The sequence below is a fragment of the Paramisgurnus dabryanus genome, chromosome 10, assembly GCF_030506205.2.
Source record: "Paramisgurnus dabryanus chromosome 10, PD_genome_1.1, whole genome shotgun sequence".
Classification (NCBI taxonomy): domain Eukaryota; kingdom Metazoa; phylum Chordata; class Actinopteri; order Cypriniformes; family Cobitidae; genus Paramisgurnus; species Paramisgurnus dabryanus.
In genome coordinates, this window is record NC_133346.1 from 38,132,484 (window position 1) to 38,199,087 (window position 66,604).

The following is a 66,604-nucleotide window of genomic DNA, read 5'->3' on the forward strand; positions in this document are numbered from 1 at the left end:
GTTGTTTTTCAGACGAAACAGCAGATGACCAAAGCAGTCATCTTTTCCTGGACATCTCCTGTTGTGTGGTAAGCATGAAATTACATTTGGATATACTAGTATAAAGTTCAATACATGCTAATCCAGAGCTGAAATGGGAAAACCTAACAATTTTCACCCACATGATTGTTTTCCACTCTTAAATTTCTGTTAGTTAACTAATGAAAGCAACTAAAGTATAAACACACTTTATAAAGTATTAAAAAATCCTAAAATGAAGTTGAAGTGGATGAAGTTCCCACAAAGTACTTAACTGGTTCATTGCACTAAAGCTAGCTGTTTGAGATGCACATGATCTTTTTCAGCTACAGTTTTCAAATCTTTTCATACTCAAATGGCCATATTGACGAGAAATGAACATATTAATTATGTTCTTTATAAATCTCAAATGGCCATATTAACGATGGGCTTTTCAATCTCTAATGGTCTAATGGTGGTGCTGAGTATGTGCATTGCATGTGTTTTAAATTTGTCCTTTAAATTTTCATAGGATGACTATGTGGATGAAGAGGGGGAAATCCTTGCTGAGGAGCAGAGTGAAGGCTATCCTCACATACAAGATGGGGAGAAGTGTGGGATTTTTATGTTGTTTTATTAATCAGTATGTTATGTTATAATTCATATGTGCCATTAGGTTTTCTGTGCTGAGATATGTGAGTAAATGTCTGTGTGTAAAGTTGAGAGGCTGTGGTTTCGGTTGGGGGAGAGACCAGCAAACGCTGATAACAAAGCCCTGAAGAGAAAACACGCAGAACAGATGGTTTCAATAAACAAGTTGTTTGCTTTATAACTATGTTATATTTAGAGAAAGTGAAAATTAGTATGTTTAACTAATGAATGCATTTAACCAATTCATGAACAATGGAGTACTGTTGTGTTGTTGAATAATTATGTTTTACATATTTACTGCCTACATTTCATGCTGATTGCTAAAAGTGTTAAAGTTACAAAGATGTCCAAATAAGGACTGTGGAAATTGATTTTGTTCCATGTTATATTTCTTTAATTAATAATTTTATTCTATAAACATTGTGTGTTTTATATATGCACTGAGCTATTATGTAGAAATGAGGTGTTTGTGTTTGAGAGTGGAAAGTTACCAGCTTTTGTGTGTGTGGTGCAAGGAGGATTAACTAGGAATTTACATCTGGCATGGATCAAGATAAGATAGAGGTCTGAGGGGGAAAAGTATTTAATGATGTTATTAACTAATGCTTTAATATTCACAGGATGAAATATGCAATGTATTTCTTACTTAATCAGTATTAATCATTGAATAATTGATGTAGTAAATATAAGATGTTTTCTTTGATAAATGTGTATTAACCAATGAAATGAAGGTTGCATACAGAATAACTTAATGGGGGCAGGGCAGCTCAACCTTGAAGAACAGAATCTCCTGTGTGTGTGTGTGTGTGTGTGTGTGTGTGTGTGTGTGTTGGCATATGTGGTTTATGAAACCAATTTTCAGGTTTACACACCACCATTATGAGACCATTTGGTTTATGAGCCCATTTTTGATGTCCTCATAATTCAGAGAATTTAAGTTGATAAAAAAATATGATTTAAATTATGATTATTTAATATGATGACCTAAATGAGCATTATATGGCTTCTTTTATTGGATCATATTGTTATTTGGCCATTATAACAGTTGGCATGCTTTATATGACCTTAACAAATAAGGTCCTTTTAAACCATGATGTGTATGTGTGAACTTCGAATAGCGCCTCTGTAGGCGGGAATTGGTATTGCAATACAAAACACATTCGCGCCAAACTACACACACTTTCGCGCCGTTTCATACAATCGGGGGTAAACGTCAGTACCAACCAAGAGCGTGGAGATGATTCGTCGCGCTTGTGGAGCTGGAAAAAAAGTAAGTGCTTCTTATTTTATATTCTGTACATGTATTACAATTACACAGAGCGCTGTTTAAAATGTGCAGTAAGCAAGTCCGAACAGTAGCAAAGCAGGAAGTGGACACCTAATTACCTCATATAGATAAATACTAATTGCTTATCTCGTTTCGGACGGTAGAGTCATGGTATCTCACATGGACGTCTGTAAAAATATTTTTTTATGATCTCAGCAATAAAACTGATATGAATCATGGATTCAGACCAATCCGCATTTTGTCGGTGTTGATCTCTCACCACCCTCGTAAAAATCCCCGGCCGAGTTAACGTTACCTTACATTAGGCTTCTGTTTTTAGACAAACTATGAGGGCGTGTGATAATTTAACTACCGTCCACATTTACATCTCTACGTTTAAGAGAAGAAATCGATTCAAAAGTCAGCGTTAAAACCTTTTTGAGCACTCACAAACAACGTTAAGAATTCGCTCCTCCGCTGTGAATAACGTTAAATCCCCATTAGAATCCATGAGTTTTAGATATGTACTTTTTATTTTTTTTTACATACGTCCGAATTGGGCTTATGCTACGTAAATTAAACGAGCAATGGAATTAGTAACTTACAAGGTGTTTAAGATTTATCTACACGAGGTATTTAGTACACATTAGTATTATGAGCAGTCAGCTTGTGTCTACTCACGTACCTTCTACAGAGGTTTGTCAATATATTTGTCTCCTGAATCTTGTTTTCTAGAGAAAATGTTATTGTTCCTGTTTGAGAGTGAGCAGTGCACTGTTTTTTAATTAGTCTTGTGTGTGTTTATTGTGTGTGTGTTATAGTCATGGGTTATGAGGTCTTGATTTGGTATATGAGGACTCAGTATAGTAACTGTATGTGATCAAACTGTGATCTGTGTTTAAGTCTTGTGTGTGTTTATTGTGTGTGTGTGTTATAGTCATGGGTTATAAGGTCTTGATTTGGTATATGAGGACTCAGTATAGTAACTGTATGTGATCATACTGTGATCTGTGTTTAAGTCTTGTGTGTGTTTATTGTGTGTGTGTTAAAGTCATGGGTTATGAGGTCTTGATTTGGTATATGAGGACTCAGTATAGTGACTGTATCCAGCCGTGATCTGTGTTTAAGTCTTGTGTGTGTTTATTGTGTGTGTTATAGTCATGGGTTATAAGGTCTTGATTTGGTATATGAGGACTCAGTATAGTAACTGTATGTGATCAAACTGTGATCTGTGTTTAAGTCTTGTGTGTGTTTATTGTGTGTGTGTTAAAGTCATGGGTTATAAGGTCTTGATTTGGTATATGAGGACTCAGTATAGTAACTGTATGTGATCAAACTGTGATCTGTGTTTAAGTCTTGTGTGTGTTTATTGTGTGTGTGTTATAGTCATGGGTTATAAGGTCTTGATTTGGTATATGAGGACTCAGTATAGTGACTGTATGTGATCAAACTGTGATCTGTGTTTAAGTCTTGTGTGTGTTTATTGTGTGTGTGTTATAGTCATGGGTTATAAGGTCTTGATTTGGTATATGAGGACTCAGTATAGTGACTGTATGTGATCAAACTGTGATCTGTGTTTAAGTCTTGTGTGTGTTTATTGTGTGTGTGTGTGTGTGTGTGTTATAGTCATGGGTTATAAGGTCTTGATTTGGTATATGAGGACTCAGTATAGTAACTGTATGCAGTGTTTCCGCTATATACATTCAACCGTGGCGGCCCGCCACTCCTAAAACATCCCCGCCACGCCTGCGGTTGTGGATAGAAGGGATACAGCAAACGAAATCTCGTTGGATGAGCACTGTTTTATCCTAATCCTTTAACCAAACCCAACTCTAAACACAAAATTTCACACGATTGTAGGATGTATTTGTATCTAATTTAGCCAGAACCGCTGTTTTCATCCTAATAATCCTACCTCCAAATCTAATCCTTAACTTTTCGGCATTTGCTGTATCCCTTCTAGACAAAACCCACAGCGGCAGCTCGCAAAAAAGCTACCGAAATGTCCGCTCTGCGAGACTGGCTGTCTAGAAATAAATTCCTTTCCGGATTTGCGTTGTTCACTCATTTATAAATAAATGTCCTAAAATATCATAATTTCCTCCATGGGCTTAGTTTCATGCACGAATAGATTTAAATCAACAGAGGATTATTAAGCTACGTTTCTGTTTGAGAAATAATAATTAAATAAATAAGCCTATACGAAATATGTTGCACTTAAATAATTATTAAATTGACAAAACGAATAAAAAAATATTTGAGTTTCTGTTCTTTTTTTGTGACGCGCTCTAAAACCAAACCAGCTTTCTGCACGTCATGTTTTTAATGATTATAAATAAGCACAAGGTTTTCTCCTTATTGTGAGTTTACACAAATAAAAATACATCATTTGAAGATTCGAATGTTGTTTTACTTTTATCTTTATGACTATAAATTTAGGGTAATTTAAGCTGCAAGGTCATCACGCATATGATGTTCACCGGCGCATATCTACACCAACACAGCGCAGGGCTGCGAGAAAAGACATTATTAAACTTTTGATTTGACATATTACGAGTTTTTTGGACATTCATTTGGAATCACTGTACTCATATTATCAACTTATCTGGCCATTAGTTATTCAGTATAGATAACCGCAGCGCGCTGCTGACCGCTCAGCTGTCAGTCAATCGTCTGTGCTTTAGATCAACACTCACAAAGTTTCACATTAAATGATAAGATATTTGTCCAAAAACAAAAGGCTTAATAATGAATACTACTTATATGCGACTGCAAGACATTAATAGTCGAATCTGTTTGTAAGGAAACTTACATTATTCCCGTGGAAGAGAAGAACGTTGGTAATAGAAACTTGAGGCAGACTGTGAGACTGCTTTATCTGTTTTCAGACGAAACAGCAGGGTCGGGGTACCCGCGGGTGAACCGCATAATATTTGATCTAACGGGTGTAATAGGCTATTTGCGTGTCATTTGTGTTGTAGATGCAGGTCGGGACTCAATAGACAAGAGTAAAATGCGGGTCTAACATCCAAGACCAAAATTCGACTCGTTTTTAAATGTCCCGTGCTTATTTGTGTTTAAGATCTGTCTGAAGACCGATAAAGGTTTATATTTAACTGCACGATTTGCGGTGTGACCGGCTCGGGGTCACAGTCTTTATGTCAAATGGTACGGGTGTGAAATAAAATTGCTGCTGATGTCAGATAACTGGTCGGTTGTTCTGTCAATCACAGCGGTGCGGATTATCAAACAGGACTGCATGACTTTGTAACAGCTCTGTACGCTAAACACGAGGACGAACTTGCAATGCACTAGGCTTGGGCGGTAATACGGTAATATGGTATACCGCGGGATCTAAAAATAGCAAAGGTATCAGTTTCTATACCGCCATACCGGCATAAAAAAAAAACCATGCACTTATATAGCAGACAAGGATTAAATATTAAATTAGGCGTGGCGAAAACGAAACATTTTCTTCACAGAGCCAACCGATTAGTTTAAAATATGTTACGCTGTTTGAAATAACAGCCATTTCGAGCTGCGCCTGCAATTTCGCAACCCTGTCGCATCTCTCTGCTGCTCTGCCTCCGGCTCATGCGAAACATGATTCCTGCAAACGCGTCGCAGAGGAGCTTGTATGCTGCTTGTATGTAATCGGAGGACAAATGACTCATTAGTTTCGAAATGGTTTGGGTACAAGGTGATCGCGTGCAAAATAAAGGCGTTTGTCTAGCAATAGAAGCTCATTTGAAACATTGCCGCGGCTTATTAGAAAATGACAGCTCCGAAGAGACGCCGCTTAAGTTTGAGGTAGTGCTAAAAATAATAAAGAAAGATGATGATCATCACCACCTTATCAGTTAGCACTGAAATGTAGATGTAATGTAATTCCAAATCTAAGCCCATTTTATGCGGAATGTTGCTAATAGACTACAACACAATAAAACCAATGAATTAAACAGGCACCTTCAGTAAGAATGCGTAAAAGACGCACCACCAACCAAGGCAGGTCTAACTCACTCTGTGCCTTCTAATAACGACTAGAACAACTCTTTTGTATAATTATTATTACTTTTTTATTTTTCAAAAAGACAAGTGTCAACTTCTGTTAAGTGCAACATGGACGATGCAATGCTCTGCTGATGCGAGCCGCGAGAAAGCCCTTGTCTGTTTTAGAAAGAATGCAGCAAAGATATTTAATGCTAATGTATAAGTTTCATTCATTTATGATGAGGTCCGTCCGTTCTAGTTAACAATGCAATGCAAGCGAACGCGCCGTGTCGGCGCCTCCATGTCACGGTTATTATATTGTCTATTTGCTTTTTATTTATTAAATACATGCAACTGGTTGATGAAACATTTATTAAAATTAAGACACAATTTATACAAAACGAAATTCACTTTAAAGAAAGGCTTTCTACAAAGCAAAACCTAATTACGTGGTAAAAATGTCTAATGATTTACAAAAACAAAACTTAATCTGCACTTTACTGTTAAAAGACGTAAATGTTAATAATTTGAATACAACCAGGAAAGACTTTCGTTTTAATTATTTTATTGCTGGATTTTACAAAAAATATTTTTATTTTATATGCTGGAATATGCAGAAATATAAGTTAACAGAAGGAGGACTTTCTTTATTTCATTAAAATATGCAGAAAATAGGTTTAAATGTGCAGCAATTTTCTTCAAGGCTGAGACTGTAGCTTTGATTAAATTTTAGCTTGATGCAATGTGAGTGCACGAAACCAAACGCCGTGACCTCGCGCCAGAACCCAAACGCCGTGACCTTGCGCCAAATGTTTTTATTGGTTTATAAGTACAAACAGGTTATGAAAAATTGAGTGTAAGGGATTTGTTCATTTCACACAAAAAGATCCTGGAAATTGGAATGAGATGGCTAACTGTAGTAGCGTCTAGTCCACTGTCTATAATAGCCTAGAGATCACTTTTTAACCGACAACTGGTTAATTCTGTTTGACCTTTGTATTTAACTTTTTTATAAACTGCTAGTTGTTGCTAATAAAAGTTGTTAATATTGTTGTGCATGTTATTTTGTCATTGTTTCAGTATTAGTGTTTGGTATTCAGTTTCTGAAGGGTTTAGGCACAAGCCAACATTATGGTGACGCTGTCTAAGCCTTACGTCATAATTTTATAATTATTCACGGTAAAACCGTATACCGGGGTAAAATAGGGAGGCGGTTTGATGGTATCAAAATTTGGATACCGCCCAAGCCTACAATGCACACTACATTAAAACTACAATGAAATATCCGAACTACGTACGTAGCTGTGTAAAGTTTTTTTAAGAAAATACAGTTTAGATCAAACATAGAAAAGCAATATGCTATAAATATAAGGAAAAGTAAATGACAGCGTGAAAATTATAAAAAAATACATGTTAGTTTACTATAGCCTATATTCTACATTAATTTTTTTTTTTACATTTATAATCATCATGGGCGCCCCCTGCCGCCACAGCTGAAAAAAATCCTAGAGGAAACACTGTGTATGTGATCAAACTGTGATCTGTATTTAAGTCTTGTGTGTGTTTATTAGAGATCGACCGATATATCTGTTTTCCGATATTTTCCCCGATATTTGAGCATTTTCCGATGATCGGATATCTGTTTTGTAATATCGGATTGACCGATAAACAAGAAAATTGCGCGCTGGACGCATCTGAGGAGAGGAGCTCACAGCAGCAGCAGCGTGCACAGCAAATATGACGGCGGAGTGACGCGACTTTATTAAAAGGACTTTGAGTATACTTACTTTGCATATGAGGCATTTATAGCACAGCTTATTTGTGCATTAATGTATGTTATGTTAAATAAGTTGATTTATTAAAAGCAATGTATGCAGCTTGTCTAAGAATAGAGACGAACTCACAGAGTCACGCTGGCTGATCCATCAAATCCGGTCCCAATAACGACGTAGCTTTGCATGAATAAAACAGCCATGAATTAATGCTTTGTGGAATTAAAAACGCTAAATTAAATTAGTTTTTCTGTTATTTATGCTTATCATTAGCATCGTAAAATCACGTTCATATTGCTGATCACTTACCGGAGGCTAAAGCACATCTACCACTTTTAACAAGATTTACCCTATTAACATTTACCAGAGAAACATTATTTTGCTAAAATATCTAAATAAATGTCTGTGGATATTAATTAATTATTTATTACCTCCGCAAGCGGTCACAGTTTAATACAGTTAACGCGCGAGTAAATGCATAGATAAACAGCGCTGTCTACAGCCCTTTCATAAGCTAAAACAACTAAATATTAATTATTCTGAAATCAAATAACGTTACCAGTTAAGAAATTTGATGATATATAAGCCGTTTTGTTTGTTTCTTTCCTGAATGTAGTATTCCAGTCAGTGATATTATTTGTAAAATCTCTTTGCTAACTACTGGTTGGATTGCTGAAGGCTCAGGTTGCTGGTCAAAACAACGATATTATATCCCAAAAAAGGCACTTAATCCACCTGTTTTACTCTATAAACTATGTATAACAAGCAGCCAACTCCGCTATACTTTTCTCTCTCTCCCGCTCTGTTACCTGAAAACCGCAGCGCGAACTTTGGATCAGTCCATTTCTGACGAAATGATAGGGGTGTTTGGAATAGTCCATGTATTGGGAATATAGTTTCTACATTATTCATTAAATTAATATTATTCTTCACTCTTTCAGACCCCTCTATTTATGACTTTGTATGCAAAGAGGGAGTGATTGTGATGATGATTATTATTATAAGGGTTTGTTCAGTTCAGTAGTGTAGTAATTATTATGTCAAAAACAGAAGTATAACAGTAAATAAAAATCGGTTCAGCATATCGGTTATCGGGCACATAAGCCTCCAAATATTTGTTATCGGCATCGGTTTGAAAAAATGAGTATCGGTCGATCTCTAGTGTTTATTGTGTGTGTGTTATAGTCATGGGTTATAAGGTCTTGATTTGGTATATGAGGACTCAGTATAGTGACTGTATGTGATCAAACTGTGATCTGTGTTTAAGTCTTGTGTGTGTTTATTGTGTGTGTGTTATAGTCATGGGTTATAAGGTCTTGATTTGGTATATGAGGACTCAGTATAGTGACTGTATGTGATCATACTGTGATCTGTGTTTAAGTCTTGTGTGTGTTTATTGTGTGTGTGTTATAGTCATGGGTTATAAGGTCTTGATTTGGTATATGAGGACTCAGTATAGTGACTGTATGTGATCATACTGTGATCTGTGTTTAAGTCTTGTGTGTGTTTATTGTGTGTGTGTTAAAGTCATGGGTTGTGAGGTCTTGATTTGGTATATGAGGACTCAGTATAGTGACTGTATCCAGCCGTGATCTGTGTATAAGTCTTGTGTGTTTTTATTGTGTGTGTGTGTTATAGTCATGGGTTATAAGGTCTTGATTTGGTATATGAGGACTCAGTATAGTAACTGTATGTGATCAAACTGTGATCTGTGTTTAAGTCTTGTGTGTGTTTATTGTGTGTGTGTTATAGTCATGGGTTATGAGGTCTTGATTTGGTATATGAGGACTCAGTATAGTAACTGTATGTGATCATACTGTGATCTGTGTTTAAGTCTTGTGTGTGTTTATTGTGTGTGTGTTATAGTCATGGGTTATAAGGTCTTGATTTGGTATATGAGGACTCAGTATAGTAACTGTATGTGATCATACTGTAATCTGTGTTTAAGTCTTGTGTGTGTTTATTGTGTGTGTGTTAAAGTCATGGGTTATGAGGTCTTGATTTGGTATATGAGGACTCAGTATAGTGACTGTATCCAGCCGTGATCTGTGTTTAAGTCTTGTGTGTGTTTATTGTGTGTGTGTTATAGTCATGGGTTATAAGGTCTTGATTTGGTATATGAGGACTCCAGTGTTTCCCATATATTCATTTATCTGTGGCGGGCCGCCACAGAATCAACACTGGCCGCCACAAATAGATTTTTCATGATTCCCATTTACATTTTAATTTTACTATTTAAAACAGCTTAATTCATTGCAGCGAGCGCGCAGCGCGCCTCCATCCTCCCTCTCTCGTTGTGTGCAGCGCAACAGCGCGCGCCCCCGGCCCCTCCCCTCTCTTTGCGGAGCCTGCACGCCTCTCTCACATAACAGTGAAAAGTATTTAACTCCGTGTTCCTCCGTGTACTTTCTCTTTTTCGCGTAAACGTCAACAGTCATGAATGTTACTGACAGAGAAGTCGGTGGCTGATTAAGTTCATCAAGAGAGTGACTTAACAAAAGGTTAGCATAGTGTTTCCCACATATACCCGTTCTGATGTGAGTCTGTGTCCGAGCTCTCTCCCTATTATGCGGCATGCCCATGCACGTGTTCTGTAGTAACAGCAACTGTGTATTCTCTCATATTTCTGAATTTGCAACAAATTGTCTGCGCTATACAATAAAATACCACTCGTATTTCTAATAAAAAAGCGCTCATAACACAACAACCCTGATGAGAAGAGCAACACCAGTACAGCCTCAATGTAAACGTATGATGATTTTTTTCAGATAAAGTCGCGTTTTTAGCAGCAGTTTAATAAAGAGCTGGTTGGATTAAACAGAGAGTTACTGAGTCGTGGGTCGTTACTGGGTCCTGTTTAGTCACTATTTAATAGACAACAGAACAGAAACTATGTAAAAATAGCATCCTAGTTCTTTTAAAATGCAATATAATGTGACGGATCAAAAAGTAAAACGCGACGCAATGATGTCACATATATGCTAATCAGCGTGTGACGTCATCGCCACAGTATCTCAAAATCCTGTGGGAAACACTGGACTCTGTATAGTAACTGTATGTGATCATACTGTGATCTGTATTTAAGTCTTGTGTGTGTTTATTGTGTGTGTGTTATAGTCATGGGTTATAAGGTCTTGATTTGGTATATGAGGACTCAGTATAGTGACTGTATGTGATCAAACTGTGATCTGTGTTTAAGTCTTGTGTGTGTTTATTGTGTGTGTGTTATAGTCATGGGTTATAAGGTCTTGATTTGGTATATGAGGACTCAGTATAGTGACTGTATCCAGCCGTGATCTGTGTATAAGTCTTGTGTGTTTTTATTGTGTGTGTGTGTTATAGTCATGGGTTATAAGGTCTTGATTTGGTATATGAGAACTCAGTATAGTGACTGTATGTGATCAAACTGTGATCTGTGTTTAAGTCTTGTGTGTGTTTATTGTGTGTGTGTTATAGTCATGGGTTATAAGGTCTTGATTTGGTATATGAGGACTCAGTATAGTGACTGTATCCAGCCGTGATCTGTGTATAAGTCTTGTGTGTTTTTATTGTGTGTGTGTGTTATAGTCATGGGTTATAAGGTCTTGATTTGGTATATGAGGACTCAGTATAGTAACTGTATGTGATCATACTGTGATCTGTGTTTAAGTCTTGTGTGTGTTTATTGTGTGTGTGTTATAGTCATGGGTTATAAGGTCTTGATTTGGTATATGAGAACTCAGTATAGTAACTGTATGTGATCAAACTGTGATCTGTGTTTAAGTCTTGTGTGTGTTTATTGTGTGTGTGTTATAGTCATGGGTTATAAGGTCATGATTTGGTATATGAGAACTCAGTATAGTAACTGTATGTGATCAAACTGTGATCTGTGTTTAAGTCTTGTGTGTGTTTATTGTGTGTGTGTTATAGTCATGGGTTATAAGGTCATGATTTGGTATATGAGGACTCAGTATAGTGACTGTATGTGATCAAACTGTGATCTGTGTTTAAGTCTTGTACACATTAGTATTACATGGACACAATTTAACCAAACGTGAATTAAGCACGATTGAACTAAACTTATGAATTAATATGAATTTGTCGCTATATTTTCCCAAAAGTCTTGTGTCTGATAACCTTGTTCAATTAAACTGTACATGTGGATAAATTTACCCTTAAAAGTGTTGATGCAGGGAGTTGAACTTAAAATCAAAGCTTGAATATAAACCAGTAGTCAATCAATATAAAATTATTCATTTTTTATTTGCATGTACATAAACATTTACGTTATCTTAAACAGAAGGAGGTAAACAGAGTTCAGAAAGCACTCCATTAATAGACCTTTTGTAACACAGTCTCACCCCATGGCGTCAATATTTGACGACACTTGACCATGCATCAATATGTTGACGCGGAGGGTATACCTTTCGCGTCATTTTTTGACGAACTGGGGACTTCAATACTATTACGTCCGTTGCATTCTCTTTCCTATTTTCTTACCATTTTCGCGTCGGTTTAGGGTTAGATTATGCAAAATTAAACAGTGTACGCGAAATTAAACAGTTGTCACCTGGCGTTGGGGTTAGAGTTAGGTACGCGAAATTAAACAGTTGTCACCTGGCGTTGGGGTTAGAGTTAGGTTTGGGTAGGGATGTCATTATGTAAATCTAACCCTAAACCGACGCGAAAATGGTAAGAAAATAGGAAAGAGAATGCAACGGACTTAATAGTATTGAAGTCCCCAGTTCGTCAAAAAATGACGCGAAAGGTATACCCTCCGCGTCAACATATTGACGCATGGTCAAATGTCGTCAAATATTGACGCCATGGGGTGAGACTGGGTTGCCTTTTGCGAGTCAACGTCATAGTTACGTCACACGCGCATGTGGTGGCAGAAAAACAGTGGAAATGAATGAGACACGAGTGAAACGAACAACATAACTCACTAGAAAATGTTTTGTTGTGCTGTTGAGTGTCAGAATAGGAATGCCAAAATTGATGACCTTCATTTTTAGAGTATATCGTCGTCGAAGACACCATTTGAAGATAAACGTAGGTGTTTATGGTTGCAATAAAAGCCCTCAACCGGACAGACTGGAGTGATGAAATCATCTGAAAATCTTTTATTAATTTGAATAGAAAATAATTAGAGAAGATATCCGGTGTTCTGTCGAAGTCTGTTCCCTCTGTGTCTCTTATAGCGTTTTCATCACGTTACGTTTATAATTTATTTAGAAAGATTAAAGATTTGAATTGGTTCATAATATCAATAATATTACCATTTAAAGTTTTCGTATTTTTTTCGTTTTCTATTACTTCTTTTTACCTTATATCTTAGCCTATGTCTATCTTCTTTGAAAACAGGAAATGATGAAATAATTAATAAATTATATTATACAGAAAACATGATAGTATAAGTACTTCAGCGATTCATACTGTAAAAATAATTGATTTACCAATAAAGAACAATACATATACACTACATACATGCACACATATCAGTAGCCAAGCCATTTAAACTTTTAATTTATTTAAAAAATAAACGTAACTTGGTGAAAACGTTATAAGAAACATTACACTTAAGAGAAATATAGGGAAAACAGACAGTTTAATGCTAAAACACTTCACACAGCTATTGAGAAGCATTCACTTTGTCCCACCAGTTGGGCTCCGCCCACACAAAATGTCATCTCTGTTTGCAAACACGCAAAAGGTCTATAGTACTAGCCTATATTTTGTCAAATGGTTTTAAATTAGGTAGCCTAACTACTAATAGGCTTGCCGCGATAGTCGGTGAAACGGTAATAACCGGTGCTTCAGCCTCTCACCGGTTATTAGGGCTGTCACTTTTGAGAAAAATCTCATTCGAACGGATATCGAATATCACGAAATGTATCCGAATATATTCGAATATCTAGGTGAAAAAAAAAAAACGTAATGGTGATTCAATTTATTAACAGTGACAGTCATAAACAGGGCTGTCTGCATTACTTTTTTTTCTTAATGTTTGAAGCAGCAGGTTATCAACTTATGAATAATAACGTCTCAGAACAGGTGACAACTTAAACAGCAGCAGGAGTAAGGCATATAGCCAAGCCCAAACGAAATCCGCGCCCGCAGATTTCGGCGTAAAACTCCGCAGATTTGCCCGTCATTGACAAGCGCACACATCCCGCGCTTGAGCCTGTTTGTGAGAAGAAATCTCATTGACAACAAGCACACATACACAGCCTATCCCGCGCGTTTGTGAGCCGTCATTGACAAGTGCATTATCTCTGCGCGTGCTGCTTGCTTGACCGTTTTTAAAGATAGAGAGCACAAACCATTTGATATTTGAGATGAAATAAAACTTACAGCTGAGTTAAGTAGATCTCACTTGACTCTGTCGTCTATGTGATGCGCGACAGTAAGCACATGATCATTTCAAATCAGTTTACAAGACAAATGCTGTTGTTGTTTAATATAAAGTTTACATTGCGTTGTAAAAATAATGATCTTCATACATGCTAATTTCATAATGCGAACATATTAACACAAGCTTTTTATTCTGCTATAATATTTAACACTATAATAATATGTCATTTTATATACAAACTATAATTCTATCTTGACATGCACATTAGGCTCATGTTGGTCCAATTTGATTCCCTCTCTTGCGCACAGTTGCCGTCCGTCTCACTCTCAGCCTCCTTCCCATTACGAGGTGTTTCTGTGAAAAATGCGCTAAACATGTCATTTTAAAAACCGGATGGTTTATTTAAAGTTCGAATACGGATATTTCACGTCATGTTCGAATGCATATTCGAATATCGAATAAAAAGTGACAGCCCTACCGGTTATATCACTTGCCCACCGCGACACCGTCTTTCACCGTCGTTTTGATATTTTCGTGTAATTAAATCATTTAGTTTCGTTAGAGAGAGCAAACACTTACAACTGAATGTGTCTGTTGTCTGAATTCAGCGGGGCTGAACGCGCGTCACGTCACAGAGCAGCAGGTGTCAGATTTCATTTATTTCTGTCAGAGTTTGCAAGGCAAGCTGACTGACCAGATGATGACAGAAGCCGCGTGCTTTGCTTGTTTTTGTTATAATATACATATATGATGTTTAATATAAGCGAGATCATTTTGTTGTTTTTCATGAAGAAAAATATTTAACCCATCATTTAAGCAGCGCTTTTATCGAGAAGTAGCTGGTTGCTCTGCTTGGGACTGGAGGGTTCTGTGAGAATTACCTGCGCACATTGACTCAAGCACTTAAGTAAACCAGCTGTTGCCCTCGCATTGCACGCAAATTCATAGGCGATTTAACGCAGCTTACGCAAGCGCTGCATTTAAATAGTTGCGTAATTCAAAAGTGAAAGTAAAATGTGCAAGTCTGCATGCGCATTTATAAGCCACTCCCACTCGGTGATACCGGGATCACAGAGTTTGTGACGCGCCGATTAACCGGTGGGAAAATTACGTCACCGCGGCAACCCTACTAACTAACTATTTTTACTCTGTTCTGTTTTGGTCACTTTCGTAGAGAAATATTACAGTACATATCTTGTATTATTATTGCACTGCATATTATGTGTTGTTAATGTTATAAACTGATATAATGTTTTTATAGTGAATTTGGTGAGGAGTCGATTGAGAGGATTAAATCCTCTCAAAGAGGCTGAATACTACGTGAGGCTGGCTAAAGACAAGGAAAGCATCACTTGGAAATATATCAGTCAAACTAAAGGTAATATTTGTTTTGTGAACTTTGTGTCTCTTTGCAAGTTAACCACAGTTATACATAGCTAAAAATCCAGAGTGAATTTAACTCTCCTGGGAGTACATGTGGGACCACACTCAAGTGTGTGAAAGTGTTAAAATAAGTGTGTTAGGCCTAGTCCACACGGACACGGGTATATTTATAACCAGATTTTCCCTAAAAAATAATCCCGTTCACACATGCTCGGTTTAAATTAATATATCCATCCACACTATAAAGCAAAAGCACGCTATCAAGCGCTGTCAAGAGCATGCCACACCAGCAATATAGTGAGATAACTGAGCATCTATCTGTATACATGTTAGAAGCCCTGTTAGCACCGTTATTAGCAAGATACGTCTGCCATTGCACAGAATCATCAACAAAGCAGTCAGCGGCGCACAATCTTGACGTCAAACACAGTGGATAATAGGGGTGGAATGGTACACAGAAGTCACGGTTCGGTTCGTACCTCGGTTCAGACGTCACGGTTCGGTTTAATTTCGGTACAATGGAGGGAAAGCAAAACAAAAATGCAGAAGGCAAATTTTTTCTGTACTTAAAATAATCTTAAAAACAATAATCTGTGTTATTGTGAGATCTCATGAATATGAACTGAAATGCATTTAACATGATATCTCGTATAACAAAAATGTATAAACTTGTACTCATCTTTCATACAAAGATGGGTTTCAGATGTATTACAAGTTACCTGAATACATTTTTAAATTACATTTTAGCACATTTATTTCATATTAATGTACTAAAGATAAAAAAAAAATGTAGGCTTGTAGGATGCATTAATAGGTGTGTACGACTTCATGAGGCGCTGCAAGAAACGACAAGTGAAAGACGTCAGAGTAACGCAAGAGCGATTTGAAATCAGCCTCCTCCGCAAGATTTCTCGCGGTACTCTGACACTAATGGCGCTGCGTAAAGTTGACCACGCTTAAAAAAACTGAAAGCAGCTGAACTCGACAGAACTGCCCTGTGTATGCCTGCGCTTCGTCCATTAATTGTATATTAGCAGGACAATTTATCTCCTACTTCTCAGAGTGAGAAATACAAGGTGTGGCATGTGAACTGACTGAAATGCGTGTGTCTCGTGGTGAATGCGTGAGACTTTAGAGCCCTGATTAGATGTACTTCCACTCGCATACCCAACAACTGCTGAAAACGCTGACACACAGTCCTCGTCTTTTCCACCACTCTCTCGCCTGTACTACTGTAACTGACTGGAAAAGTGAAGTTTTGCCAAAGTTGCGATGCCATACTCGCTGTCGCTGCTATCTCACTCACTCCCTCGCTAGACCGTCAACCTGACAAAAAACTGCAGAGTGCCAGAATGTAGACGGGCTCTCATAGAGCGCATACATAGGTGGAGCTCTGCTGCATCGGCGCCAATTATAGCTTCAGAGCTAAAGCGGGGCTACAGATTAGATGTCCCTAAAGAACCTGCGTATCTTAACAGTAGTTCCGCATTACATAATTTTTTTGCACGCAAGTTTTTTTATTTCCATACCGTGTATTCTCCGTTTAAATTCATGCACCGAACCGTGACCCCCGTACCGATTCGGTTCGAAACTAATACATGTACCGTTCCACCCCTAGTGGATAACGGCGCACATTCTGACATCGCAAGGCAAAACCCCCGGTTTTACTTTCTACACGACACCACTGTAACCGGGGTTTCTTAAAAAGCTCACCCTGGCCAGGGTTTTCAAACTTGCTCGGTTTCAGTGCCCTGATACTGCGGTTTCATGTGGACGAACGGCCGAACCGCGTGAAAAAACTCATGGTTATAAAAATACCTGTGTCCGTGTGGACTAGGCCTTAAAGTAACCCTGAAGCACAGTTAAAGTTAATGAGATAATTAGGTGATTAATTGAGTGATGATTGAGTGATGATTATTCCCAAATAAGTCTGGGAAACACTGCAGTGTTACCCTTTGAAACTTGTAAGGGAAAACACCTGCTCTGTGATTAATTTTTAAACTTTGTTTTGCATAATAAAACAACTGTTTACCATACTTTTACATTTTTTTAACAGGACGAGGTGTGTTTGCAAAAGACCCTATTACAAAAGGGTCATTCATTGTTGAATACCGTGGTGTTTTAAGCAAGATAACGCACTCTTTTGAACCAACAACTGAATACACATATATTTTTAAGCACAATGGAAATGAATACTGGTGAGTAGCCGTATCACACAAAACAAATAAAAACAACAGTTGAGCAAAAATTGAATACATTTAAATTTGGTACTATGCCAGCTATCCCATCTTAAAATATATCTGCACCTTCTTAACCCTGAAACCAAAGCTCTGCGGCAAGTTGAAATGCTTACCAATTATGGTTTATCTTCTTAAGTGTAATATTTGTTGATATTTATAATGGTTGGTTTTTATGACCCCTGTAGCATTGATGCATCAGCAGAGGATGGATCGCTTGGATGTTAGGAATTTGGTCAGGTCAGCTCAGTCATGAACCATGGCTGTGTGTTTGTTGTTTGTGGAGCACATGGTCTTTGCTTGACATGTGTTTGGTGTCTCGTTTGTTACCCCGCCCCCTCGTTGACCTTAATTCATTCACTCATCACCACACCTGTTCCCTATGATTAAACACCATTTATATTCTCCTCATGTTTCCCTTTGTCTCTGTCAGACCGTGTTGTTCTCTTGTTCTAGCATTGCTGATCTTTAAGTCTAGTCTTCCAGTCTTATTGTTTGTTCAGGTTTATCTTTTGTTGATACTTTAATTTGGTTTAAGTTTAGTTTTTGTCATTCGTTCTAGACTCCTTGCCTTTTTTTTGTTTTTTTTGCTGTTTTTTCTTTCTTTTGTTCTTTTAGTTTGCCCACCAGTCTCATCCTCTCTCCAGCCTCTTCAGTCCAGTCGAGCCTCCCTGCCTCTTCAGTCCAGCCAGGCTTCTCTTTCTCTACTCTTCAGTCCAGCCTCTCTGCCTCTTCACCTCAACGCTCGCCACCCGGGTCGGATACATGGTTCTCTGCTGACGCTGCCGTACACTGGGGTTCCAGTTGGCCTTGTAGTCAGCACTGACTTTGTCTCCCAGAGCCTATCAGCTATCTACTCCATCTCTGCTGGCATTTTCGTACACTGGGCTTCCAGTTGGCCTTGTAGTCAGCTCTGAGGATCTGAGTTCTCCACCGGTCATCTGCCTGGTTGTTTCTGCCTATCCATCCAATCCTGGGCCGAGCTTTAAGAGACTTTTCATTGTTTTCCACTTTATAATAAATTTGTGTTTTACCTGCAATTGAGTCTCTCTCTTGTTCCTGACAGTACGGTCTGACCAACATGGACTCAGCAGGTCAAGATCAGATTCGCCAAGCTCTCGCCCAGCAAGGTGCACTCTTAGGACAACAGGCCACCCAGCTCGATGCTGCTCTACGAGAGGTAGTCCAACTCTCTTCCCGGGTGGCGGAGCTCAACATTCGGATCGAGGAGATCCAACGGGGTGCTGCTGCCAGTCCTGCATCCACGGAATCATCTGCTGTCTCTCGTCATGAGCCTGAACCCCATGCCAACAACCCGCCCGTTTATGATGGGGATCCTAATTCCTGTCGGGCATTTTTGTCTCAGTGCTCCTTAGTATTTGCTTTGCAACCTCGTCGCTACCCCACAGAGAGATCGAAGGTAGCTTATGTACTAACACTATTGTCTGGCCGAGCTCGTGAGTGGGGAACTTCAGTTTGGGACTCTGAAGCCTCCTTTTGTAACTCTTTTGAGGGTTTTCGCTCTGAAATGATAAAACTGTTCGATCGCTCTGCCAGAGGAGAGGAAGCAGCATCTCGTTTGACACGCCTGTCTCAGGGGCCTCGTTCTGTGACCGAGTATTCCATTACTTTCAAAACTTTGGCAGCCTCTTGTGAATGGAATGAGGCCGCTCTTCGTTCTCGTTACCTGGAGGGGCTGGCTGATTCCATCCAGGATGAGATCATGGGACTGGAGTTACCCAGCAGTCTGGATTCTATTATGGCCCTTGCACTGCGTGTTGAGACTCGTCTCTCTCGGCGTGAACACCGTCGTCGCCTCCATTCGTTTCAAATGGAGGTTGAGGATACCTCTCTGGTACCTGCGGTTTCACCAGCTACTTCCTCACCGACAGCTCCTGAGCCCATGCAGGTGGGGCGACTTCGTCTAACTCCCCAGCAAAGACAAGACCGTTTGACTCGGGGGTTATGCCTGTACTGTGGGAAGGCTGGCCACATTGCCATTAGATGTCCAGTAAAAGCCCGGGTCCACCCGTAATTCAGGGAGTACTGGTGGGCCGTCTTCCTTCTTTTCCCTGTTCTCGGACTCATTTGGACGTTTCTCTCTTCTTTAAGGAGTCCAACCATCAAGTTCTGGCTCTGCTGGATTCCGGGGCAGAAGGAAACTTCATTGATTATGCCATAACTAAGCAGTGGGGTTTACCCTTACTCCCCCTCTCATCACCTGTTCATGCCTGGTCCCTGGAGGGTCGTCTAATTTCTGTTATCACTCACTGCACTCCCCGGGTAGGTCTAGTTGTGTCGGGCAATCATCGTGAGGAAATTGAGTTGCTAGTGATGAAATCACCTCATGCCCCCATTATTTTGGGGCATCCCTGGCTGAAGCAGCACAATCCTCACGTTGATTGGTCAGGCAATTCTATTTTGGCTTGGAGTCCGTCTTGCCATGGTTCATGTCTGGGTGCTGCCTCTTCTTCTGTGTCTTGTTCTTCTGTGTTTCAGGTGGAGGCTGCCGACGTCTCTGGGGTGCCGGGGGAGTATTTGGATCTTCGTCTGGTTTTCTCCAAGTCTCGAGCCACATCTCTTCCTCCTCATCGGCCGTATGACTGTGCCATCAATCTCCTCCCAGGCACTTCTCCGCCTAAGGGTCGTTTATTTTCCCTGTCTGGTCCTGAAAGAGAGGCTATGGAGAAATACATTCAAGAATCTCTCAAAGCTGGTCTCATCCGTCCCTCCTCATCTCCAGCGGGTGCAGGTTTCTTCTTCGTGAAGAAGAAGGATGGCTCCCTGCGGCCTTGCATTGATTATCGAGGTTTGAACGACATTACAGTTAAGAACAGGTACCCCCTACCTCTTATGTCTTCTGCCTTTGAACTCTTGCAGGGAGCACAGGTCTTCACCAAATTAGACCTCCGCAATGCTTATCATCTGGTTCGGATCCGGGAGGGAGATGAGTGGAAGACAGCTTTCAACACCCCTACGGGACATTTTGAATACCTGGTCCTTCCCTTCGGGCTTACTAATGCCCCCGCTGTCTTCCAGGCTCTGGTGAACGATGTGTTGAGAGACATGATCAATCAGTTTGTCTTTGTGTACCTGGATGATATTTTGATTTTTTCCCCATCTAAGCAGGTACACACTCAACATGTCCGCAGAGTCCTTCAACGGCTGCTGGAGAACCAGCTCTTTGTCAAGGCGGAGAAGTGTGAATTCCACAAAGAGTCAGTTTCGTTCCTGGGCCATATCATTGCGGTGGGAGAGATTAGACCCGATCCTGCTAAGGTAAGGGCCGTTGCCGAGTGGCCAGTCCCCGACTCTAGAAAGGCTCTGCAGCGATTCCTGGGCTTCGCCAACTTCTACCGGCGATTTATCAGGAACTTTGGTCAGGTAGCTGCACCCCTTACAGCACTCACCTCCTCTAAGGTTCAGTTTAAGTGGAATGATAGAGCTCAGGAGGCCTTTGATAAGCTTAAGTCCCGTTTTGTCACTGCTCCTGTGCTTTCTGTTCCAGATCCTGACCTCCAGTTCATTGTTGAGGTGGATGCTTCCAATGTCGGGGTAGGCGCGGTCTTATCTCAGCGTTCACCCAAAGATGGGAAGGTGCATCCGTGTGCCTTTTTCTCCCACCGGCTCAGCCCAGCCGAACGCAACTATGACATAGGGAATCGGGAGTTGTTGGCGGTCAGGTTGGCATTGGGTGAGTGGCGCCACTGGTTGGAGGGAGCAGTACAACCCTTCCTGGTCTGGACGGATCATAAGAATTTGGAATACATCCGTTCAGCCAGGAGGGTTAGTTCGCGGCAGGCCCGCTGGGCACTCTTCTTTGGCCGGTTTAACTTTTCCCTCTCGTATCGTCCAGGTCCCAAGAATGTTAAGCCTGATGCGCTCTCTCGTTTGTTCGAGCCTCCTGAGGGGGAGAGTCCGATTGAGACCATCCTCCCAGAGGGTGTGGTGGTGGGCTCTCTTTCTTGGGAGATTGAGAGGCGGGTCAGGGAGGCTGGTCGAGAGGTTGAAGTGCCGGAGGGGTGTCCAGCGGGTCAGTTGTTTGTGCCGGAGGTGCTGCGACCTGATGTTCTTCGGTGGGGTCATGAGTCCAAGCTGGTCTGTCACCCAGGTGTTCGCAGAACGATGACTGCCATCCGTCAACGATTCTGGTGGCCTTCTATGCAGGTCGACGTCAGGCAGTTTGTGTTGGCTTGTTCTGTATGCACCCAGAACAAGAGTTCTAATCAGCCTCCCGTTGGTCTGCTCCAGCCCCTTCCCATTCCCTCTCGCCCATGGTCACATATTGCTCTAGACTTTGTCACTGGGCTTCCCTTGTCGAGAGGTAACACTGTTATACTGACAGTGGTGGACCGCTTCTCCAAAGCAGTTCATTTCATCCCACTTCCCAAACTCCCCACTGCTAAAGAGACTGCTGAAATCATGGTTGAACATGTCTTCCGTATTCATGGTCTTCCTGTTGACCTGGTTTCAGATAGGGGTCCCCAGTTTGTCTCACGGTTTTGGAAGGAGTTCTGTCGACAGATCGGGGCCTCTGCGAGTCTGTCGTCCGGTTTCCACCCTCAGACCAATGGGCAGTGTGAACGAGCCAACCAGGATCTCGAAAGAGCCCTCCGCTGCCTGTCGTCTCATAATCCGAACTCCTGGTGTCAACAACTACCTTGGATTGAGTATGCCCATAACTCATTACCTGTGGCATCGACAGGTATGTCCCCATTTCAGACATCTTTAGGTTATCAACCCCCTCTGTTTCCTTCACAGGAACCCGACGCTGCTGTTCCATCTGCCTTTGCCTTTGTCCAGAGGTGTCGTCGCACCTGGAGGAAGGCGGAGAAGGTCCTGGCCCAGACCTCAAGACGGAACAAAGCAGCCGCTGACAGACATCGGACCCAGCAACCCACCTATATCTGTGGTCAACGAGTATGGCTTTCCACTAAGGACTTGCCTCTCAGGGGCTCATCTCGTAAGCTAGCTCCTAAGTTCATTGGGCCATACCGGATCACTAAGGTGCTCAGTCCGGTGACTGTCAAGCTCAAGCTTCCCCCTGTTCTTGGTCGGGTTCACCCTGTATTTCATGTGTCCAGGGTTAAACCTGTGTTGTCTTCTCCCCACAGTACTCCTGTCTCTGCCCCTGCTCCCCCTCCCCCACTCATGGTGGATGGCTCTCCTGCTTATACTGTACGGAGAATCCTTGCTGTGCGACGTCGTGGTAGGGGCTTTCAGTACCTGGTGGACTGGGAGGGTTACGGTCCTGAGGAGAGGTCATGGGTTCCAGGCCGTGACATCTTGGACCAGTCGTTGATCCGGGACTTCCGCCGGCATCATGGTCCTCTTCCTGGGACGTCTGGTGACGTTCCTGGGGGAGGGGGTACTGTTAGGAATTTGGTCAGGTCAGCTCAGTCATGAACCATGGCTGTGTGTTTGTTGTTTGTGGAGCACATGGTCTTTGCTTGACATGTGTTTGGTGTCTCGTTTGTTACCCCGCCCCCTCGTTGACCTTAATTCATTCACTCATCACCACACCTGTTCCCTATGATTAAACACCATTTATATTCTCCTCATGTTTCCCTTTGTCTCTGTCAGACCGTGTTGTTCTCTTGTTCTAGCATTGCTGATCTTTAAGTCTAGTCTTCCAGTCTTATTGTTTGTTCAGGTTTATCTTTTGTTGATACTTTAATTTGGTTTAAGTTTAGTTTTTGTCATTCGTTCTAGACTCCTTGCCTTTTTTTTGTTTTTTTTGCTGTTTTTTCTTTCTTTTGTTCTTTTAGTTTGCCCACCAGTCTCATCCTCTCTCCAGCCTCTTCAGTCCAGTCGAGCCTCCCTGCCTCTTCAGTCCAGCCAGGCTTCTCTTTCTCTACTCTTCAGTCCAGCCTCTCTGCCTCTTCACCTCAACGCTCGCCACCCGGGTCGGATACATGGTTCTCTGCTGACGCTGCCGTACACTGGGGTTCCAGTTGGCCTTGTAGTCAGCACTGACTTTGTCTCCCAGAGCCTATCAGCTATCTACTCCATCTCTGCTGGCATTTTCGTACACTGGGCTTCCAGTTGGCCTTGTAGTCAGCTCTGAGGATCTGAGTTCTCCACCGGTCATCTGCCTGGTTGTTTCTGCCTATCCATCCAATCCTGGGCCGAGCTTTAAGAGACTTTTCATTGTTTTCCACTTTATAATAAATTTGTGTTTTACCTGCAATTGAGTCTCTCTCTTGTTCCTGACATTGGAAGGCTACTTAATGATGATACAAAGCCAAATTCCAAGATGAAGAAAATTGTGCTGGATGGTGTACCTCATCTTTGTTTATTCGCTATTACTGACATAAATGAAGGTCAAGAAATTACTTACGACTACGGAGGAGATGACTTGCCATGGCGTTCTAAACGCAGTATAAAGAAGGTAGGGTATAATGTATTTTTATTGAAAAAAATAATGTTTTTTTAACTATATGTAGTGTTAAATGCAGAAGTGTCAAACTGCTGCTGACAAACTCAATAACTAGTGAAAAATATAATCTAAAATGATTTGATACAATATACTGTATTGTACTCTTTGGGGAAAATTGTTAACTTCTGCTTGTGTAATAAACTGTGGTTGTGTAGCACAGACTTGTATTGTTATAAGTTTGTTCTGTGTTTTGTTTCTGTTTCTCAGAGTCTTCATCAGCCCTTAACTTTCAGTACAGATCAGAGTCAGCTTGTGTCTACTCGCGTACCTTCTACAGAGGTTTGTCAATATATTTGTCTCTTGAATCTTGTCTGCCTGTCTCTCTTCCTGTCCGCCAGTCTCTCTTCCTGTATGTCTGTCTGTCTCTCTTTCTGTCTGTCTGTCTGTTTGTCTGTCTGTCTCTCTTCCTGCCTGTCTGTCTGTAATTTATTGATCTCTAGCAATAATCTATTAAACATTACATTATTCTGTGTTTTGTTTCTGTTTCTCAGAGTCTTCATCAGCCCTTAACTTTCACTACAGATCAGAGTCAGCTTGTGTCTACTCACGTACCTTCTACAGAGGTTTGTCAATATATTTGTCTCCTGAATCTTGTCTGCCTGTCTCTCTTCCTGTCTCTCTGTCTCTCTTCCTGTCTGTCTCTCATCCTGTCTGACTGTCTTTCTTCCTGTTTCTCTTCCTGTCCGCCAGTCTCTCTTCCTGTCTGTCTCTCTTCCTGTATGTCTGTCTGTCTGTCTGTCTCTCTTCCTGCCTGTCTGTCTGTAATTTATTGAACTCTAGCAATAATCTATTAAACATTACATTGGTATAAGTTTGTTCTGTGTTTTGTTTCTGTTTCTCAGAGTCTTCTTCAGCCCTTAACTTTCACTACAGATCAGAGTCAGCTTGTGTCTACTCACGTACCTTCTACAGAGGTTTGTCAATATATTTGTCTCTTGAATTTTGTCTGTCTGTCTCTTTTCCTGTCTCTCTTCCTCTCTGTCTCTCATCCTGTCTGACTGTCTTTCTTCCTGTTTCTCTTCCTGTCCGCCAGTCTCTCTTCCTGTATGTCTGCCTGTCTCTCTTCCTGTCTGTCTGTCTGTCTGTCTGTCTGTCTGTCTCTCTTCCTGCCTGTCTGTCGGTAATTTATTGATCTCTAGCAATAATCTATTAAACATTACATTATTCTGTGTTTTGTTTCTGTTTCTCAGAGTCTTCTTCAGCCCTTAACTTTGACTACAGATCAGAGTCAGCTTGTGTCTACTCACGTACCTTCTACAGAGGTTTGTCAATATATTTGTCTCTTGAATCTTGTCTGTCTGTCTCTCTTCCTGTCTGTCTGTAATTTATTGAACTCTAGCAATAATCTATTAAACATTACATTGTTATAAGTTTGTTCTGTGTTTTGTTTCTGTTTCTCAGAGTCTTCTTCAGCCCTTAACTTTCACTACAGATCAGAGTCAGCTTGTGTCTACTCGCGTACCTTCTACAGAGGTTTGTCAATATATTTGTCTCCTGAATCTTGTCTGTCTGTTCTCTTCCTGTCTGCCTGTCTTTCTATCTGTCTCTTTTCCTGCCTGTCTGTCTGTTTGTCTGTATGTAATTTACTGATCTCTAGCAATAATCTATTAAACATTACATTATTCTGTGTTTTGTTTCTGTTTCTCAGAGTCTTCATCAGCCCTTAACTTTGACTACAGATCAGAGTCAGCTTGTGTCTACTCGCGTACCTTCTACAGAGGTTTGTCAATATATTTGTCTCTTGAATCTTGTCTGTCTGTCTGTCTGTCTGTCTGTCTCTCTTCCTGCCTGTCTGTCGGTAATTTATTGATCTCTAGCAATAATCTATTAAACATTACATTATTCTGTGTTTTGTTTCTGTTTCTCAGAGTCTTCATCAGCCCTTAACTTTGACTACAGATCAGAGTCAGCTTGTGTCTACTCTCGTACCTTCTACAGAGGTTTGTCAATATATTTGTCGCCTGAATCTTGTCTGTCTGTTTCTCTTCCTGTCTGCCTGTCTTTCTATCTGTCTCTCTTCCTGCCTGTCTGTCTGTTTGTCTGTATGTAATTTACTGATCTCTAGCAATAATCTATTAAACATTACATTATTTTGTGTTTTGTTTCTGTTTCTCAGAGTCTTCATCAGCCCTTAACTTTGACTTCAGATCAGAGTCAGCTTGTGTCTACTCACGTACCTTCTACAGAGGTTTGTCAATATATTTGTCTCTTGAATCTTGTCTGTCTGTCTCTCTTCCTGTCTGTCTGTAATTTATTGAACTCTAGCAATAATCTATTAAACATTACATTGGTATAAGTTTGTTCTGTGTTTTGTTTCTGTTTCTCAGAGTCTTCTTCAGCCCTTAACTTTCACTACAGATCAGAGTCAGCTTGTGTCTACTCGCGTACCTTCTACAGAGGTTTGTCAATATATTTGTCTCCTGAATCTTGTCTGTCTGTCTCTCTTCCTGTCTGTCTGTCTCTCTTCCTGTATGTCTGTAATTAATTGCACTCTAGCAATAATCTATTAAACTTAAACATTACATTGTTATAAGTTTGTTCTGTGTTTTGTTTCTGTTTCTCAGAGTCTTCTTCAGCCCTTAACTTTCACTACAGATCAGAGTCAGCTTGTGTCTACTCGCGTACCTTCTACAGAGGTTTGTCAATATATTTGTCTCCTGAATCTTGTGTGCCTGTCTCTCTTTCTTTCTGTCTGCCTGTCTTTCTGCCTGTCTTTCTTTCTGTCTGTCTGTCCATCTGTCTCTCTTCCTGTTTGTCTGCCTGTCTGTCTCTCTTCCTGTCTGTTAGGGGTGTGACGGTCATTATATAACCGTGAGACCGACGGTTATAGTTGAACACCGTCATTAGAACTCTATAACCGCCAAAACCGTGTTATTAAAATATTTTTTAAAACATTTTTTATCATAAAGTATTTTTAAATACTAATTAAAAACAACTGTTATCAGTCTGTGTTACACGCGCCCCTCACGTTCTCACGCAGTGAAAAATACAGAGCGGAGCAGACACTGACAACGCGCTGACATACAGGACAGACCAGGTTACTTTTCGGTTACTTTTGAGATTTAACATATTAAACAAAGACTCACCTTTCAAATCATCTCTTCCTTCTAGTTAATTTATAGCATCAAATAAACATGAATGACCATGAGAACGAATGTTGTTTTAACCGCGGAAAGGTGTCAGTACACTCCGCTTTTCAAGTTCAAATCCTCCCATGCTAATCTACTAACTCTCTTGAACGCACATTCACTGCTAGTTGTCTTGCTGTTAATTTTAAAGAAACGTAGAGCAAGTAGCTAATCAGTGTCTAGTTTATTCAAACGCCGGGTGAGCACTGTGCAGCGCGTCTACGGAGAGCGTTTGCTGCGCGTGGCCATTGTGCTTTTACACCGGCTGCGTTTAATAACAATCTCAAGTTCACATTACTTTCTTTTACCTGCATTTATGAGCAAAACCTCTTCAATATGCTTTTAATCCACGTTGTTTTCGTGCTGTTCTGGTCCGTGTAATGACAGATATAGACACAAATACAGACATAAAAAGCCCAATGCACAAATCTCTTTCTCTGAAGATTATTAAGATGATAGATAGAGGATTAATTTATGCTGGGCAGAGAGTGACAGCGCAGTCTTCTGGCAACAGTGTGTTTTTTTAAATATTTCATTGCTTTCTGTTAAATTGTTCAAAGTTATTACTGTTTAAAACACACTTGGCATCACATTCATGATGTTATGGTAAAATGACACTTTCCCCTCAATCCACGAGCATTTAAACGAGCAAAACGCCCCCCACCGACGGTTATGTGACGAACCGTCACATTTGACTCACGTCATAACCGTCATCACCAATTCTGAAACCGGCACACCCCTACTGTCTGTCTGCCTGTCTCTCTTTCTGTCTGCCTGTCTCTCTTTCTGTCTGCCTGTCTCTCTTTCTGTCTGCCTGTCTTTCTTTCTGTGTCTCGTTCTGTCTGTCTGTCACTCTGCCTGCCTGTCTGTCTTTCTGTCCATCTGTCTCTCTTCCTGTTTGTCTGCCTGTCTGTCTGTCTGTCTGTCTCTTTCTTTCTTTTCTGTCTGCCTGTCTTTCTTCCTGTCTGTCTCTCTTCCTGTTTGTCTGTCTGTCTGTAATTTATTGAACTCTAGCAATAATCTATTAAACATTACATTGTTATAAGTTTGTTCTGTGTTTTGTTTCTGTTTCTCAGGGTCTTCTTCAGCCCTTAACTTTCACTACAGATCAGAGTCAGCTTGTGTCTACTCACGTACCTTCTACAGAGGTTTGTCAATATATTTGTCTCCTGAATCTTGTCTGCCTGTCTCTCTTCCTGTCTGTCGGCCTGTCTTTCTTCCTGTCTGCCTGTATTTATTCCTGTCTGTCTGCCTGCCTGTATTTCTTCTTGTCTCTTTTCCTGCCTGTCTCTTTTCCTGTCTCTCAGTTGGTGTTTTTGCCTATGATTCTGGCTATGGTATGTCTTTCAGTCATCAGTATATTGTTCTGTTTAATGAAGGTTTCATTCATCTGCAGGAAATAATACCTGATTCCCAGAAGCAAGTCAAGAAGCCAGCAAGTGCCTGTCAGGGTAAGATGGTTTATCACAATATATTACATGGCACTCTGGAATATTGTTGAAGCGTTCAATATTACTTATAAATGAAGATTTTAAGGTGCCTAATTACAGAATATTATTTACAATTAAATAAAACAAATTGTATGTTCATGGTATGTTTTATCTGTCTTTGCTTTAAATCAATCAATATTTTATATACAAAAGTTAACTCACTGCCAGCTAATGAACTCAAAATACTGGTATTGGAACTTCTACCTACACTCAACCTATGCACAACTGATTTATCTAAACATTCACAGATTTCTGAAATGTAATATTACATTTGCATAATGAACACAAATTAAATGATTAATTTCCGAAATTGTTTTGTTTAGGTTGTAAGACACATCAGCTTGTCAAAGAGGAGATGTCATCTTTAGAAAAATGCTCAGTTTGTTATGGACCATTTTCCCCGCTGAAGTGGTGGGGGCTGAAATGTCAAGGTTAGTATTAAAATTCACATGGGACTTTTTTTTCATATTGAAAGGTGTAATGGTAACAAATACATAAATGGCAAATGAACAACATATTACATATGTTTAGAAATGATAAAACCATGTTTGGCTTTCTGGCTTAAAGGTACGATTTGTGATGACATACTATTTCCACATTAAGGGGAGCACAGGGCAAGTAATGGGAATATTTTCTAGCATTAGGGCTCATAATCATGGTCCGGTTACTATGCAACTTAAAAGGCATGTTATTAAGTAGGCATGAGAAAGCCAACTTAATGGAATTCGACTTGGGCCCCGTTTACACTAGTGGATTTTAGTTTTAAAACCGTTACGCTTATTGTTTACACTACTCTGTCGTTTTCCAACTTTAAAAATTGAGACTTTTGAAAATGCTGCAGTTGTGTTTCAGTGTAAACGGAGGAAAAATGATGGCTGCCCACATTCTCATGCGCATTGTTGAACCCATAGATATGTGTTGGTGGATTCCTCATTCAGTCGTTCCAAGCATGCAGATGAGTCCGCAATTTAATAGGGAATCTACATATCTATGGTTGTACAGTAGGTTGCCAACCAAAACGCCTACTACTGCGGCATGTACCGCCGCTGCAGGGCCACGTAGTTAAGTTTAATTCAGTTGCGTGTTAAAGTCGTTCACGAAACTACCGCCAGGTGGCGCAAGGTTTTCAAACTGACTACAATTTTGTTTTGTTAAATAGAGATAAAATAACCAAATAAAACAACAATAACATTATGATATAACTCATTAAAAAAATTATTAGAAAAATAATTGAAATAACATTTTAGAAATTTTATTTCAAAACTGTGAAATAAAATGTTGTGCGTGATACCATCATCCTTAAAAAAAAAAAACCTAATTGTTACACAAGTTTTAGTGTAGGCCAATCACAAACATTTTTTGCTCTTGAGCTGTTTTCATTCATCATTTTACCTACTGCGCAAATTAAATGCTAATATCCTGTTCTTCACCAGTTGGAGAAAAAACATTAATCTGTAGGCAATAGGCAATTTTTAAATGTTTTTAACATGATAATATATAAAAACTAATACACATAAAATTCATTGAGAGACAGCATCAATTGTCCATCCATCTATCCATCCAGTTCATTTGCATGGACAGCTTCCTGTGGAAATGTTTATTGTAATATCCAAATATGTGTTATTTTAGGTTTACTAATAAGTGCTTTGTTTTATTTATGAATTTTCCAATTAAACATTCTATTTTCTTAAACAGTGTGCACTACTACATGGCATGTGTACTGCTACCATAAAAAAGAAGAAATACAAAACAGTTGGGTAAGTACTCTATTTTTGTGACATTTCAAAGCATTTGACACTCTCAAATACAGAGAAGTGAGACAAACAGACCACCATTTATAACATTACCTTTTAGTTTAGTTGAATTTAATGTTAAATTAATAACTAAATAATATATTTTAGCATCAAAGTAACATGGTAAAGTCTAATAGGCAACCCTGATAAACGCTGAACTTTAAAATCATCTGAATAGTTCATCCAAATATGAAAATTATTTTATAGTTTACTCAACTTCATGTCATACATGCCAAATGAATAACTTCCTTTCTTTAGCTGAACGCAAACAATTTTATATTAAAATGCTGCCATTAAAAGGTTTCTATAGATATCACGGCATATCAGTATTGCGAATAATTTTGGCCACAATAACCGAGGTGTGGAAAAGCTAATATCGTAACAGCCCTATTGTTTACTGTGCCACCCCGAAGCAGTGCCTCTCAGGAAGGCCACCACCAAGGCCATCGCCCAGGGTCTCTTCCTGCTCTCCTCAGGGTAAAGCAGTTGAGGACCACTGTCTACAATCCCAAGACCAACGGCCTGGTCGAACGTTTTAACAGTGTGCTGTTTGTGTAAAGACTAGTTTCACTCACCATCTGCCTCAGTTTTGTCCCATAACAATTACGAAATATGTATATTTTTCTAACATTTTGATAATTTAGTAGACACTTCAAGCTTTCTTAATACATATCTCTTGTGAGTTTGTTCATTTTAGTGACTGGTTTCAGGGAGGTATTTGGTGAGACAGTGACAGACTAAGCGTACCCTATTCATTCATTTATTTATTTATTTATTTATTACAAATGCACAAAGTGCTGCTGTTACGAGTTTACACAAAAGTACACCTTTACAGTTTGAATAATGTATTAGTTGTATTTAAATGACCAAAATTATCTGAATATTTAAAGGAATAATTTCCTATATTTTAAAGGAATAAGTCCTCTGAAGCAAATCGATGCAGCTTACATCATATGAATTATGTGGAGTCTTATGGTGGAGATTATGGTGTAATTTTCATTTTTGGATGAACTATTTGTGTGAAGATGCTTGTGACTTAATATCTGCACAGCACACAAAAGTGATGTGTCTGACTTGTATAACTGCGCGCACTACCCAATATCATTGTCCATTGCAATGTTTCACTGTAGACATTGCCTGATGCCAGTTTAGTACACATCGCCAAACCCTATCCAAAATGCTTGTTTATCAAGCCATTATGGATTATCAGTGATATAAATTGCTAACTCAGGAGTTTCCAACGGAAAATGTTGTACATTGCAATGCTTCAATATGGTGTCATTGTAATGTTTTATGTGTGTGTTATGTATGCCTTACTTTTTGTTTTGTTATCTTTGAATTAGAATGAAACTGAAACAAGTGAAGAGGACTTATCAGATAATGATCCAGAATATGTTCCAGCTTCAGAAACCGATTCGGAAGATGATGAACTACCAAGCAGATTGGAAAAATCTACAGTTCTGACAGAGAAAGAATCATCAATGATGGATAAAAGTCACATGAGTGGAATAACTGCAAAGGAAACATCTGCAAACATAACAGACTCAACATCTATTGCAAAGAAGGGATTGAATTTTTGCTTTGTTTGCAAAAAAGCTCATTTTAAAATCGCTAGACATTTTAAAGTTCATGTTAAGGAAAATGCAGAGATCGCCAAAGCTTTAAGTTTCCCTGCACGCTCAAAAAGTAGAAAGGAGTGGCTAGAGAAACTTAGAAACAAAGGGAACTTCATACATAACTGTGAGGTGCTGAAAGATGGAGCTGGTTCGCTTAAAGTCAAAAGAAGAGCCCAGGGTGGCTTTAAAAAATATGAATATTGTCTCCATTGTAGGGGCATGTTTTTGAGAGCAGAGCTATGGAGACACATGAGAAGGTGCCCTTCAAGACCAACAGACCATGACCACCAAGGCAGGAAGAGAATACTTGGCTTAGCATCAGTAGTCAAATCAGCATGTTCAAGCGCTGTTGAAGAAGGGGTGCTTAAGATGTTAAGCCGCATGCACAATGATGAAATTGCTGCACTTGTTCGCAATGACTTTTGCCTTTTAAGATTTGCAGAGTCCCTTTACAGTAAACATGGACATGATCCCTCAAAACACGACTATATTCGGCAAAAAATCCGCCAGCTGGGCCGATTTCTCCAGACAATGCGCAAGAGTTCTCCAGTCCTAACTTTAGAGGATGCGGTTAAACCATCAAATTTCCTGAATGTGATTGAGGCTGTGAAAGAAACTGCAGGGTTTGATAAGAACAATAACACCTATAAGACTCCAAGTCTGGCATTAAAAATCGGCCACTCCCTGGTGAAAGTAAATGACATAATTCACTGCCATGCCCTCATGGCTGAAGATGAAAACCTAGTGAAGTCCTCAGATGGTTTCCAAAAGCTTTATCGGGCCAAGTGGCCTGAATACATTTCGTACGGTGCTTTAAACACTATAAGTGAATTAAAATACAACAAGCCGACGAAACTTCCACTCACCAAAGACATCATGAGGCTTAACAAGCATCTTGATAAAAAGGCAAAGTCAGCAACTGCAGCACTGGAGAAGGCAGCAACACCGCAGAATTATTCCAATGTTGCAAGAACAACGCTGACCAAGATTGTGCTTTTCAATAGGAGACGAGTAGGCGAAGTTTTTAAAAATGAAGCTTAAAAATTTCCTGGACCGAGATTGTTCAATTACACAAAATGAAATGAATTTATCGGAGTATGAACAGAAATTGTGCAAGTACTTTGAGCGGGTCGAGCTCAAGGGAAAAAAGGGAAGAAAAGTGGCAGTGTTGCTGACTCCTGAAATGACGAAGTCCTTAAATCTGATGATTATGAAGAGAGAGCAGTGTGGTGTGCCCAATAAGAATGAGTATTTATTCGCCGTTCCTCACTGCCTCACATGCTACAGGGGACATCAATGTCTTAGGAAGTTTGCAGATGAATGTGGTGCCCAAAAACCAGATTTTTTACGATCTACTCCGCTGAGGAAAGAAATGGCAACTACTTCTCAGATATTAGATTTAAAGAACAATGAAATGGATCAGCTGGCGGACTTTTTGGGTCACGACATAACCGTGCACAGACATTTTTACCGTCTTTCTGATGCCACCATACAGAGTGGAAAAATTTCCAAGCTGCTTCTTGCCCTTGAGAGAGGAAAGCTGCATGAGCTAAGAGGAAAAACGCTTGATGAAATTGGAGGTAAGTTCATATAAGTTTGAAAAGATTTTACAGTAAGTTAATACACAATTGCATATACTTGGAATATACTTACCTATTGCCTCTTTCCCTTTGGAATATAGTTACCTGGTACCCGTTTGCCTATGGATTATACTTACCCATTGCCCCTTTCCCTTTGGAATATACTTGCCTGTGCATGTACTTACCTGTTACACATTTCCCTTTGGAACATACTTGCCTGTTACCCGCTTCCCTTTGTAATATACTCTGACCAAAATTATAAACGCAACACTTTTGTTTTTGCCCCCATTTTTCATGAGCTGGATTCAAAGATCTAAGACTTTTTCTATGTACACAAAAGGCCTATTTGTCTCATATTGCTCACAAATCTGTCTAAATCTGTGTAAGTGAGCACTTCTCCTTTGCTGAGATAATCCATCCACCTCACAGGTGTGGCATATCAAGATGCTGATAAGTCAGCATGATTATTGCACAGGTGTGCCTTAGGCTGGCCACAGTAAAAGGCCACTCCACTCTCCACATTTTTCAGTTCAGCGCATGAAAAATGAGGGCAAAAACAAAATGTTGAGTTTGTGATTTAGTTTAGTGTTCTTACCTGGTAACCTTTTCCTTTTGGAACATCCTTACCTATTGCAAGTTTCCCTTTCCCGTTTCCCTTTGGAAAATACTTGCTGTTACAAACCACAGAAAAAAAGATCCAAGTGCAGCAAGATTTAATGAAAAGTTCTAAATAAAAATCCACAGAACACAGGGTTTGACAGAGTAAAGAGCCAGGGCGGGGCCGGAAGTGCAAGAGGCCAAGGGTTCCCAAACTGGCTTCCTCCTCCTCTGAGGACATTGAGTCGTCATGGGGCATCTCTGGGAACACTATATTGGATTCAGACAGACATGACTTTACCAGACTGCGTTAACCAACATAGTCTAAGTCCCTCCATCTCCCTCTGGGGCAAAGGATCATCCAGGCCAAGATTTAAAAATTCCTTTAGCGCTGCTTCCTCACAACCCAGCCCCAGTGCTGCAGTCCTAACACTTTGGGCAAAGTCTGTTATCCCCTTTCCCTGCTGGCATGGAGCTCACAACTGTTACAGTCGGGCCGCCCTGCCCTTCACAGTCGTTGGGGAGAACTCTGGAGATCCATCGTTCCAGGGAGGAAAAAACAAAAAACGGACAGCTGGATGTAAAAATGCTGTAGTCTTCTGTCATGAAATTCAGAACAAAAGATCAAAGTGCAGCAAGATTTAATGAAGTTCAAAACAAAAATCCACAGAACACAGCCAGAGCCACAGTCAGCAACAGGACACCAGATAACATGAACACTACAGCAACAATCTACAAACAAACAGGTTTACGTAAAGGGAAACACTAATGAATAGATAACAAACAGCTGGTGGTGATCAAACAATTAGGGTGCACAGTAGTATGGGAGACGCAGTCCAGAACACACAAAACCACAAAAAGGTGCGCTCAATGACACTTACCTGTTTTCCTTTGGAAAAAACTTAACTGGTACCCCTTTATCTTTGGAATATATTTACCTGTTACCTGTTTCCCTTAGAAATATATTTACCTGTTATCAGAGATGTATAGTAACGAAGTAGAACTACTTCACTACTGTACTTAAGTACTAAAAGACAGTATCTGTACTCTACTGAAGTATTATTTTTTTCTCCTACTTCCACTTTTACTTCAGTACATTTTTTCTTTGAGTTTAATACTTTTACTCCAATACATTTTTTATGTGCTGCATAGTTACTCGTTACTCTCAAATGTTACGAATCGTGGTCACATGGTGGTCTGAACCAATTGGAGATATTAAAGGGCGACCCCTCCCAACCTCTCACTCACAAATATGAGCCAGGGTTGTTGACAAATGTGAAGCGAAGAGAGAACCAAAGTGCGCGAGAAAGACAGAGAGAGAGAGAATGCGCAAGAAAGGGCGAGTGTGCGCGAAAGAAGGAAACCTAAATTCAATGAAACACCTTGTACCTTTACCTATTACCATTTTATCGACTAATATTTCATTAATTCTGAATTCTCTATCGCCATATCAGTTAAATTAATCTGAATTATCTGAACATTCATGTCCTTGTACTCCTGCTACAGCCAAAGGAATTGTAAGTGTCCTTTAGCTTAAACATTTGAAATAATATAAACAATATTATATTCAAACTTTTGACTGTTTTCTTTAATAACTACATTACACAATACTTGTACTTTTACTTTCAGTACTTGAGTAGTATATTTTAAAATAAACTACTTGCAATACTTAAGTACAAAGCATGTTTAATACTTTAGTACTTCCACTTAAGTGCTGTGCTTAAAGAGCACTTCAACTTCTACTCAAGTCACTTTTTTGATAGAGCACTTGTACTTTTACTCAAGTCTGGGTCGCTAGTACTTTATACATCTCTGCCTGTTATCCATTTCCCTTTGGAACATGCTTACATGTAGGGCTGTTCCGAATACCATTTTTTGAGCTTCGAAGCTCTAGTAGAAATAAAATCGAATATTCGAAGCTTCGGAAGGAGGGGCTGAACATATTTTTCTCTTTAATAAAGGCAGGAATCTCTGTGTGTGTGTGTGTGTGTGTGTGTGTGTGTGTGTGTGTGTGTGTGTGTGTGTGTGTGTATGTGTGTGTCTGTCTGTCTACAGTTTTATTATATGGCGGATGTGTTGCTGCGGACCCAAGGGAGTGTAGTGCCTTTTTTTCGTGCAATATGGACATGTGACACGTTTAGAATTAATAAACTTTAAAAATACTACAGAACAGCGCAAGCGAGAACAACATTAGTGAAACAAAACACAAGAGCAATACTTTTAATAAGGAAGCCTAACATTTTTCTAACAAACAAACATTCCCGTATCAGAAATTAGCAGCACAGTAATTACTGATAACGTAAAGGGTAGGCTATTTAAATAAAACAACGAAAATAAATGAACGAAGTTCAACAAACTGTAATAAAACGGTAGCATACTTTCAAAATCAAGTTTATTTACTAACACTTACACCATCCAATATGCTTTTTTCATCAGCAGAACAATAAAGAAGATATTTTGCAGAAACCCCAGAGCTCCGTCATGCAAGTCAACCGATCCGCACACTTTAAGAGCTAAAGCATATATATCCAATACAAAAGTAATCCCCCATAACTCTGTGTGACATATTGAAGTCTTGTGAAGCAAATCAATCAGTTTTTGCATGAAACTGAACGTTATTTACAACACTATTAGCGTGAATGCCAAAGCAGGAAGCGCGCTTTCCGTTTGAGGCGATCTCTTCCACTGGTGGCGTTTGGTGGTTGTTGGCTATGGATGTTGGTCTCTCTGCGCCACCTACAGAGCGGGAGCGTGAAGCGCACTTCCTGCTTGGCAAAAGCTCTGCATTAACGCTGAAAAAAATTTATAAATATAATCGAATCTCAAAACTGAAAATCGAATGTCAACCCACGGAACGAATATTCGAATATTCGAATTTTCTGGTCCAGCCCTACTTACATGTGCATGTACTTACCTGTTACCCATTTCCTTTGGAACATACTTAACTGGTACCCTTTTCTCTTTGGAATATACTTACCTGTTACCTGTTTCAATTTGGAATTACTTAACTGGTACCCCTTTACCTTTGGAATATATTTACCCGTTTCCTTAGAAATAGATTTACCTGTTATCCATTTCCCTTTGGAATATACTTACCTGGTACTCTCTTCTTTTAAGAATATACTTACCTGGTACCTGTTTTCCCATTGGAATATACCTGTGCATGTACTTAACTCTTTCCCCGCCATTGACGAGATATCTCGTCAATTAAGAGAAAACGCTTCCCCGCCAATGACGAGATTTCCGTCTTTCCGCAATACCGCTATTATCCACCAGGTGGCGCCCTTCCGCAACTTTTTAAAACTATTGCCCGGAAGTATTGCCCTATGGCAAGCTGCTGCATGTCCGTGTCTGTTTTAAAGATCGCTCTGAATCAGATCTCTATGAAAAGTCCGTCACAAAAATGGAATTATCTCTGCTTTTTGCTCAAAATATGGTGTTTTTGCAAAAACCTACCCATATTCAAAAGCTGATTGCAAAAGAACCACTAAAGGTAGGATGAAACGTTTTTTTTTTGTTTGAAAGCAGAGGGTCTGTTCTTTCATTTGGTATATTGTATGTTTATATATTTAAAGAAGAACATTTTCTGGAAGGCATTAAACTTTGGTGAAAATCATGAAAAACGCTGGCGCTGGCTGGCAACTTTTTTTAAAAAACGCTGGCGGTGAAAGAGTTAACTGTTGCCAATTTTCCTTTGGAATATACTTACCTGGGCATGTACTTAACATTTTCTCTTTTGTTAATCTGTTTTAAAAACCACCACACATTAAAATCTGTAGACATAGAAAAATGAAGATGAAAAGTTTACCCCTAATGTGTCAAAAAATGTTTCAGGCCCTGATATACTTACCTGTGTATAGACCGTTTTCCTTTGGATTATACTTACCTCCCACTGCTTTACTGTTTAGCATTGTGTTTTACCTGCACATGTTGTTAAACCATTCAGACTTTTACCCTTGTCTGATGTTGCTGTGTATTGTTACAGCACAATCATTGACCGGACAATGAAGGAGGAAAAATCTCAACGGAAAATTTTGTTTATGCTTAATTTCCTCATCCATACATCCCTAATGAGTACAACTTAACCCCCTGGGGTTGGCAAACACAAATATGCATTTTGAAGCCTCTTCTCCTGATGACCCCAATAAGAACTTAAATTACACATTCAGTTTTGATCCTATAGACAATAGCAATACAGCAATCGAATCTGTGAAGGGTCTACTTTTATTTGTACACACAATACCAACACAATTTTGTGCATTTAGAAAATGAAGAAAACAAACAAGAGGCGCTGTCTGCCTTGTTTATTTATATTTTGTTTATATTTTGAACCTCTATTTTGCACATCAAAAACAGTGAGGGGGAGGAAATACAAAATGAAAGGAAATGCCAAGTACATTATTTGCAACTACCCCACTGAATGATAAAGCCTAGTTTTACCCAATATCACATTGTAAGCATAAGAACCCGGCCACAATGAAGTATACGAAAGTTGGAATTTTGTTTTGACTGAAGATTGAATTGGTACTTTCCCATTGATTGTTCAGATTTCACAGATGATGATGATGATGATGAGGACGACGATGAGAGTGAGAGTGATGAAGATACAACCCTGGACACAGAAACTGCAGATGAAATTAATGGTATGTATTTTAAATGCAAACAAAAACGTTTTAGCATACTAGAGTAAAGATTTCCTTATTTCTTTTCCTTACTAACATGGTCTGCAATAGGTGAGGGTTTTTTTTTATTATTTTTAAAACTATTTTTTAGTCGGGTATGGGAGCACCTCTCTTCCCCTATATCAACAACCTGTGCACACACCCATGGTTAGATGTGTTTTTTATTTTTATTTTATTTGTGGTTAAAAAAAATCAGTGTCCTGCTATAGTTTCACGCATTGTAAGCCCACATCCATTTCATTGGGACCACGTGGCACAATCAACTTTTAAAATCTTTTGCTTATTTCCACAGTTGAAAATAAGCAGTGCATCAATGTAACGAGGCTGTATTAATCTCACATGCTTACAGTCATGGTGATGATGATCTTTTGTTGCTACATCCTATAATATTTTATGTACCACCAAATTCTCTTCAATTAAGGATCTTCCAGTCTGTGTGTGCTGCCTCTCTGCTATGAAGAAGTACAGTATTAAAGATTTGCAGATGATGCATGTATTATCACAACAGTAAATGCTGATTTTAACATTAATAGGGTAGAAATGAAAAGGCTAAATAAGATGTTCCCTTTCATTTACTTCAAGGTTTTGTAGAGTGTACGACACTAGGGGTCACTTTTGGCAGCCCAAACACCTCTGAGATCTTTGAGAAAAGGCCAATCAAACTGGGGTGTAAATAGCTTAGCTTAGCATCTGCTCACTCGTTCTATTCTTCTGAGCCGAATGCAGCGTCTCTTCATGAGAAGCAGTTTTTCACTCACCTCTTTGAACCTCGTTGTTGGATTTAAGGCATGTTTGGCTCCTCATATTCAGGTGAGAGAGGGTGCACTCTCTGTGCAGCTAGTGCATGTTGGTGAGCACAGTCTCCCACATACACCACTGATGCAGAGAGCAGCCCTCGTAGACAAGTCATGGATTGGGTTGCAGGATATTTCACTTCCTACCACAATGCCTGCCAGTCTGCCCAGCCACAACCCCACCAGAGGAACTTTGATTGTAGGTCCTCTGGCACCATTGGCTGGGTATCTGGTAGGGGTGGCACGGTTCATGAAAAAAATCTGAACCATTCGGTTCGGAGCGTGTGTGCGCCGCACGGTTCGACGGTTCATGGCATGCGCAATAGCCTCGTGCCCTGTATGTGACCTTAGATAGCGTGTTTCCCTTTCGTGCGAAAGAAGAGGTGACTGGTGTGGAGAGTGATTGCTACAGGTTATTTTACGTGTAGAAATGGCAAGTGGGAGAGAAAAGGAAGTCTGCCCGGAGTTGGAGGATGCGCCGGAGTTGGAGGATGCGCCAGCGTCGTATAAGTTTGGTGTGTGGAAACATTTTTTTAATTCATGTTATCTATGATGACAGTGGAAATAAAAGAATAGATAGAACTGCAGTCTACGGGTTGAATGTGTTCGAACAGCCACAGGAGACCGCATTCTCTCCGTCCATTTATCTAATCTGAGGTACTGAACGTCTTTTCTGACTTCTGCTGCGAAAACACGGTGAACGTGCCCTGTTTTTAGCCTTTCATTGATAAAACTAAAGCGTAGGATTTCCGCGTAGTTTCATTTTGCTAGCGTGTGAAAGTTGCACGATCTTATTTCATAAATTGCCCCTCAAAGTATTCAGGACAGAAGTGGACAAAAGAGACAGATTTAAATATTACAGGTGTAAACATTATGTTTCTCTCTCATCCATATATACTCTCTGCAGTATTTAAGCAGCCTCTCAGTGATAAATCTTTAAGCTACACTGAAGTTGACAGTTTGATAAATGCAAGTTATCTTTGTGTGCTAAAAAGGCACATAAGTTCATGTAGATGGATATACACATTCTCCTTTTTTGCCAAATAAATGAAAAGCATGTTGAAATCATCAATGTCTTCCCTCTTGCTGTATCAAAATCTCACCTGGCTTTCCTCAGAGATGGCTCAGAGATGGTCCAAATAATGTGCTTAAAGGGGGGGTTCAATGGTATTTCAAGAATTCTGACTTATTAACACAGTTATAGAGTTGTTTCCTCATGCTAAACGTAGGCAAGGTGTCAAAACAGCAGTTGGGCGTGTTACAAAGTATTTCTGTGCCAAATGCACTTCGCCAGGGTTCGTACAAGTTTCGGAAAGTTTTTTTCGATTACAGGTCCAACTGACGTTTCAGGGGTTTTCTATACGTATCACTTCTTTATATGGGCACTTCCCCCGGAAAACCCTGCCCACCCGTCAATCAGGGGGACACGTTTGAGCTTGCAAACATCTTATCACGCATCTCAGCTTTGTTTAATTTCAAAACTCAGAAATGGCACAAAAGATGAAGTGTGTTTTTGGATGTAAGGAGAAGAAATCCAGCCTTATAAAAACAATGGATATAATTTATTATCCGGGGTAGCAACAGAGTTTTGCGTGTGTGTTTGATGCGGTGGATTTTACCAACCGGGTCATGACGAGTTGCACACGGCAAGTAAGACTTCTGTGTTATGTTGAAAATAGTCGCGTACATATTATATAAATGACACGAACATGTAGTGAATCATAAGTTTAAACAGTGTTGTATAGTGTTGCATGACTCGTACTCGCTCCTCCCGCGGTATAACTCCTCCTTCTTCATTTTTTCGTACGTTATCGGAAAGATTCTGTAAAGCTAATCTTTCTTTTATAAATCTGATTAAACTAAAGACTCTTCGGAGATATAAAGGATGTCATACCACTCTAGGTACTCCAGATTAACATCAGAAATGCAGAAACAGCGTGTGTTACGTGAGCTTTAAAGTCAAATTCAGTTTGTGCATGATTACATGATATAACTTTTTGAATATTGTATCCTAAATTATGGATAATTACTACATTAATAAGAGAATACATTTCTGGAGTGTTAAAAATTAAAAGAAAAAATAACAACAAGAACCGTACAGAACCGAGAACCGTGGCCATTAAACGTGATACGAACCGAACCGAGGGTTTTGTGAACCGTGCCACCCCTAGTATCTGGATGCTTGGTCAAGCCCTCTCCAGTTCCTCCTGATGGCTCCTCAGAACCATTTAGCTCAGCTATGTGATTCAGTTCTCCAGGCAACCGCCCAAGTTCAGGGGCATTCTCTTTACCTCGGTGGGAGGCAAGAATGCTGCTGTTCTCCGGGCGGAGGTTGCGACTCTTCTGAGGAAGGGAGCAGTTGAGTCTGTCCCCCAAGCCAAAATGAAGAAGGGCTTCTTCACCCCATACTTCATTGTACCCAAGAAGATGGCAGACAAATCTTAACCAATCTTGGAGTTGAGGATTCTAAACCGGCCCCTTCACAAGATTTTATTCAAAATGCTAAGCCTGAAACACATACTGACGTGTCAGAGCACAAGATTCGTTTGTTGCTTCAGACCTGAAGGACGTGTATTTCCATGTCTTAAAGGAGCATTTCACCCATAGAAACATTAATCTTTATTGAAAGTGCGTCATATTTGTAGTCGAAATGTAACATCCATTTAGAATTTGGTGCCTATTTGACCGAGAAAATGGGTGTTTGTGGTCTCACCCCTTCAACAAAGATATTGCACTTCCTTCTTTCAATGATGCAAAATGATGCTTTTTACATCATTGAAAGAAGGAAGTGCAACACTGAAATCTGTATTTCTTCTGTCTCAGCAGCAACTGAGAAAATGATGCACGACCATTCAAAAACATGACTGGGGTTATAACTATACAAATATTAATGCAAATGGGTGAAGTCTCTCCGGTGCAGAGCATCTCTTTTCTTGGTGTAGATCTGGACTCTGTTACAATGACTATATTTCAAATATTTTCAGAGGCTCCTGGAGCATATGGCATCCTCAGCCGTGGTCACGTGGTTGAGACTTAGACATATGAGATTTTAGCACTGGCTTCGTACCCAGGTCCTCTCATGACAGGTTTTGCTCAGAGAAGATGCAAAGGCTCTTGTCACACATATGGAACAATTCCTTAGAGATCACGGCAAACAGTCTTAATTAAAGGTTTTTTATGAAGTTTTATTTTCATGACAGCTTTTTCAATTTTGGGTTTCATTTTTAAATCTAAGTGAGAATTTAAAGGGTGCTAAAGGAGGCTAAAGAAGATTCAGTTTTCTATGCTTCATCCCCTGATGGTCCAGCTGATTTGGAGTCACTTCCGCCAGGCACGGGTGAACCTGTTTGCCTCGTTGGAAATGACCCACTGTCAGCTTTGGTACTCCCTGACTGAGGCTCCCCTCGGCACAGATGCCCTAGCAAATATGCTTTTTCCCCAGTGAGACTCATCGCACAGACACTGTGCAAAGTCAGGGAGGACAAAGAACAGCTTTTGCATGTGGTCCCTTTTTGGCCCAAAAGATCCTGGTTCTCAGAATTCACACACCTGGTGTTAGCTCCTCCCTGGCGGATTACCTTGAGGAATGATCTTTTTTCTCAACGGAAAGGCACGATCTGGCATCCGTGCCCGGATCTCTGAATCCTCCATGTTGGTTCCTGAACCAGGAGGATTTAAGAGGGCTTTTACCAGCAGTGAAAATCATCACTCAGGCCCAATCACGCAAGTTAATTATTGGTAAGTATAGAGAAAAGACAATGGTAACGGAGAGTGCAGCCTAAACGTTTTGGACGTTGGAAGGTCACGAAGAAGAAGGGGCCATTTGGTTGTGCCATGCTGCACCCCAAAATGGAATGAGTGAGCAGATGCTAAGCTAGGCTATTTATACTCTGATATCGGGATGTGGCTAGCCATGCAAATTCTGCACACCCCAATTTCATTGGCCTTTTCTCAAAGATCTCAAAGGTGTTTGGGCTCCCAAGACCAACCCTAGTGTCGTTACCTAGAGAATTTCACTACAACTCTGCAGAAAATTAAATTGTAGCAGCACTAATCATCAGTGGGGTGCACTGAATTTAATAAAATGCATCACCTACACTTTTATGTTACATGATTGTCAGAGGAACACATGGACACATCTGCCAGAGAGGAGACTCACACAAATATATGTGGACAAAATGGTATGTAGATTGTTTTTTTTTTTTGCTAATAGAATATATAAAAAAAAGTTTTACCAGGTTTCTATTTCTCTGTACAATGTCAATAAATTGCATCTGTTCTGTTTTTACATATTTTTCAGGCAGTAACTCACACGTGCACACCGAACAACCTACATGCAGTTCAGCTGACAGACCAATTCCTGGATGCATTGGTATGGTCAAGCTGGAATTTAATTTGTATTTAATATAAAATATTTTACTAGGGGTGTAATGATCTGCGTATCGTACGTTTCATGGTCACATAAATAAAAAGACATTTATGATGTTAAAACAGTGACATCTGCTGATGCACACACGTTCGTCATGGGCAGTGTTGGGAATATTACTTTAAAGGAATTAGTTATAGTTACTAATTACTTCCCACAAATAGTAACTAAGTTAGTAGCTGGGTTACATTATTATAAAAGTAAATAATTACCAGGGAAAATAATAATTGCGTTACTTAAAAAAATGTAATATTTCAAATAACTTGGATGCCCCAAATATTAACTATGTTAAATTACTAAAATGGACACTAAAGAGAAACCACGATGTGAGGTGCTTCATTAGATCAGAATTACCTGCCACAGACGTGGAGAGACTTTTTGTTCCTGGGCATAACTTGCCTTTCACCTCAACAATGGAAAAGTATGCTTATTATACTTCGTGTTTGCAACCGCTACCTTTGAACTCGTTGTACTTGCCATTGCCCTGTTGCCGTTGTGTGAGATTTGGAGGGATTGCTGCGCGAGGACTGGGCTGCCTGTCAGTGCTTTGAGATGGGGCACAGCAGCAGCACCCGCTCCTCGTCGAGAAGACCGACCGGAGAACGACGTGTGTTTTCATGTCAGGCTACAAAAGTCTCCAACCACGCCAGAAAAGATAGCTAGATATGTCCTATGGCTTTTTTGAAATAAAGTCGCTAAAGTGATAGAAAGTTGCTAAATTTAGCGACAAAGTGACCAAGTTGCTCAGACTTTTTTTTCGGACTGTGCTTGTGTGTGAACTCTGCCTCTGGTTGGCTAACGATGGAAATTAAGCCAATCATCATCAGCTATGTGGTTGTCCCACCCCCTCTAACACACACACCAATCATCATCAATTATGAATACTTATAACGCTGTTATTCCCATTACTGATCACGGGAACATCCCAGCTGATGATAATGAGGAAATGACATCGCTCCCTTTGACAAGTCCATTCCCAACGACTAAATAATGACACACACCTGCTCAACTCACTCAAGTCTCCTCTAACAAGGGGATAGGGATGATCACTTTGAGAAGCGCTCCCTGATTCTGAAGACGATCTGAGCAAGATGAAACCGACATAAGACTGAATAATATCCTGAGCGAAGATAAAAACGAGGAAGAATGTATTGGGCTGGTGTCAGATGAGTTGGACCGTAAGATATCAGAGGCTATATCGTTAGTAACATTTGAAAGGGATGAAGACAGAGAAATTGAGAAAATCTGTAACTTTGACTGTAAACTACACGAGGAGAAAAGAGAACTCTCTACATGGGAAACAGTCCTGTAGCCAGAAGCTTTCTCCAGACATTGTGTACAACATACGGCTGAATTCTTTAGCTGCAGAAAAAGAGTGGCAGGACATGCAAATTATTGGACATTTAGAGGCAAACAGACGCAGAGTGCAAACTGTGCAAAGTGTGCCTGGACAACTTATTTCATTTATTTCATTCCCCAGAACCGACTTGTGTCCCTACTTTCCGTGAATGGTCACAGTTACCATGAATCGTATGACACACGATACCTGAATCGTTACACCCCTATATTTCACAAAATTGAATCTCAATTTCTAGTGCTAATATGGATCAAATTGAATGACTTCATTAAATAATTAAAAGACAAAGCAGAAAGAACGAAAGCTGCAGATTGGCTTTTTGATAGAAACATGGCATTTTGTTATTCAATTTGGGATACTCTCTATTCAAAGGTGTCCTGCAAGGCACAATACAAAAACTAGTTAGTGATTTTAACAAACATTTGTTTTGTCTTGTTTGTTCTTAGTTGGTGGTAAACAGAAGCCAGACAAAGGTGCAAGGCGACCGTGGTCGAATGCAGAGGTCAATGCCGTATTAAAGCATTTCAAACCACACATTGCCAAAGGTCATCTGGCGTCTTTAAGAGAGTGTGAGCTGTGCAAGAAGTGCGAGCCAGTTCTACAAAATAGAACATTACACAACATCAGAGATTTTGTCCGTAACCGAGGGGTAACCCTGAAGCGCAAAATGACTAACACTTAACTTTTTTTTCAAGATCTTTAACTTTATTCATTTATATGCTGATATAAAGTTTAAATGAAAAGCTTATAGTTCAGAGAGGGAATGTTGTCATATTGAGAGGATCTGTTTTAAAGGAACATGCCCAGATTTTAGGAATTTAGCTTATTCACCGTATCCCCGTTAGATAAGTCCATACATACCTTTCTCATCTCCGTGCGTGCTGTAACTCTGTCTGATGCAGCAAGACAGAGTTACAGGTAACGGGGGCTCCGTCAGACAGAGATACAGCATGCACAGAGATAAGAAAGTTATGTATGGACTTATCTAACTCTGGGGGATACGGTGAATAAGCTAAATTCCCAAAATCTGGGCGTTTTCCTTTTAAAAAGTTTTTTAAAGTTTTTTATCATTCTTAAAAGTTATGTACTTTCTATTAAATTTCAATTTTTAAATGTTAATTCTATTAAAATGATCAAAAATTGTATTAAACATGATGGACTGAACTAACTGGTACCTCACAACATCACAGAAATAAATCAAACATGATGTCATGTTCTTTTACCTGTGATTTTATTTTTCTTGCATAATCTCTTAGTCCAGACAGATTTAAGTCTAAGGGGCTGTCCACACGGAGACGTGTATCACTGTATTCGTACACATTTTTTATCGTATTGCCGTTTCATCCACACGGATCCGGCTTTTTGGGAGACTGAAACCGCTATTTTTTTAAACCGGGGCCTAAAGTGGATAAATCTGAAATCGACACCCTTGCGGTTTCGTGTGTACAGCCAATCCATATATTTTGTGAAGCAAAAACGTCATCACATCACGTGTCGGAAGCGTCACACGTAACAGCAACAGCAATAACTGCTGACTACGTGATTGTGTTCGTGCTACAGAAGCTACTAAGCCTACTAGCTTTATTACAGCAAAATCTATTGCTTCTATTCAATTGTGGTGACCAACAAGCGATAATGGACAACACCATACGTTGGTTATGTGCATGCTCAAAGTCTTCTTCTCCGTGTATAGTGTATATATGTGGCAGAATTACAGCGCCCCATACTGGTCCGGCATATATACTACACCGCTTTCAGTCGGTTTCAGTGGTTTCGTGTTTACGGATTATTTTTTTAGAGCAACGAAAAAAACATTTTGGCTAGGGAATGCACCGGCTTCGTGTGGACATAGCCTTAATGCATTGAGTTTTAGGTTTGTGTGTGTGTGTGTGTGTGTGTAAGGGGCGTTTGTTTAGGTAAAGGCATGTGATTGGCCAAGGACAAAAAAGAAGGAAGGAAGTGATAAATGATAAAATAAGAACAAATTAAGAAATTATAAGCATATAAAATAGAAAAAAACAAAGTTACAAATAAAGTAAGGTCTAACATTAGTATTTAGGTACAGAAATCGATTCAAATATTTTTTTTTGGCCCACCACCACCCCCCCCCCCCTCTTCGGAGGACAACTTTTTTGTAATAAAGTAAATAATTTTTTAAATACAGACAATAGATATACTTATATACAGTGCACATAAGGGGAGGGGGATTAAAGCACTACGTACAGAGTGTAACACATTACGTAAGACAAAATAACAGACAGATTACAAAGGGACAAGACAGTTGACACACGAACGTATTATTGCTGGTTGAGTAGAATGATCTTGAGGTTCACATTCGTTAGTCACAGTTAGGGTATTTTAGGGGAAATGGGTTTTAAAAAGGGTTTGAAAACATGTTATGCATGACTATAAATAGTGTGTGCCTATGAAAGAAAAGAAATAAACTTACATAACAGAAGAGGGAAGAGGGAGATGTGTGACTGGTAATGTACACTGCTTGTTTCCTGTCTGCCATTATTGGACAAACTGATTAATCCAGCTGTGCCTGACCTCAGTAGTCACAAACAAACGGATTAATCCAGGTGTGCTTGACCTCAGTAGTCACAACAACAATAATCAGACACACCTGGATTAATCAGTTTGGCAATAATGGTAGACAGGAAACAAGGAGCTGGCTGAAGTTCAGGAAGTAGTGCAGCTGGGCATCAAGCCTATTGAAATGTGTTCTGAAATTACATTTATCCAATGATTGATGTTGCAAGATTTCTTTGGGTTCCTGAATTTTTGGAGGATATGGATTTCAGAAAGTCGCCGATTAGACAGAGTGTTGGAGATAATGGGATTCTGTGACTCAGGACGGTGGATAGTGTCTCAGTGACTGTAACCCAAAATGATTGAACTGGTTGGCATTGCCACATGGCGTGTAAATATTCATCTATGCTACCTAAAGTGCATTGTGAACAAATATTGGTGTTGTGTAGGCCCATTTTGAACATTTTACTTTGGGTGATGAAAAAAAGAGGTTTATTTTGAATCATGAATTCTGGGTTGTGCCAGAGTGGGGTAAACGTGTTTAATTCTAGTGATGATTTTGCGATTTGATTTGTTTTCCACCAGACTGTCAGAGTTGACTGGATAGTAATGCATTGGTAGAGGTTGGATTTCTTAATTGATTGTGAGAGGAAGGGGAGGTCTGAAATATGGATATTTATGCATTGGTTTTGTTCCATTTCTAGCCATGGGTAAATATACTTGTTTATATTGATCCATTTAACTAAGTACTGTAATTGATTTGCCAGGAAGTAATGATGGAAGTTTGGAGCCTCAAGCCCCCCATGTGATTTTTTTATTTTGTAGTGTTGAGAGTGAAATTCTGGGTTTTTTATTTTTCCAATAAAATTGTGTTGTTAAAGAATTAAGAGTTTTGAACCATTTATCTGTAGGAGTGATGGGGATCATAGAAAAAAGGTAGTTAATTTGAGGTAGGGTTTTCAATTTTTAGAGCGGCTATTCTTCCGATTAATGTTAGTGGGTGTTTAGACCAGCGTTTATATTCGTCTTCAATTTTCTTGAGGAGGGGAGTGTAGTTGAGAGTGAAAAGCTCTGACAGCCTGGGGGAAATCTGAATCCCTAGGTACTTGATGTTGCCAGTGTGAAGGTGGAGGGAGGGGTCCTGAGCTCTAGAATCCCATGCATCATCTGATAGTGGTAGTAAAATGGACTTGTTCCAGTTGATAGTGTAATGTGAGACCAGGGAGAATCTACTGATAATATTGAACGTTTCTTGAAGTGACACTCGTGGGTTCTGTTAATATAGTAAAAGATCATCTGCATATAAACTGATTTTGTGTTGTACATTGTCTACCTGAATTCCTTTGATTATGGTGTTTTGTCATATTGCTTTTTATATCAGTAAGTCTCAAAAATCTATCAGTAAATATGTTAATGGATTTTAACTATACTTAGTGTGAAATAAATGTATTTTAAATATATTAAATATAATAATGTTTACTAAGGTATGAATTGTGACATAAGAGAAAATAGTTTAAAGATTACAGATTATTTACCTTTTTTGTGCTCGTACTGTATATTTCAGATCTGTGGGAATCATTTTGCACTATTCAGTGATAGGTTCATTTACTTAATAACAACATGAACTCAAAAGGAGCCAGGAGCCTGTGATCACAAATTAGGGCTGGGCGCTAAATCGATTAAATCGATTAACTCGTATGTGTAGTTTAACATCGATTTGTTTGAATTAAATCGGTTTCCTCTTTAACATCGGCCAAAACTCCCCTCTGGGCTCCCGTAGTTCCGAGTGGGCTCAGCCCTCCCCCGCGCGTTTGCCATAGAGATACACAAACAACATGGCAGCCAGCATGGAAGAATGCGTTCCCATGAAAGGCACAGTGTCCTCTGTAATTTGGAATTGGTTCGGTTTTGCGGCGTCAGACACAAAACAAACAACACCCCGCTGCAAAGTGTGTTAGAAGTCTGTTGCTAGCAGAGGTACGAACAATTTACTGCAGCACCTTAAACAGAGGCATGCTGTCGAGTGGGAGAGATGTTGTGCCCTGCGAAAGACTGCAGCAGCACAAGCAAACACGCAAAAAAAACAGCCTTCTTTCTAGAAGCATTACCAAACTGCATCCAGTAACGTTAGTGATGCGGGTTGTCTCTTAACCCGCGGGGCGGGTAACGTTGCCACTTTATTGCAGAGCGGGTCATTAAAAACAAAATAAAAAAACATCATGTATGTTGTGTGCAATACCCCATTGTCTTTATTAAATACTTGGGAATGTTTATTTTCATATTTTATTAGGTTCTTTGATAAGTTTAAATTACGTAGGCTACGTGGCAACGTAACTTGATATCACTGTTGGCCTTTACCTAATGAAAGCGCCAAGTAGCTCCTGCTGCCAATCACAAAAATAAAATAAACAGAGAAATAAAAGTGAAGATGAAAGACGAGGTGCAAGAGATATTAAGGTCTGAATTTGTCGGTAGATTATACAAACTTTGCTTTGTAAATGTTAAAAATGGTTATCATTATAATATGACAATGTTGGTTTCTATGGTTCATAACTGAAGCGTATTGTTGCCAGTTTACAGGGCGATGTAATCTAATGGCTGTTTCCAAGCACTTTTAGGCTGAAATAAAGCCTGTTTTTGTTTACATTACACATGCTTAGTACATCTTTTTTAATGGTCATATGGCGGGTTGGAAAAATAGATACAGTGGTGCAGGGCAGGCCAAATTTCATAAAAGTGGGACCTGCGGGTTGAATAAAATCCTGACCCACGCATCACCAGTACCTAGTATCCAGGATGATAAGAAGGGGTCAGTTGGAAAATGATCACAGATGCAGTCGCAATGTACATTACTAAAGATATGGTCCTCATATATACTATGGAAAAAAGTTAAAACTAGTTTTGAACAATTTCTTTGCAATTTGCAGAATGATTTTTCAGTAGGGGGAAAAATCGATTTAAATCGTAAATCGGATTTTTTTTGTGAAAAAATCTGGGATTTTTATTTTGGGCCACATCGCCCAGCCCTATCACAAATAGTACCATTTCCATGATATGAAGTGTACAAAATATTTATTTAAAATATATTACATGTCCTAATTTATGTGAGGCCTAGTCCTTGATTAATCTAATTCCTGGCCAGGAAACCATACAAACCAACTTGTTAATGAAACACTAATATTTCTGCAACTGTCTGTATCTCCTAATGCAAAACCAGACATTTTCTCTCTTGGTTTGTACTTTCTCTGCAGTATATGTGCACACGTCAGTACATACTTGCAATCACAAACAGGTAGCGGCAAAGTAGAGCAATGACATGTTGTCCAGAAGTGAATTGATTGCAGATATATAATTGCTCCTTCTCCCATTTTGTACATATATGTATATACGATAATGACTTTGTAGTTTGTGTTCCCATATACAATTAACTCAATCTGTGTGTTCCCATATACAATTAACTCGATCTATGTGTTGTATGTGTAGAGACCTCATAAACACTACTGTCCTCATAAACCATCAATTAACTCGATCTGTGTGTTGTATGTGTAGAGACCTCATAAACACTACTGTCCTCATAAACCATCAATTATCTCGATCTGTGTGTTGTTTGTGTAGAGACCTCATAAACACTACTGTCCTCATAAACCATCAATTATCTCGATCTGTGTGTTGTATGTGTAGAGACCTCATAAACACTACTGTCCTCATAAACCATCAATTAACTCGATCTGTGTGTTGTATGTGTAGAGACCTCATAAACACTACTGTCCTCATAAACCATCAATTAACTCGATCTGTGTGTTGTATGTGTAGAGACCTCATAAACACTACTGTCCTCATAAACCATCAATTATCTCGATCTGTGTGTTGTATGTGTAGAGACCTCATAAACACTACTGTCCTCATAAACCATCAATTAACTCGATCTGTGTGTTGTATGTGTAGAGACCTCATAAACACTACTGTCCTCATAAACCATCAATTATCTCGATCTGTGTGTTGTATGTGTAGAGACCTCATAAACACTACTGTCCTCATAAACCATCAATTAACTCGATCTGTGTGTTGTATGTGTAGAGACCTCATAAACACTACTGTCCTCATAAACCATCAATTAACTCGATCTGTGTGTTGTATGTGTAGAGACCTCATAAACACTACTGTCCTCATAAACCATCAATTATCTCGATCTGTGTGTTGTATGTGTAGAGACCTCATAAACACTACTGTCCTCATAAACCATCAATTAACTCGATCTGTGTGTTGTATGTGTAGAGACCTCATAAACACTAATGTCCTCATAAACCACAATGTGGTTTTGTCCCCATAACCATGTAAAATGTCACATTTTTAATATATGTATGTTATAAAAATGAAATTAAGTTTTTGAAGTGAGATTTGTCTTCTGTAGACCAAATGAAAATTTTTGACATAACTTTTATCTTTATTGGATAATGGGAAGGGTGGGTCCCCATAAACCACTGAAAAAACACAGTGGCCTCATAAACCACATATGCCTGTAAGTGTGTGTGTGTGTGTGTGTGTGTGTGTGTGTGTGTGTGTGTGTGTGTGTGTGTGTGTGTGTTGGCATATGTGGTTTATGAAACCAATTTTCAGGTTTACACACCACCATTATGAGACCATTTGGTTTATGAGCCCATTTTTGATGTCCTCATAATTCAGAGAATTTAAGTTGATAAAAAATATGATTTAAATTATGAATATTTAATATGATGACCTAAATGAGCATTATATGGCTTCTTTTATAGGATCATATTGTTATTTGGCCATTATAACAGTTGGCATGCTTTATATGACCTTAACAAATAAGGTCCTTTTAAACCATGATGTGTATGTGTGAACTTCGAATAGCGCCTCTGTAGGCGGGAATTGGTATTGCAATACAAAACACATTCGCGCCAAAACTACACACACTTTCGCGCTGTTTCATACAATCGCGGGTAAACGTCAGTACCAACCAAGAGCGTGGAGATGATTTGTCGCGCTTGTGGAGCTGGAAAAAAAGTAAGTGCTTCTTATTTTATATTCTGTACATGTATTACAATTACACAGAGCGCTGTTTAAAATGTGCAGTAAGCAAGTCCGAACAGTAGCAAAGCAGGAAGTGGACACCTAGTTACCTCATATAGATAAATACTAATTGCTTATCTCGTTTCGGACGGTAGAGTCATGGTATCTCACATGGACGTCTGTAAAAATATTTTTTATGATCTCAGCAATAAAACTGAGATGAATCATGGATTCAGACCAATCCGCATTTTGTCGGTGTTGATCTCTCACCACCCTCGTAAAAATCCCCGGCCGAGTTAACGTTACCTTACATTAGGCTTCTGTTTTTAGACAAACTATGAGGGCGTGTGATAATTTAACTACCGTCCACATTTACATCTCTACGTTTACTAGAAGAAATCGATTCAAAAGTCAGCGTTAAAACCTTTTTGAGCACTCACAAACAACGTTAAGAATTCGCTCCTCCGCTGTGAATAACGTTAAATCCCCATTAGAATGCATGAGTTTTAGATATGTACTTTTTATTTTTTTTACATACGTCCGAATTGGGCTTATGCTACGTAAATTAAACGAGCAATGGAATTAGTAACTTCTAAGGTGTTTAAGATCTATCTACACAAGGTATTTAGTACACATTAGTATTATGAGCAGTCAGCTTGTGTCTACTCACGTACCTTCTACAGAGGTTTTTCAATATATTTGTTCCTGTTTGAGAGTGAGCAGTGCACTGTTTTTTAATTAGTCTTGTGTGTGTTTATTGTGTGTGTGTTATAGTCATGGGTTATGAGGTCTTGATTTGGTATATGAGGACTCAGTATAGTAACTGTATGTGATCAAACTGTGATCTGTGTTTAAGTCTTGTGTGTGTTTATTGTGTGTGTGTTATAGTCATGGGTTATAAGGTCTTGATTTGGTATATGAGGACTCAGTATAGTAACTGTATGTGATCAAACTGTGATCTGTGTTTAAGTCTTGTGTGTGTTTATTCTGTGTGTGTTATAGTCATGGGTTATAAGGTCTTGATTTGGTATATGAGGACTCAGTATAGTAACTGTATGTGATCAAACTGTGATCTGTGTTTAAGTCTTGTGTGTGTTTATTGTGTGTGTGTTATAGTCATGGGTTATAAGGTCTTGATTTGGTATATGAGGACTCAGTATAGTAACTGTATGTGATCAAACTGTGATCTGTGTTTAAGTCTTGTGTGTGTTTATTCTGTGTGTGTTATAGTCATGGGTTATAAGGTCTTGATTTGGTATATGAGGACTCAGTATAGTAACTGTATGTGATCAAACTGTGATCTGTGTTTAAGTCTTGTGTGTGTTTATTGTGTGTGTGTTATAGTCATGGGTTATAAGGTCATGATTTGGTATATGAGGACTCAGTATAGTAACTGTATGTGATCAATCTGTGATCTGTGTTTAAGTCTTGTGTGTGTTTATTGTGTGTGTGTTATAGTCATGGGTTATAAGGTCTTGATTTGGTATATGAGGACTCAGTATAGTAACTGTATGTGATCAAACTGTGATCTGTGTTTAAGTCTTGTGTGTGTTTATTGTGTGTGTGTTATAGTCATGGGTTATAAGGTCATGATTTGGTATATGAGGACTCAGTATAGTAACTGTATGTGATCAATCTGTGATCTGTGTTTAAGTCTTGTGTGTGTTTATTGTGTGTGTGTTATAGTCATGGGTTATAAGTAGGGGTGGCACGGTCCATGAAAAAAATCCGAACCGTTCGGTTCGCTTGTCTCGGTTCGGAGCGCGTGTGTACCGCACGGTTCAACGGTTCATGGCATGCGCAATGTAGTCTCATGCCCTGTATGTGACCTCAGATAGCGTGTTTCCCTTTCGCGCGAAAGAAGAGGTGACTGGTTTGGAGTATAAGTACTGCAGGTTATGTTACGTGTAGAAATGGCAAGTGGGAGAGAAAAGGAAGTCTGCCCGCAGTTGGAGGATGCGCCAGCGTCGTATAAGTTTGGTGTGTGGAAACATATTTTTATTTCATGTTACTTATGATGACAGCGGAAATAAAACAATAGATAGAACTGCAGTCTATGGGTTGAATATGCTCCAACAGCCACAGGAGATCGCCTTCTCTCCGACCATTTATCTAATCTGAGGTACTGACAACAATGTTTTACGTCTTTTCATATTCAGCGCTATTTTTAGCCTTTCATTGATAAAATTAAAGCGGCTGATTTCCGCGTAGTTTCATTTTGCTAGCGTGTGAAAGTTGCGCGATCTTATTTCAGAAATTTCCCCTCAAAGTAATCAGGACAGAAGTGGTCAAAAGTGGACAAAAGAGACTTAAAGAGATTTTAATATTACAGGTGCAAAGGTTATGTTTCTCTCTCGTCCACATAAATTCTCAGTATTAAAGCAGCCTCTCAGTGATAAATCTAAGAGCTACACTGAAGTTGGCATTTTAATAAATGCAAGTTATCTTTGTGTGCTAAAAATGCACATAAAGTTTATGTAGATGGCAATACACATTCTCTTTTTTGCCAATTAAATGAAAAGCATGTTGAAATCATCAATGTCTTCCCTCTTGCTCTATCAAAATCTCATCTGGCTTTCCTCAGAGATGGTCCAATGTGCTTAAAGTCAAATTCAGTTTGTGCATGATTACATGATATAACTTTTTTTAATACTGTATCATAAATTATGGATAATTAATACATTAATAAGATAATACATTTCTGAAGTGTTAAAAATTTAAAGAAAAGATAACAACAAGAACTGTACTGAACCGTGAACCGTGACCATAGAACCGTGATACGAACTGAACCGAGGGTTTTGTGAACCGTGCCACCCCTAGTTATAAGGTCATGATTTGGTATATGAGGACTCAGTATAGTAACTGTATGTGATCAAACTGTGATCTGTGTTTAAGTCTTGTGTGTTTATTGTGTGTGTGTTATAGTCATGGGTTATAAGGTCATGATTTGGTATATGAGGACTCAGTATAGTAACTGTATGTGATCAAACTGTGATCTGTGTTTAAGTCTTGTGTGTGTTTATTGTGTGTGTGTTATAGTCATGGGTTATAAGGTCATGATTTGGTATATGAGGACTCAGTATAGTAACTGTATGTGATCAATCTGTGATCTGTGTTTAAGTCTTGTGTGTGTTTATTGTGTGTGTGTTATAGTCATGGGTTATAAGGTCTTGATTTGGTATATGAGGACTCTGTATAGTAACTGTATGTGATCAAACTGTGATCTGTGTTTAAAGGTGCAGTGTGTAATTTTTAGAAGGATCTCTTGACAGAAATGCAAAATAATATATAAAACTATATTATCAGTGGTGTATAATGACCTTTTATAATGAATCGTTATGGGTTTATTACCTTAGAATGAGACGTTTTTATCTTCATACACTGAGGGTCCCCTTACATGGAAGCGGCCATTTTGTGCTGCCATGTTTTTACAGAAGCCCTTAATGGACAAACTTTTTTTTACTAAGTTGTCTCCAACGATGACATGTTTGTTCGGTGGCGTCTACTGTAGCTTTTCTATGTGTTTCAAAAGCAATAGGTGAGCAGTGGACTTAGCCGTTGGTTGCAGTTCACAACCTTACCACTAGATGCCACTAAAATGTACACACTGCACCTTTAAGTTTTATGTGTGTTTATTGTGTGTGTGTTATAGTCATGGGTTATAAGGTCTTGATTTGGTATATGAGGACTCCGTATAGTATTGCTGCAACGACGCGTCGACGTCATCGATTACGTCGACTATGAAAATACGTCGACATGCGTAAAATGCGTCGACGCGTCGGTGTTTACATTCATTTCGCGTAATGGCGGCTTCTGCTCCTGGCAGTGTTATCCATACATTGATTTGTTTGTGTGCGCCACAAAATCAACAATGGCCGCAACATTTAACGTTACATTTTTATTTTCATTTAAAACGGCTTCATTTATTGTTGTGCGCGCTCGGTGGTGCCTCTCTTGTGCACGCGCGCTCTCTCTTTCTCTGCGTGAAGCCCCTAGACAGCGCCTCTCATACATGACACTGAATGAAAGAATTAAAAGTTGGCTGTGTTTTGTACTTGCATTTTCACGTAAACGTCAGATGTTACTGGCAGAGAAGATGACTGATTCGAGTTTATCATGAAAGATTAGCAGGGTTTTCCCACACAAACAGGTTATGTGCTTGTGCGCGAGCTCTCTCTCCTATGCCCGCGCATGCCTTCTGTAGTAACTCTGTGTAATGGCAATTTTTTAATTTGCGCCGAATTGTGAGTTGTCATGCCACCGGGTTGAAGGTTGCTGCTGCCAGCACTTATTCAGCCCCACTCGCGTAATTTGCCGGCTTTAAAAATGTTAGCGCAAGACGCACGGGTTGCTTTTAAAAGCGCTCGCCTGTGAACACGAGTTTAGATTCAGATGCGTCTGTATTTGAGGGCGTTTGCCGCGCGTCTAGATGCGCGACCTGATACGAACGGCCACTTAAATGAAAATGAGACAAATAATGAATGATCTATGAATAGTTATATTATTCATCGTCTTTTGATAACAAAAACTTATTTGATGCAAAACTCATCAGTTTATTTAAAACGTTTCATATGAATATAATGTTTTCTTAAGTAAAACAAGTCCATTCAATATTTGTTCTTTTATGACACAAGGTATTTGGCAATGTACATGATCCAAGTACTAAAAATTAAGATAAGGATTTTTTATTTTTCCTCCTGTTCCTCTGCATACTTGATAAATCTTGCTTGTGTGTTGTATATCAGGAGTTTCTAAAGTTTTTCAACCCAACAGGTAATCTCAAGACCCACCATTTTTTTAAAATAGAAATATAGGGGAAAACACAAACACATTTGTTCCCTTTTAGTAGCTTTTGAATATGTTTAATTGAATAATATAAAAATACCTTATCTTAGGGCTGCAAGATTATAGCAAAAATCATAATTGTTAACTGTATTTGCATTGATTTGGAAATTATCTATTTAAAATATACAATGAATTGCAAGGATGCAGAAAACAGTTCACTATTGCACACTTATGTATAGGCTACTGAGGATTTAACTGTATTATTTTAATATAGTCAGTCATGAACTAAAGTGGGCCGGTCTAAGTCATGAAACTCCAGGGCTGAAAATGAGTCCCACTCCGGCCCTGGGTGGTTTCCATTAGCTTAAGCCAGGACTAGACCTTAGTTTAATTAGAAAATATAATTATTTTAAACAAACATGCCTTACTAAAAACATTACTTGTGTGCATTTTGAGGCCAAACTAAGGGCACTGGTGTATTTTAAGATATGTCAGTGCAAGATGTTTTCAGTTTGGACAGCTCTTATATTTATTTTAGTCTAGGACTAGTCTAATCCCTGTCTGGGAAACGGCCCCTATATATCTGACAACAGAACAGATAATATGTGAAAATAGCATTCAGTTGTGTTAAAATACAATAAAACAAACAATAACTGTCAGATCAGACAGAGAGTAGAAAACAGATTATCCAAAAGATTAAATAGCTAATCAAAAAAAGAACACTGTATTAATAATAAAAAATAGTCGTTAGACTAGTCGACTAATCGGAAAAATAATCGCTAGATTAGTCGACAGAAGAAATAGTCGTTAGTTGCAGCTCTACAGTATAGTAACTGTATGTGATCAAACTGGGATCTGTATTTAAGTCTTGTGTGTGTTTATTGTGTGTGTGTTATAGTCATGGGTTATAAGGTCATGATTTGGTATATGAGGACTCAGTATAGTAACTGTATGTGATCAAACTGTGATCTGTATTTAAGTCTTGTGTGTGTTTATTGTGTGTGTGTTATAGTCATGGGTTATAAGGTCTTGATTTGGTATATGAGGACTCAGTATAGTGACTGTATCCAGCCGTGATCTGTGTTTAAGTCTTGTGTGTTTATTGTGTGTGTGTTATAGTCATGGGTTATAAGGTCTTGATTTGGTATATGAGGACTCTGTATAGTAACTGTATGTGATCAAACTGTGATCTGTGTTTATGTCTTGTGTGTGTTTATTGTGTGTGTGTTATAGTCATGGGTTATAAGGTCATGATTTGGTATATGAGGACTCTGTATAGTAACTGTATGTGATCAAACTGTGATCTGTATTTAAGTCTTGTGTGTGTTTATTCTGTGTGTGTTATAGTCATGGGTTATAAGGTCATGATTTGGTATATGAGGACTCAGTATAGTAACTGTATGTGATCAATCTGTGATCTGTGTTTAAGTCTTGTGTGTGTTTATTGTGTGTGTGTTATAGTCATGGGTTATAAGGTCTTGATTTGGTATATGAGGACTCAGTATAGTAACTGTATGTGATCAAACTGTGATCTGTGTTTAAGTCTTGTGTGTGTTTATTGTGTGTGTGTTATAGTCATGGGTTATAAGGTCATGATTTGGTATATGAGGACTCAGTATAGTAACTGTATGTGATCAAACTGTGATCTGTGTTTAAGTCTTGTGTGTGTTTATTGTGTGTGTGTTATAGTCATGGGTTATAAGGTCATGATTTGGTATATGAGGACTCAGTATAGTAACTGTATGTGATCAAACTGTGATCTGTGTTTAAGTCTTGTGTGTGTTTATTGTGTGTGTGTTATAGTCATGGGTTATAAGGTCATGATTTGGTATATGAGGACTCAGTATAGTAACTGTATGTGATCAATCTGTGATCTGTGTTTAAGTCTTGTGTGTGTTTATTGTGTGTGTGTTATAGTCATGGGTTATAAGGTCTTGATTTGGTATATGAGGACTCAGTATAGTAACTGTATGTGATCAAACTGTGATCTGTGTTTAAGTCTTGTGTGTGTTTATTGTGTGTGTGTTATAGTCATGGGTTATAAGGTCATGATTTGGTATATGAGGACTCAGTATAGTAACTGTATGTGATCAAACTGTGATCTGTGTTTAAGTCTTGTGTGTGTTTATTGTGTGTGTGTTATAGTCATGGGTTATAAGGTCTTGATTTGGTATATGAGGACTCTGTATAGTAACTGTATGTGATCAAACTGTGATCTGTGTTTATGTCTTGTGTGTGTTTATTGTGTGTGTGTTATAGTCATGGGTTATAAGGTCATGATTTGGTATATGAGGACTCAGTATAGTAACTGTATGTGATCAAACTGTGATCTGTATTTAAGTCTTGTGTAGGGGTGTGACAGTCATTATATAACCGTGAGACCGACGGTTATAGTTGAACACCGTCATTAGAACTCCATAACCGCCAAAACCGTGTTATTAAAATATTTTTTTAAACATTTTGTATCATAAAGAATTTTTAAATACTAATTAAAAACAACTGTTAACAGTCTGTGTTACACGCCCCCTCACGTTCTCAAGCAGTGAAAAATACAGAGCGGAGCAGACACTGACAACGTGCTGACATACAGGACAGACCAGGTTACTTTTCGGTTACTTTTGAGATTTAACATATTAAACAAAGTCTCACCTTTCCAATCATCTCTTCCTTCTAGTTAATTTATAGCATCAAATAAACATGAATGACCATGATAAGGAATGTTGTTTTAACCGCGGAAAGGCGTCAGTACACTCTCTTGAACGCACATTCACTGCTAGTTGTCTTGCTGTTAATTTTAAAGAAACGTAGAGCAAGTAGCTAATCAGTGTCTAGTTTATTCAAACGCCGGGTGAGCACTGTGCAGCGTGTCTGCGGAGAGCGTTTGCTGCGCATGGCAATTGTGCTTTTACACCGGCTGCGTTTAATAACAATCTCAAGATCACATTACTTTCTTTTACCTGCATTTATGAGCAAAACCTCTTCAATATGCTTTTAATCCACATTGTTTTCGTGCTGTTCTGGTCCGTGTAATGACAGATATAGACACAATTACAGACATAAAAGCCCAATGCACAAATCTGTTTCTCTGAAGATTATTAAAATAGATGATAGAGGATTAATTTATGCTGGGCAGAGAGTGACAGCACAGTCTTCTGGCAACAGTGTTTTTTTTTTAATATTTCATTGCTTTCTGTTAAATTGTTCAAAGTTATTACTGTTTAAAACACACTTGGCATCACATTCATGATTTTATGGTAAAATGACACTTTCCCGTCAATCCACGAGCATTTAAACGAGCAAAACGCCCCCTACCGACGGTTATGTGACGAATTGTCATCACCAATTCTGAAACCGGCACACCCCTAGTCTTGTGTGTGTTTATTGTGTGTGTGTTATAGTCATGGGTTATAAGGTCTTGATTTGGTATATGAGGACTCAGTATAGTAACTGTACGTGATCAATCTGTGATCTGTGTTTAAGTCTTGTGTGTGTTTATTGTGTGTGTGTTATAGTCATGGGTGATAAGGTCTTGATTTGGTATATGAGGACTCAGTATAGTGACTGTATGTGATCAAACTGTGATCTGTGTTTAAGTCTTGTACACATTAGTATTACGTGGACACAATTTAACCAAACGTGAATTAAGCACGATTGAACTAAACTTATGAATTAATATGAATTTGTCGCTATATTTTCCCAAAAGTCTTGTAGGGCTGTCAAAATGGCTGAACAAGTACATTCGAAATTCGTCCTTGAAAAATAATAAAATTCGAATTATATTCGAATTATAAAGACCTACTTTATCTTGGAGAAAATACTCCTAAAAGCCCACAAGAGGGCGCAGCACAAAGCCCCAATAATATAATCATGCACAGCTTATTTTTTGTTAAAACGAATGTTATAAACACTACTAATGAAATCAAAATTAACCAGTATAGTTGTGCACCTGTAAATGTACAAAACGAATGCCATACATAGACAATGCATATTAATATAGGGCATTTTATATAAGTAGATAAATTAACGTGTTTCTAATAAAGTATGAAAACGAATTAATCTTTATTTAAGCCAAAATAAGTGGAAAAGATCATTAGTCATTTAAATTTGGTCGATCTTAAACGCTTTTCACAACAACTTATATAATATTTTGTGTGTTCCTTGGTTGAAAAAATGTAGAAATATAAGCGAGTAATAAAGTACAGTACAGAAATGTTTAACTTACGCGCAGAGCGAAGCCGTTAATAAAGCAGACTCTCCGTAATTAATAGAGGACGTGCTGAAACAGTCGAGTTGGCAGATGATCATCATGTTTATATTTCACGCAGATAATGTTGATGAAAAACTTGCATATCAAATGTCCAGGTGAAAGTCAAGTTTCCAGTCAGTTAAAATAAAGCCACCGCGGCGTTACATTGCAACTCTCTCATATGCGGTGTGGACTCTGTAGATGCACATATGGTTTTAATGTTGCTAAACAAGCAGCTGAATTATGGCACTTTCGTGTTGATCAGTTATTTTAAACTGCATTTAGAAGCAGACGACACTATCTCAGCTAGTTTCACTTTGCGGATGAATTCCAGTTGATGCTCCAAACACCAAAGCAGCATCACACAGCCCTTTTAATATGTATTCTGTCCGACTCGTAATCCCCACTGTCTTTTCTTGCTATTTTTCAAATGAATAACGCTGGCTTGCTCCGCATAGTTGGCTGAGCCGCTAACGCTCTGTATAACAATCCGCGTCAGTTATGCATTATCACGTTGCGTGAGCTTCCTGACACAGGTCAAATTCGAATGCAAAGTTTTACGTTCGAATATGCATATTTTTTTTTACATTCGACGAATATTCGAAATTCGAATTAAAATTTGACAGCCCTAAAGTCTTGTGTCTGATAACCTTGTTCAATTAAACTGTACATGTGGATAAATTTACCCTTAAAAGTGTTGATGCAGGGAGTTGAACTTAAAATCAAAGCTTGAATATAAACCAGTAGTCAATCAATATAAAATTATTCATTTTTTATTTGCATGTACATAAACATTTACATTATCTTAAACAGAAGGAGGTAAACAGAGTTCAGAAAGCACTCCATTTATAGACCTTTTGCGAGTCAACATCATAGATACGTCACACGCGCATGTGGTGGCAGAAAAACAGTGGAAATGAATGAGACACGAGTGAAACGAACAATATAACTCACTAGAAAATGTTTTGTTGTGCTGTTGAGTGTCAGAATAGGAATGCCAAAATAGATGACCTTAATTTTTAGAGTATATCGTCGTCGAAGACACAATTTGAAGATAAACGTAGGTGTTTATGGTTGCAATAAAGCCCTCAACCGGACAGACTGGAGTGATGAAATCATCTGAAAATCTTTTAATAATTTGAATAGAAAATAATTAGAGAAGATATTAGGGCTGTCACTTTTGAGAAAAATCAAATTCGAACGGATTTCGAATATCATGCAATGTATCCGAATATATTCGAATATCTAGGCGCCACCCCCCCCCCCGCGCATCAAAAACCCACCGCAATGGAGATTCAATCACAAAATTATTAACAGTGACATTCATAAACAGGGTTGTCTGGATTACTTTTTTACTTAATGTTTGAAACAGCAGGTTATCAACTTATGAATAACAAACTTATATATAAAAAAATCGATTCAGAACAGTTACAAACAATAACGTGACAACTTACATAGCAGCAGGAGTATATAGGCAGACGCAAACGGAATTCGCGCCCGCAGATTTCGGCAGAAAACTCAGCGGAATTCCGCGGATTTAATGACCGTCATTGACAAGCACACATATCCCACGCTTGAGCGTGTTTGTGACCAGAACTGTCATTGACAACAAGCACACATACAAAGCCTATCCCGCGCGTTTGTGAGCCGTCATTCACAAGTACATTAACCCTGCGCGTGCTGTTTGCTTGCCCGTTTTCAATGATAGAGAGCGCAAACCCTTTGATACTGGAGATGAAATTAAACTTACCGCTGAGTTAAGCAGATCTCACTTGTCGTCAATGTGACGTGCAACAGTCAGCACATGATCATTTCAAATCCGTTTACAAGACAAATGCTGTTGTTGTTTAATATAAAGTTTACATTGCGTTGTAAAAATTATGAAATTATCTTCATACATGCTAATTTCATAATGCAACGTATCAACACAAGCTTTTTATTCTGCTATAATATTTAACACTATAAACAATATGTCATTTCATATACAAACTATAATCCTATCTTGACATGCACATGAGGTTCATTTTGGTCCCATTTGATTCCCTCTCTTGCGCACAGTTGCCGTCTTCGGTCTCACTCTCAGCCTCCTTCCTATTACGAGGTGTTACTGTAAAAAATGCGCTACACATGGCATTTAAAAAACCGGATGGTTTATTTATAGTTCGAATACGGATATTTCACGTCATGTTCGAATGCATATTCGAATATCGAATAAAAAAAGTGACAGCCCTAGAAGATATCCGGTGTTCTGTCGAAGTCTGTTCCCTCTATGTGTCTCTTATAGCGTTTTCATCACGTTACGTTTATAATTTATTTAGAAAGCAGTGTTTCCTCTAGGATTTTTTTCAGCTGTGGCGGCAGGGGGCGCCCATGATGATTATAAATGTAAAAAAAAATTAATGTAGAATATAGGCTACAGTAAACTAACATGTATTTTTTTATAATTTTCACGCTGTCATTTACTTTTCCTTATATTTATTGCATATTGCTTTTCTATGTTTGATCTAAACTGTATTTTCTTAAAAAAACGTTACACAGCTGCGTAAGTAGTTTGGATATTTCATTGTAGTTTTAATGTAGTGTGCATTGCAAGTTCGTCCTCGTGTTTAGCGTACAGAGCTGTTACAAAGTCATGCAGTCCTGTTTGATAATCCGCACCACTGTGATTGACAGAACAACCGACCAGTTATCCGACATCAGCAGCAATTTTATTTCACACCCGTACCATTTGACATAAAGACTGTGACCCCGAGCCGGTCACACCGCAAATCGCGCAGTTAAATATAAACCTTTACCGGTCTTCAGACAGATCTTAAACACAAATAAGCACGGGTCATTTAAAAACGAGTCGAATTTTGGTCTTGGATGTTAGACCCGCATTTAATCTTGTCTATTGAGTCCCGACCTGCATCTACAACACAAATGACACGCGAATAGCCTATTACACCCGTTAGATCAAATATTATGCGGTTCACCCGCGGGTACCCCGACCCTGCTGTTTCGTCTGAAAACAGATAAAACAGTCTCAACGTCTGCCTCAAGTTTCTATTACCAACGTTCTTCTCTTCCACGGGAATAATGTAAGTTTCCTTACAAACAGATTCGACTATTAATGTCTTGCAGTCGCATATAAGTAGTATTCAGTATTTAGCCTTTTGTTTTTGGACAAATATCTTATCATTTAATGTGAAACTTTGTGAGTGTCGATCTAAAGCACAGACGATTGACTGACAGCTGAGGGCTCAGCAGTGCGCTGCGCTTATAGCCTATACTGAATAACTAATGGCCAGATAAGTTGATAATATGAGTACAGTGATTCCAAATGAATGTCCAAAAACTCGTAATATGTTAAATCAAAAGTTTAATTATGTCTTTTCTCGCAGCCCTGCGCTGTGTTGGTGTAGATATGCGCCGGTGAACATCATATGCGTGATGACCTTGCAGCTTAAATCACCCTAAATTTATAGTCATAAAGATAAAAGTAAAACAACATTCGCAACTTCAAATGATGTATTTTTATTTTTGTAAACTCACAATAAGGAGAAAACCTTGTGCTTATTTATAATCATTAAAAACATGACGTGCTTTCTGCTGGTTTGGTTTTAAAGCGCGTCACAAAAAAAGAACAGAAACTCAAATACTTTTTTATTCGTTTTGTCAATTTAATAATTATTTAAGTGCAACATATTTCGTTTAGGCTTATTTATTTTATTATTATTTCTCAAAACAGAAACGTAGCTTAATAATCCTCTGTTGATTTAAATCTATTTGTGCATGAAACTAAACCCATGGAGGAAATTATGATATTTTAGGAGATTTATTTATAAATGAGTGAACAACGCAAATCCGGAAAGGAATTTATTTCAAGACAGCCAGTCTCGCAGTAGCTTTTTTGCGAGCTCCCGCTGTGGGTTTTGTCTAGAAGGGATACAGCAAATGCCGAAAAGTTACGGATTAGATTTGGAGGTAGGATTATTAGGATGAAAACAGCGGTTCTGGCTAAATTAGATACAAATACATCCTACAATCGTGTGAAATTTTGTGTTTAGAGTTGGGTTTGGTTAAAGGATTAGGATAAAACAGTGCTCATCCAACGAGATTTCGTTTGCTGTATCCCTTCTATCCACAACCGCAGGCGTGGCGGGGATGTTTTATGAGTGGCGGGCCGCCACGGTTGAATGTATATAGCGGAAACACTGGAAAGATTAAAGATTTGAATTGGTTCATAATATCAATAATATTACCATTTAAAGTTTTCGTATTTCTTTCGTTTTCTATTACTTCTTTTTACCTTATATCTTAGCCTATGTCTGTCTTCTTTGAAAACAGGAAATGATGAAATAATTAATAAATTATATTATACAGAAAACATGATAGTATAAGTACTTCAGCGATTCATACTGTAAAAATAATTGATTTACCAATAAAGAACAATACATATACACTACATACATGCACACATATCAGTAGCCAAGCC

At 39.0% G+C, this 66,604-nt stretch overlaps 1 protein-coding gene and 1 long non-coding RNA gene across 2 annotated transcripts; both read left to right on the plus strand.

The window, feature by feature from the left end:
* Nucleotides 1-15,270: 15,270 nt before the first annotated feature.
* LOC135718415 (uncharacterized) lies at nt 15,271-17,852 on the plus strand. The gene is made up of 3 exons (XR_010520771.1): nt 15,271-15,389; nt 17,451-17,592; nt 17,820-17,852. It is a non-coding gene; the product is annotated as an uncharacterized lncRNA (long non-coding RNA).
* Nucleotides 17,853-33,150: 15,298 nt separating this feature from the next.
* On the plus strand, nt 33,151-46,362 carry LOC135718414 (uncharacterized). The gene is made up of 5 exons (XM_065240734.1): nt 33,151-33,677; nt 38,822-38,917; nt 43,872-43,931; nt 44,051-44,122; nt 45,980-46,362. The coding sequence occupies exons 1-5, from the start codon at nt 33,179-33,181 to the stop codon at nt 46,213-46,215; spliced, it is 963 nt and encodes a 320-aa protein (XP_065096806.1). The 5' UTR covers nt 33,151-33,178; the 3' UTR covers nt 46,216-46,362.
* The last annotated feature ends 20,242 nt before the right edge of the window (nt 46,363-66,604 follow it).

Excerpts from the sequence above, each read along its gene's own strand:
- LOC135718414 (XM_065240734.1), top strand. The coding sequence starts at position 33,179 with ATGAATTTATCGGAGTATGAACAGAAATTGTGCAAGTACTTTGAGCGG. Across the intron at positions 33,678-38,821 it reads AACGCTTGATGAAATTGGAG|ATTTCACAGATGATGATGAT; the intron begins GTAAGTTCATAT and ends TTGATTGTTCAG. Across the intron at positions 43,932-44,050 it reads AAATATATGTGGACAAAATG|GCAGTAACTCACACGTGCAC; the intron begins GTATGTAGATTG and ends CATATTTTTCAG.